Source organism: Arachis ipaensis, chromosome B9 (genome assembly GCF_059453495.1).
Source record: "Arachis ipaensis isolate K30076 ecotype BB chromosome B9, ASM5945349v1, whole genome shotgun sequence".
Taxonomy (NCBI): domain Eukaryota; kingdom Viridiplantae; phylum Streptophyta; class Magnoliopsida; order Fabales; family Fabaceae; genus Arachis; species Arachis ipaensis.
In genome coordinates, this window is record NC_142444.1 from 137,919,596 (window position 1) to 137,977,239 (window position 57,644).

At 34.3% G+C, this 57,644-nt stretch overlaps 6 protein-coding genes across 9 annotated transcripts; 4 read left to right on the forward strand and 2 right to left on the reverse strand.

Moving 5' to 3' along the window:
- Positions 1 to 4,537: 4,537 nt before the first annotated feature.
- On the reverse strand, positions 4,538 to 5,165 carry LOC148546511 (uncharacterized). The gene is made up of 3 exons (XM_088499234.1): positions 5,120 to 5,165; positions 4,998 to 5,035; positions 4,538 to 4,843 (listed from the first exon to the last, which is right to left on the reverse strand). Exons 1-3 carry the CDS (start codon positions 5,163 to 5,165, stop codon positions 4,538 to 4,540), a joined length of 390 nt encoding a protein of 129 aa, XP_088355360.1.
- A 1,979-nt stretch (positions 5,166 to 7,144) lies between these two features.
- On the reverse strand, positions 7,145 to 8,134 carry LOC107616041 (uncharacterized). Its single transcript, XM_016318045.1, has one exon. The coding sequence runs from the start codon at positions 8,132 to 8,134 to the stop codon at positions 7,145 to 7,147; it is 990 nt and encodes a 329-aa protein (XP_016173531.1).
- A 961-nt stretch (positions 8,135 to 9,095) lies between these two features.
- On the forward strand, positions 9,096 to 16,725 carry LOC107617867 (exocyst complex component EXO70A1). Of its 4 annotated transcripts, none has more exons than XR_015899781.1 (11): positions 9,096 to 9,942; positions 10,391 to 10,593; positions 12,427 to 12,693; positions 13,507 to 13,645; positions 13,720 to 13,929; positions 14,219 to 14,421; positions 14,749 to 14,950; positions 15,051 to 15,150; positions 15,862 to 15,938; positions 16,034 to 16,180; positions 16,310 to 16,725. XR_015899781.1 is itself a non-coding variant. In XM_088499510.1 (11 exons), exons 1-11 carry the CDS (start codon positions 9,310 to 9,312, stop codon positions 16,410 to 16,412), a joined length of 2,280 nt encoding a protein of 759 aa, XP_088355636.1. In that variant the 5' UTR covers positions 9,096 to 9,309; the 3' UTR covers positions 16,413 to 16,725. The 4 variants fall into 4 exon arrangements, 3 of the variants coding, with proteins under 3 accessions (XP_088355636.1, XP_088355634.1, XP_088355635.1); XM_088499510.1 differs by having other exon boundaries at positions 14,749 to 14,944; positions 15,049 to 15,150; XM_088499508.1 differs by having other exon boundaries at positions 14,749 to 14,874.
- Positions 16,726 to 17,432: 707 nt separating this feature from the next.
- On the forward strand, positions 17,433 to 19,158 carry LOC107606709 (exocyst complex component EXO70A1-like). Its single transcript, XM_088499235.1, has 2 exons — positions 17,433 to 18,395; positions 18,427 to 19,158. Exons 1-2 carry the CDS (start codon positions 17,433 to 17,435, stop codon positions 19,156 to 19,158), a joined length of 1,695 nt encoding a protein of 564 aa, XP_088355361.1.
- Positions 19,159 to 27,222: 8,064 nt separating this feature from the next.
- Positions 27,223 to 31,097, forward strand: LOC107619739 (Nuclear transport factor 2 (NTF2) family protein). The gene is made up of 6 exons (XM_016322030.3): positions 27,223 to 27,550; positions 28,237 to 28,320; positions 29,041 to 29,080; positions 29,582 to 29,650; positions 29,749 to 29,858; positions 30,707 to 31,097. The coding sequence occupies exons 1-6, from the start codon at positions 27,318 to 27,320 to the stop codon at positions 30,840 to 30,842; spliced, it is 672 nt and encodes a 223-aa protein (XP_016177516.1). The 5' UTR covers positions 27,223 to 27,317; the 3' UTR covers positions 30,843 to 31,097.
- A 14,637-nt stretch (positions 31,098 to 45,734) lies between these two features.
- LOC148546512 (uncharacterized) lies at positions 45,735 to 47,447 on the forward strand. Its single transcript, XM_088500479.1, has one exon. It carries the CDS (start codon positions 45,735 to 45,737, stop codon positions 47,445 to 47,447), a length of 1,713 nt encoding a protein of 570 aa, XP_088356605.1.
- Positions 47,448 to 57,644: the final 10,197 nt, after the last annotated feature.

Consider the following 57,644-nt stretch of genomic DNA (forward strand, 5'->3'; position numbering starts at 1 on the left):
TAATTACTCACTTCGAACTCATTATTCAAATTATAAATTTTTAACAGCATGGACGCTTAAAGAAATTTTAATTATTACCGTATGAACGCAATCCCAAGACAACTGCAATTGAATCCCAAGTAACATCTACTTTTTCTATTGGAGTGAGAAGATGAAAATTGGAGGGATTAAAAGGCGTTTGCAATTAGGGGTGAGCACGGGTCGGTTTGGTTCGGATTTGTGTTTTTTTGTACATGTACCCGAACTAAACCAAACCGATTAAGAACGGATTGGTTCGGTTCGGGTAATTAGGTACCCGATGACTTTGAAATTCATAAAAAAAATCAAATTTTTATCTTAAAAATTCAACAAGTACAATAAACATGTAACATCAATAGAAATAATCCAAACATGTTAAACACCAAATACATTAAAAACTAAACTCATTAAAATCCAAACATATTAATAGTGAATAATCTTTTTCTAATGAAAAAGTCATATATATATTTTTTATTTTTTTATTTAATTAATATATAATCGGGTTCGCGGGTTGGTTCGGGTTCAGCACTCCCAGAACCGATACCTGAACTAATCACTAACAAAGACCATTGGTTTGGTTCAGATTGAACTCGATTACCCGTTGGTTCTAGAACCAATTTAATTGGTTCGGTTCGGATTCGGATGGGTAATCGGGTACCTGCTATCCATGCTCACCCCTATTTGCAATGGCCAAAATCAAATCATGGTTTAAATTCCCCTTGTAAATACCCAAGAGGGATCCAAAACCCATTGCTCGAACCTTGTTGCATTGCGCATCATTTAAATAGTCAAAAGAAAGTGTCGCTAACAAGTTTAGTGCGCATCTCGTGTCAACATAGTACTACATTCATGAAAATGAACATTGTCAACATTGAAAACAAGATAATCATTGCCCAATCCATGTTGATATCTTATCGAATATAACATATTGTCATCCAAACAATAAAATTAAACATTGTCCATCTCAGTGATCTTGTTATAATTCAAGTTTCAGGTATAATTAATAAGCTGACAATGTGTAATAGACTCCTACTTAGGAGTTTTCTTACTACTAATTCAAAAGCAAAAACACTTATCATAACAAAGTTTAGATTATAATCAAAATTCCTTACAATAATTCCTTATTAGATGGAAAAAAATCTGTGATTTTAAACACTTATCAAAAGCCAAAATACTTATCATAAAATGTTAGTTGTGATTTTGAACTGTCTGCACTCTATATAATAAAATCAAAGTATACAAAGACCTTATCAGATGAAAAAAAAATCTAGCATAAAAGATAAAAAATTAAAGACAAAATACCTTTTTTCACTCTATCTCTTTCGAAATTTTTTTGGATACATATTTTTTTTATTTGGTGTTCCTATTTTTTGGTTCTCTTTCTACTCGTATTAGTGCAATCTTCTTTCGCTTTTTTTAAAATTAACAAATTAAACAACCAAAATTTTATCAAATTCAAAAAGTACAAGTTAAAACTCAATAATCAAATATCAAGTATGCTATAATCAAATATGCTGTAATATTATATTTTAAATGCTGAGCATAATCAAACAGACTCTAAATCATATCACAAAAATTCAGTTATAATCAAACATGTTGTAGATACCAACTATGCTATAATATAATTTTTAAAAATTGAGCATAATCAAACTCATTTAGTATAATAATTAAACATACTCTAACTCATATCACAAAAATTTAATTATAATAAATTAATAGTCTACTAATAATCAAGAGCTCGAGGAAAAAAACAAAGAGAAGTGGCCTCCTATATTATCAGATTCTTAATAAATCAAGCTACCCAATAAAGTTAAACAAAACAACTATACTATCAATCAATAGTTAAAATTAGCATAACTAGAATGAGACCTGCGTGATGCGCGGGACGGTAAATTAATGATAGTATATAATAAATATTAGAAATTACTATATTTTGTAGAGTTAAATTAAATATGTGTAAACTAAAGTTAAATTTTAAAGGTGTTTTATTTAAAATAATTTGTAGTACAAAAGATTTGGATGTTAGAATTGTATAAAGTAACATTTTTATTTGGTGGTTTGATTTTTCCATTTGCTTTTGTTGATGGACTTAGTCTTCTTATGTAGTGCTCGTCCTCCTTTTTCTTTATTAGTTGTTTTTAGAGTTGTTTGCTTTCTTATTTCTGTCGTAGATTCTTGTGAAGGCATGTTCTTTATGAATTATTGAGTTGTATGCACTTTCTATTGTGTTGTTTGTTCCATCTTTGCATGTATGTTCTTCTTCCGAATATGTATCTTGAATTTGTATAATTTTCTTTCTCTTTAATCTCTTGATGGATATGTGATCTTCGTCTGATAATATTAGTGTTGGCAAAGTTGGTTCCTATAATCAATGAATATATAATTTAAAATAGAATAAAAATGATGTCTTGAATAATTGAATTTTTTCTGGAGTATTACCTGTTTTATTTGTTGTAATGGGTGTTGAGGTTCAGTATTTTTGGTTGGAACAAATGTCTTGGTAACAATGTATTGTTGACAATCTTTTTTGACATTAAAATCATTTACTTTGACTTCAAATATAAGTGTAAGGTTACACAAATTTTTCAATTAGGGTGGTGTTTCAATTTCATTACTTTTCTTGAGTGTCATTAGATTTGAAGCAGTTGTGCCCAACACTTTTTTTTCTTCGCCATCAAATAGTAAAAAAATTGTTGTAGCACTTTGATTTGAAATAAGTATTGGGTTAGTAACTAATAATTTGATAGATGAGATTATGAAAAGTATATAGGGTTACCTTATTGTTGGATATTGTAGTGTTTGATTACATGTGCCACAAATGTAATTGTCTCATTTTCATCTAATATAATAATTTCTAAGCAAAGAGATTCCTCTTCGTTTGTTGTAATGGGTGTTGAGGTTCAGTATTTTTGGTTGGAACAAATGTCTTGGTAATAGTGTATTGTTGACAATCTTTTTTGAGATTAAAATAATTTACTTTGACTTCAAATATAAGTGTAAGGTTACACAAATTTTTCAATTGGGGCGGTGTTTTAATGTCATTACTTTTCTAGAGTGTCATTATATTTGAAACAATTGTGCCCAACATTTTTTTTCTTCGCCATCAAATAGTACAAAAATTGTTGTAGCACTTTGATTTGAAATAAGTATTGGGTTAGTAACTAATAATTTGATAGATGGAATTATGAAAAGTATATAGGGTTACCTTATTGTTGGATATTGTGGTGTTTGATTACATGTGCCACAAATGTAGTTGTCTCATTTTTATCTAATATAATCATTTCTAAGCAAAGAGACTCCTCTTCGTTTGTGGTTGTTAATGTTTTTCATAGACGAACCACGCAAATTTTGATAAACCAATTGTCTGTTTGTTTGGTAATATTGTCCAAAGAATGATATTTCATTGAATAAGTTTGAGATGAGTTTAAGATGTTGTGTAGTTCGGAAATAAATTTTTTGTGCTAAATTTGATGTTATTTGAAGGAATAGTGATAAGAAACTTATATAAGTAGGTCAAATAGTATGAAATTTGAATATTTGTAACGTAAAATTTATTATGATTAATAATATTATTATGAAATTTGTAATACGGATGTTTATTATATTTAATGAGTTATTTATAGAAATTAATTATAGGGGGTTATAAACTTATTGTATTATTTATAATAGTAAGATATAATAAATATATGAATATGTATTCAATGTTTTTGTAGCTTAATTTCTAATTATTGGTGTTTTTTATTTTTTATTTTTTTTGCTGATTTGGAAATAATAGGTGATTTGACAAAAATTAAATAGTTGATTCTAAAATTTTGACAAGCAAGCGATGTTGCTGACATGGCATTAATAGGAGGAGAAACATGTCTTAAAATTAAAGTGGGTAAACTTAAGTATCTACTTTTATATATTAAGAATAGATGAGACTTCAATTCATTCAAAACCATAACTTAAATATTTTTAGTATAAATTTTTGTTTAAGAGTACAAATTATGCATAACACAAATTGATTTATAGAAGCTCAAAATAAAGAAAGAAAATACAGTCAAAGAAGCTGATTGAAACTCAAAGTAAACAAGAAAAATGCCGTCTAAAAAGCTATAAAAGTACATGGAATAAAAATTTATCTTGCAGAATCAAATAAGGAAAATGCAGTCCAAGAAATTCATGCATGAGACAGAGAGCACAGCATCCGAGACTGAGGAAGGAGAATCGCAACCGCGCCTGAAAGAGAGTGAAAGAGAATCGTGTCGCTGGAGAGAGGGGAAAGGAGAATCAACCTTGAGAATGAGAATGAGGAAGGAGTCACGTCGGAGAGTGAGAGCCAGAGAAAGAGAAATAAAAACATTAGTTTCAGCCCGTGTAAAGAGTGAGTGTGAGGTTGAGAATGAGATTTTAATTTTTTTTTTTTTTTTGAAAGAAAGAGGAAGCTCAACACTCAAGGTGGAGCATACATGGAAAAAGTAAAAACAAAACTAACTAGCTCTTATGTAATCTCCAGCATAGCCATCAACAACATAAGTTAGTTTCCACACCATTCTGTAGCACTAAGAAACGATTGTGCCACACACTCTATAACTCCTGCTGTCTTGTTCTGAAAGATTGCATCATTCCTCCATAACCAAATGTTCCATATCACAGAAAAGAACCCAACTAGCCAGAACTTGCGCACCTCCTGTCTCATAGGCATGTACCTCCAACTCTCAAAGTGATCTTTCAAGGTGCCGGGAGCTGTCCACTTCTGACCAAATTCTGAACTCCATCCACACCACACTTGCCAAGAAAACTCACAAGCTACTAACAGGTGATGAACACTTTCAACTGCTTTCTTACACAACAAACACAGATTATCATGTGGTCCTAGGATACCCAACCTACTAAGTCGGTCCTTTGTGTTGATCCAACCAATCAGAGCAAACCAAGAGAATAACTCAACTCTAGGCGGAACTAAACCTCTCCAAATCTCTTTTGTGAATCTGTACCTCAGAATCTCCGCATCCAGAGTCGCTTCCTGCAAAACCTGCACAAATGAGTTAGTCGTATAAACACCTTCCTTATCGAATTTTCACACCACTCTATCTTGCACTTCTGCTATTAGCCTAACAGATTGCAAGGCATTCAACAGCTGATCTAGAGCCTCTGATTCCCATTGGCGGAGCTTTCGCCTCCACTGAAAATGCTAAACCCATTCTATCCCATCCCAAAACCCACAATCCCCAATTGGTGATCCTTTTTGGTTCAAAATGCAGAAGAATCTCGGATAACACTCTTTCAGTTTTCCTATTTGCAACCACGTATCCTCCCAAAATCTGGTAGTCCTGCCATCCCCTACCTCAATCGCAAGGCCATCAATCATCTTCTGCCTTACTTTTTGCTCCTTTATTTGTAGATGACATATATCTCTCCATGGACCCCCTCTCACTGGTAAGGTCTGAGTAGACAACAACTGATTTGGGTTCAGTCTATTGCAGGAACACACAATCTTCTTCCACAGCGGACAATCCTCCTTTGAGAAGCGCCACCACCATTTAAACAGTAAAGCAGTGTTGCGAACCACTACATCACCCACTCCCAGCCCTCCTAACTTCTTAGGTGCCTGGATCACATCCCACTTCACAAGAGCCATGCCAGATCGTCCGTCATCCTTCCCCCAGAAGAACCTCCTCTGTAAAGAAATTATTTTTCGAGCAACTGCATCCGACATCTTATACAGGTTCAGGTAGTACACAGGTAGGCTGTTTATGACAGACTTGATGAGTACCAGCTTTCCAGCCTTGCTTAGCACCTTCGCTTTCCATAAGCTGAGCTTCTCTTCCACCTTCTCTATTACCGGTTTCCAAGTTTTAACTAACCGCGGATTTGCTCCTAGGCTAATACCAAGATACCTCACTGGCAGGGTTGCTTCCTGGCATCCAAGCATCTGACACATCTGACTAGTCCACTCCTGACTGCAATTCACTGGTATCAAGCTAGACTTCTCAAAGTTAATGCTCAGTCCTGACATAACCTCGAAACACCTCAGAAGTCTCTTATAACTCCTCACTGTCCCCTCTTCTGGCGGGCAGAATAATATTGTGTCATCTGCAAATTGTAAGTGCGATAACTCAATATCATCCCTACTGACCAACAGTGGGAAAATGCGGCCATTCTTCATTGCCTCTCCTATCATTCTGTTGAGCACATCAACTACTAAGACAAACAGGAATGGCGATAAAGGGTCACCTTGACGAAGTCCCCTCTCCATTTTAAATGCTTTTGAAGGGGATCCATTAATCAGAATAGAGATGGATGCCGACCTTATACACTCCTTAACCCATGCCCTCCATGTATTGCCGAAACCCATCTTCTCTAACACTGTATCAACAAAGCACCATTTAACTCTATCATAGGCTTTGTGGAAGTCCAGTTTGATAATCGCTGCTGCCTTTCTTTGTCGTCTTACCCAATGTACTGTTTCGCATGCAATTAAAGCTCCATCATGTATCTTCCTTCCTTTCACAAAGGCACTCTGGGACTCTCCCACTAATCCTGGCATTACACTCCTCATTCTTCGTGTCAACAATTTGGAGATGGCTTTATACACACAACCAACCATGCTAATAGGTCTAAGGTCTTTTATCTCCTTTGCCCCAACGAACTTTGGTGCCAACGCTACCCATGTTATATTGGAGTCTGCTGGTAGTCTTGCATGCTCAAAGAAGCTCAATACAACTGTTGTGAATTCTGGTCCAATCTCCCCCCAACACTTTTTTATAAAATTCATGTTGTATCCGTCATTCCCTGGTGCTTTCGAAGATTCACAGTCCCATACTGCCTCCTTCACTTCCTCTGCTGAAGGCATCACCTCTAAGGCTTCAGCTTCCTCCCTCTACAGTCGGTTCACTAGACCATCTCTAAAGCTCACCGTTGGAGAAGCTTCCTGGTGGTATAAGCGCTTATAAAAGTCTCGAATAGCCACCTTTATCCTTGCTTGATTCCTTATTACTCTCCCATTAATTACCAATGACCCGATTCTGTTATTCCTTCTTCTTGCCGAGGTGATATTGTGGAAATATTTAGTATTCCTATCCATCTCCTTCGCGTACCGGGCCCTAGACATTTGCTTCCAGTGGATATCCTATCTAACATATCACTTCTCACAGCATCTCACTAGCGCCCTTCTCCTTAACTCCAACGTTCCATCATGCATACCACTACTCACCATATCGTCCACCTTCTTGATCTCTTCTTCAAACTTCCTTATCTTCTCAGCTATATTCCCAAAATGCTGCTTATGCCATCTCTGAACCGGAATAGACAGCACTTTCATCTTGTCTAGGAACTGTCTATCACCTAACTCCCTCCACTCTTCCTTCACCATTCGTAGAAACCCTTCATGCGTAAACCACGAGTCCAAACTCCGAAAAGGTCGTGGGCCATCAAACTTTCTGCTCTCTTCCATAATTAATGGGCAGTGATCTGATAAACCTCTTGGACCACCCCTTAATCTTGTCCCCGGGTACATCTCTAACCATCCCAAGGTGACTAGGCTCCTATCGATTCGACTGCATGAGCTCCCCCTAAACCATGTATACCTTCGATCATTTAACGACAAGTCAACCAGCTCCATATCATTTATCCAATCTCTAAAATCCTCCGCGGACGCTGATAATGTAGTAGCTTCTTTCCTTTCTTCCAAGTGCATGGCTTCATTAAAGTCACCCAGAAAACAAACCGGTACCTGGCACAACCCTGCAATATAACTCAATTCTTCCCATACTACTCGCTTCTCAGCTCTCACATGTGCTCCATACACCAGACAAACTGCACACTGAAATTGATCTTTTATCACAACCCCTTCTACACACATCCATCTATCTCCTTTATAGCAATTAATCAATTTGAACACTGTTTCGTCCCATATGAGCAATAATCCTCTGGAGGCCCCAACTGAACTTACATACTCCCACCCAGCTCCATCTCTGCCCCAGATGCGCATAACGTCAAATTTGGTTACCAACTCTTTTTTTGTCTCTATCAGTCCCAACATATCCAAGCGAGACTTATTTTTAAAATTCTTTACCATACTTAATTTTCCAGCACCATCTAAACCTCTAATGTTCCAAGAACTAATAATCATTTAACATTAACAGAACACACATGGTTACGATTCTTTGGCCTGCTTCTTCGTATTTTCTCTTTTTTCTTCGCCTGTCGCCGTTTCAGTGCCATTGCCTCATTTTGCTCCTGCAGGATTGCCATGATATCCTCCTCATCGCTACACTGAGCACCAGACTCTACAGCTAATTTTCAGGCTGCTTTAATTTTTGAATTACGTATTATATACGTATACAGATATGATCGCTAAAAATAGTGGCTCGAAGTAGTCTGCATGTAACACAATTCACAAATAAAATACTTGTGTGTTTTTACTTTTTAGTGGTTGAATTAGTGATTTAGCCGGGCAAGCATAAGAAAAGATTTGTATGGAAGAGATTTGGTTTCACCGTGTGACCGATGATTCTTCTTCGTCGAGTTCAGACTCGCCAAAACTTGTTCAAATCCCAGGAGAGTTTTCAAGTGGTCTAGCAAAACGTTTTGTTGAGTGAGTTAGTAGTTGTGGCTTTGTGTTGTGGGGTGAGGGGTTGAGATTTTGAAAGTGATAGGAAGAGAATCGAAGAAGAAGAAAAAGAAGAAATCAGAGTAGATAGGAATGACGTCATTATGTTTTCTGCAAAACGGCATTGCCGGTTTCAGCCTAATGGCGTTGACGATTTGCAGCTTACTTTTGCCGCCTCCCACAACGGCATATTACCGTTATATATATTATTAGTTGGGGAATGCTAGGGGGATAATAATTTTGTTGAACAATATGAACAACCACCAATCAAATAAAAACACACTACACCTCCAAATTAACCCTCTAAATTTTAATATTAAAATAATCATCCGTACACTAATAAAATGAACATCCGATATATCTATTATTTACATTATTTAATATTTTCATTATTTACCTATACTTTTCCTTATTAGTTTTACTTTTCACATTTTTATGCTCTTATGTATTTTTCAAATCTCACCCTTCACGACTTAATTTTGTTCCTACTACTCGTATATATAATGTATCCACTCAAAAGATGCGAGTGAAAATGGGAGCTAAGTTCGTAGAAACCTCCTCTGTTGACTACCCTCTCATAAGCGTTGACCTGTTGGTAGCACAAAAGAGAAACCAATCATTATGGTTAGTCTTTACATGCTTTTTTGTTGTTGTGCTTGTTTGTGAGTGGTTCTTGCGTTCTGTGCCGGTAAATTATGGCGGCAGCACTGCTGGGAGGAGCTGCCATTGGAGCTGCCTTCGGAGAATTGCTGAAGGCGGTTCTTGAAGTTAAGGACAAGGCCAGCAATTTCAAGAATACCTTGGCGTACCTCAGAACGATTCTGGTGAAGATAGATCCTTTGATCAAGGAAATGGAGCAACAGAACGATGAATTAGGCCGGCCGAAGGAAGAGCTGGATTCGCTGATTGAAGAGATGGAAGAGGGGACAAAGCTTGTTTACAGGTGTTCCAAGATCCACAGGTTGAATTTCCTTGCCAGGATACAGTACCAAGATGAACTTGCCAAATTGGTGGTGTCTCTAGAACGTTTCTTTAGGTTCGATGTGCCGGCTCAGACTTCAAGAGATACCAAAGAGACCTTGCTCAAAGTCACAAGGATACTTAGTGCTGTTAGGAAGCTGCCCTTAGCTAGAACTGAAAGCGCAACTGGTTCGGCTTCTGACTTGGATTCTATGCCTCTGGAATCAGATGTATGTGACACTCTACCACTGCAGCTTAATGATGAAAAGGAGAGGGAAGCTGATTCTACCGAGGAAGCCGCTGAATTAGAGCGCCTTGCTAAGCCGGTGTTGGAAGATATTGCCAGCCTTGTGCAGAAGGGTAGCCAAGTAAGTTTCTATATTCTTCTGCCATTTATTTTCAAGAGGAATAATCAATTTAATTAGAAGCCACAGCTGAATTTGATATCATTTATAACACTCCCCCTCAAATGGAAGCTCACAAAGCTTTAAGCTTGCGAGTTCCGACAAATTAACCCCCTTTAACAATGACAAAATATAAAGAAGACACCACAAAACGTGAGTGAATGAATGGCAGGGCAAAATGATTCTGTTTGGCTGAGCTTTTGAAGACGATTAGTGAAATAATGTTCATAGCCACTTAACTTAAAAACCGATTTAACAAGAAGAAAACTAAGGGACTTCTGTTTATAATTATAAAAGTTTCTTTCATGATCTTTAAATTTACAAGTGTAAAATACAGGCAGGGACCAATATATATATATATATACTTGACTTCTGAGAAAGTTTTCTTATAAAGGGACCAATTTATATGCAGGCAGAGGCAGAAATACATAAAGGGCGTCAAGACTTGCAAAACAAGCATGAAGCAAGTGGGAGACTGAGACGCAGCATTGAGTTTTTTGGCAGTAGAATGGGATTTACAGTTAGTGATTCTATTTTATTCCATGAAAATAATTCGATTGCTGAAGATATCTCTAAACTAGAAGATGCGTTTAAGCAGTTATTGTCATTTTTCAGGTTTGTATATTTTTAGCTTAATATTGTTCATGTTGAGCCAACGATTCATTGCTTGTGTTGTAAACTTGTAATCACTTGAGTATATGTTTTCTTTTGTTTTCTTTTTTCCTTTCTTTTATTTTTTTTTTCAGTTTCACCTCACTGCCACAGAAGGGACCTACTTAATTGACTTGTTACTCATTTTTCATTAGGTTACTCATCACTTGAGTTTATTTATTTGTATATGATGTTAAACAAAGTTGTGTAAGTCCAGAGATCTCTCTAGATATTTTAAGTGTTTTGATGGTGTCATTCTGTACCAGGGCACCCTTCTTTCGGTTCTTCATTTTGTTCTAATGAGTGTTGTACTTTATGATCACAACAGTTTCTTAGTTCCATGGTTCTTAATTGGTGGTTGCCTGATGGTTTCCATACAACAACAAAGCCTTGTCCCACTAAGTGGGGTCAGCTACATGAATCAAACGACGTCATTGTGCTCTGTCATGTATCATGTCTACAGAGAGACCGTTTACATGTAGATCTCGTTTGACCACCTCATGGATGGTCTTTTTAGGTCTTCCTCTGCCTTTCGCCCCTTATCCATCTTCCATCTCATCCACACTCCTAACTGGATGTTCTATCGGTCTTCTTCTCATATGTCCAAACCACCTGAGACGCGATTCAACCATCTTTTCTACAATGGGTGCTACTCCAACTCTCTCCCTTATATCTTCGTTCCTTATTTTATCCAATCGCGTATGACCACTCATTCATCTCAACATCTTCATCTCTGCCACACTCAGCTTATGTTCGTGCTCCTCTTTAGCCGCCCAACACTCCGTACCATAAAGCATAGCCGGTCTTATAGCGGTGCGATAGAATTTAAAGGTACTTTTTTGTCGCATATAAAACCAGATGCACTCTGCCATTTTGACCAACCTGCTTGGATCCTATGATTTACGTCATGTTCAATCTTTCCATTATCATATATGATGCACCCAAGATACTTAAAACTTTTAATTTTTCGTAGGATGTTTTCTCCAATCTTCACTTCTATATTAGGGTTTTCCCTTTTTAGACTGAACTTACATTCCATATATTCCGTCTTGCTACGGCTTATGCGCAGACCATACACTTTTAGAGCTTCTCTCCATAACTCCAACTTCTTATTTAGGTCTTCCCTTGACTCTCCCATAAGAACGATATCATCGGCAAAAAACATGCACCATGGCACAAGCTCTTGGATGTGCTCTGTGAGTACTTCCAAGACTAATGTAAAAAGGTATGGACTTAAGGATGATCTCTGGTGTAATCATATACCAATAGAAAAATCCTCTATCACACCACCTTGAGTCTTCACACTAGTTGTGGCCCCATCATACATGTCTTTAATTACACGAATATATGCGATCCTTACTCTCCTCTTTTCTAAAACCTTCCATAAGACCTCCCTTAGTACTCTATCATACGCTTTTTCCAAATCAATAAACACCATATGTAGATCCCTTTTATTACTACGATACCTCTCTATCATCCTTCTTAATAGGTATATCGTTTCAGTGGTAGATCTGCCTGGCATAAATCCAAATTGGTTCCATGATAATATATATTTTATGTAAAAAGTGAAAAATATCTTCTAAGCTCATAATATAATGAAATTATCATGGCAAAACAATGACAGTTCTTTGAGGCATATTTGGGCTTTATACCTTTGCTGCTTTCAGTGTTGTTAGTTCATGAACATGTGAATCTTTTTTTAATTTTTTTCTTGCTTTGTAATAAGAGTGTTTTTCTTATGGGTGAAAAATTCATTCATGTTGCCATGAAATTATATTTTATCCTGTCTGCTTACAGCAAGCCTGTGGAACCTAAGCACCTCTTTGATTGCCTTACAAGCTCTATGCGACCCTCGTCAGGATCTCCCGACCATGAGGGTGATCCTAGTGGAAAGAAACCTTCCTCTTCTCATCATTCTGAGTCCCACGAAAATAACAACAGTGCTGATCCTGTTTTATGTACTCTTCTCAATCTTATACCATCAAGAATTGTGTCACCTCTACATTACTTAGCTCAGCAACTGGTTGAAGCTGGTCAACAACAACAGCTACTCAGAATCTACAGGTAATGCTCTTTGTTTTGATGCTGTTACACTGCAGAAGTAAAGTTGAAATTGCCTTGGATTAGATCTCTACTTTTGGAAAATTTTAAGTCTAAGTGAGAATGAAAATTATGGTTATCCATTAATTTGAAGTCAATTTATCTACTAAAGTGAAGGGGAGCCTTGGTACAACTTTTGAGTTCTCTCCATGTAACCTAAAGGTTGGAATCAACCCGAGGGTGTGACCCTTCCCTGAGCCATGCATAATGCAGATGCTTCGCAACATACTGCCCTTTTTTATCTACAAAAATAAAATTTGCCTCGAAGTTATGAGAAAAGTAACCATGCTCACAGCTTTTGTTCTCAGCCTGAATCCTCATCATGCTAAGGGCCAAAATTGGTCGTTATGAAATGGATCTTTTGAGTCTTGATTATGGGGGTTAAGTTAATGGTTTGAACCTTGAGGAGTAACTTGGAGTTCATTTACTCTTCAAACATTCCTTTCCCTCCAAAATCAAAACTCAAAAACACATTACACACCATTAAGGAATAATTTGACACATCCAAAGTATACTATTAACGACAATCAGGGTCAAGATTTCTGTGACCCAGGGACTGCAACATGAAATCCATAATCACTCCTTCTCCTTGGCTATATCAGTTGTCATAAAATTCCAGGAAAATTCTAATCTTACGTTACAAAATATTTTCATCCTCTAAACTGTTGTAGGAACTGTTATTAAGAAATTGCAGACTAAGCAAATGTAATATAAGTCCAATAATAATTAATATTATTGCTGCAAGTACTTATTATTATAATCATTGCCATTGTTTAGAGATGCCCGTTCTAATTGGTTGGAAGAAAGCATCCAAATATTTGGGGTTGAGAAACTCAACAATGATGATGCTCAAAAGTTGCAGGTGGAGATATTAGAAGCCAAAATTGGAAGCTGGATTCATATAATGCCTATAGCCGTAAGAAGATTGTAGAATTGATCTGTCTTCCTTCTGTTTTCCGTTCAAATATATAACTAACTATACATGGACAGTTCAAGCTGTTTGCTGGAGAGCGGAATGTTTGTAATCTGATATTTGAAGGCTTTGATTCACTCGCTGAACAGTGTTTCTCCGAGGTGACTACAAACAATATCTCCATGCTACTTAGTATTGGTGAAGCAAATGCCAAAATCATTAAATCCCCGCAAAACTTCCATTTACTTTTAGACATGTGTGAAACAATGTTACAGCTTCATTTAGAGGTATGGCTCCTGACATCCAGAATCTTAAATTTAGCTACTATCACTTTCATGCATTGCTTTATAAATCCCAAGGGTTATACTAAAATATTTCTATACTATTTTCAATGATATTGATAAGTTCCTTTTTAATCATTCTATATTGAGATTGAAGTGAACCACTTCTGCTTGATAAGTTCCTTTTTATCATTCCTTTTTCTTTCTACACTCTTTTCTAAACCTATTAAAAAAACACAAGGCATATTTCAATGTGTTGAAATCTTTACCAACTATTTCACATGACAATTTGCAGATTGAAACACTTTTTAGAGGCAAAGCTTGCACTGAAATAAGAGAAGCAGTATTTCGTTTTACAAAACAACTTGCACAAATGGCCAACGAGGTCTTTGAAGATCTCGAAGAAGTAGTTGAAAAGGATGCTATAGAGACCGCAGTAACAGATGGAGTGCATCCTTTAACAAGCTATATGATTAATTTTGTGAGGGTTTTATATGAGTAAGTTCATATTTTTGGCATTCTGATAACTGATCCCAATAAGTTTATCCTATCATCAAATTGTTGGTATTTGATAGCAATCTTGATTTGACAGTTGATAAATGCTGCTTGTTGCTACATATTTTTCCTTTCATAGTTACACTTTCTAAAATTTTCATTACTGTTCAATATATATATGACTATATCTATAAGGGGGTTGTGCAAACCAATACTTTATTTTGCATTTAAGAGATGTCACTTACTAAACATTCAGTTTCTATAAATTTTGCCAAGATCTTGTTGATGTTCACATATTTGACCTAATTAGAATTCTATAAATGTATGCAGCTACCAGTCCACCTTGAAGCAATTGTTCCAAGAATTTGAAGGTGGAGACTATTCTTTGCAGCAGGCATCTGTAACTAGGCGAATAATGAAGGCTTTGGAATCCAAATTAGATTTGAAATCAAAGCAGTATAGAGACCCTGCATTTAAGCATATTTTTCTCATGAACAATATTTATTATATTGTTAAATTTGTTCAGAGATGGGTGATGACATCCACTATTGATAATTGATTTATTTAACTCAGTTTAAATGCATTCTCTGCTGGTTCCATGTTATTTTTTTTCTAATCCTCTTATATTTTAGCTCTGAAGCCAAGGATATATTAGGGGATGATTGGGTACGACTACATAGTGGAATTGTGCAGCACCATGCAAATCAATACATAAGAAATGCTTGGGCAAAGGTATTGTTCTATTGACCCAATTGAGTGCAACATGTCTTGCAGCTCAGTTTCTGAACAAATCATCACATTCTTGCCATTTAATAAAGCCAGTCTGTCCTCTTTTGGGCATCTCACCCTACATATGCAGCTTAAAGAATCAAGAAATTTGTTTGATTTTTCTATGAGCTTTAGTGCAATGGTTAAGTTGCTCCATATCACATCAAGGTCACAGGTTCAAGGTGTAGAATCAGCCACTTACACTTGTGTCAGTTTAGGCGACGTAGATTACATCCTTTAAATTTGACTCACTATTAAACTCTTGTATCACAGGATGCTTATGTTTTAGTATTATTATAAATTACAAATAAGGGTGGATATTTATCACTCATAGTCTCATATCATGCCACATTATGTCATATTAAATATTTCATTAAATCCTAATTCTTAACTTTCCCTGTTTCCTACCTAAAAACCATAGTCTGAACAATATGGTAAGACCGTAAGAGCTGCAATATTTCCCTTTTCTTATCAATTATCAATTTTCTCTGTCAAGAAGTAATGTATTCTTTGGTGGTATTGTGTGGTATATATTAATGTTCATTTTGGTTTTGGGTTTTGATCTTTGTGCAATCATCTGGATAAGAGCTTAGAATGTCATTGTCACCTTCAATGATTTCAGTCAATTCAGAAAGTACTGTTCTATTGTTGAACTTTTATTATTTACCTTCGCAGACTCTGCAATGCGTATCTGATAAGGGCATATATGTTGGCATGAACAATGGTGTTAGCAGAGCAGTTCTTAAAGACAGGTGATCTTTAAGTTGCTTCTTTATGTTAATTTATTTGGCAAAGCATTCTCTCCCTCTCTATCCCCGCCAACATGTGAATTTGCATGTGTTCTTAGGTTGAAGACATTCAATGATATGTTTGAGGAACTCCATCGGAAGCAATCTCAATGGAAAGTTCCTGACGCGGAATTGCAAGAGTCTCTACAGCTTGCAGTTGCTATGATCGTGTTGCCTGGCTATAGAACCTTTTTGGGACGTTTTCGGTATGTCTGTAATTTCAATTACTTGCAAAACATGAATGCATTGTTGCTCTTATATGTTTGCACATGATGCTTTGTTTTTGTGTGAGTGAGATTTTATTTAACTTTGATGCATAACCTTTTGTGTTACAGGTCTTTTTTGAAGGTTAAGCACATCAAATACACACCAGAAGATCTAGAACAAATGTTGGGTGACTTTTTCGAAGGAAAATTCATGAGCCAAGCGAAACGATAAATAAGTAGCTGATGATTAATTTGGGATGGTAGGCAGAGGCAAATGAGTGGCTTTGGTATCTGATTGCATCTTCTAGTTTCATGGAGGAGGATTGGTGCAAATGTGTTAAGAGATTTTGGTGTTACAACATATCCAAAGTCCCACGTCGGATAGTATATGATACTTGAAGTTGAATCTAAAGAGAGGAGTTGTTTCCCACTAATAGGACTTTATTAAGCCTAGCTTGTTGTGATGCCAATGCATGGAAATTGAGATTTGTTCCCTCACATCCCATCAGGTTTGAAATGGTAGTTGGTTGCTTTAGTTCTGCTCCTGTTGTTGTTTCCATTTTCAAAGGTGGCATGATGCAGCAATAAAAATTTAAGGTGTTTGCTACGGTACAATGATAAATTCATACGTACCGATACGTTTAAAATATAAACAAATAGTAACAAGCCATGTGGAATTTATTTTCCACATCAACATTTAATTTTTTCTTTTTTAAATATATATTATATCATCACTTTTACTAAAACACCCCTTTAGTAATCAAAACAATAAACGCATCAACGTTATCATCGTCCTCCTCCTTCTCTCTCGTTCATCTTCTTCCTTTCCATCTGCACTCTGTGATCTCATTCAAACCTCAAATCCAATGCTTCTTCATAGCTCCGTTCCCTTCACACCAAATTCGAAGACCAACAGAACCCACTTCCATTTCAGCAACTTCTCTTCCTTTAAGCCTCCAAATGCTCCCTTTCCGCGGTTTCAGAAGCACTCCATTTCGAATTGAGCACTCACAGCAACAAGAAGCCCTTCCCCGCAGAGGTTTCTAGAACCATCATGGAGCTTGCCACTGTGGGAACCCTCTCTGCTTTGACCAATGAGGGTCATGAGGGTTCTAGAAGAAACCAACAAAGATCATCTTTTTCCACAGACCATATTTCATTTGCAAAATGTTAAATCATTAATGCAATCTAAATAGCCAAAGTTAGTAATCATTTTGAAATTAAAACACTTGATTGCCAATATCTTTTTGGGATGGAAGGAAAGCAGAACCTTGATGCTGCAAGAAAGTGCTTGCTAGCTAGCTTGGAAACATCAAGTGCCATTGGTTCTGCATTAGATGAATCTGAATCAAGATTGGAGCTTCTTCGCCAGCGATGTCAATCCCTGCAAACTTCATTCAGACCAATCTCCATGCAGAAATGCTCGTTCATGGACGTTGGCAATGGTATAGATAGTGTTATATGTTCTGCTGCTGCTGTCCTCAAGGTGTTTGAATTTGTGCAGCATTTGGAGAATTCTCTATTGACTGACCCTGTTTCCGATCTATGCTCTTACCTCTCAGATGCCAAGAAGCTTGAAGAAGCCTTGAAGCTTCTCACTGATAATTGCACGTTAGCAATTGGCTGGTTGCAGGGTGTTCTTGACTTCTTACAAGACAAAGTGATCACCAATGAGTTTTACCTCTTTCAGGTGAAGAAATCCTTGAGGATACTGCGAGAATTGCAAGCCGTGGAAGAGGGAGTTTGCATCAATGGAGGTTTTCTCAGTGCAGCCTTAGACAATCTAGAGACTGAGTTCCAAAGACTTCTGATGGCAAACTCAATGCCCATTCCTTTGGTTTCGTTAGGATCACACGTCGCAACACAAGCTTTGCCAGGTTCTGTTATGGGGAAGTTGCAGGCCATCATTGAGCGGTTAAATGCAAACAGCAGGCTAGCCAAGTGTAAGTCTATATATGATGAAGTTCGAGGGACGAATGCTCAAAGAACTTTGAACACTTTAGACTTGAGCTACCTTGAGATTCCAACAGCTAAATTTGAGGATGTCAGGGAAATAGCGAGTTACATAGACCAATGGGGCATTGATTTGGAGTTGGTTGTCAAGAACGTTCTTCATACTGAGTACATGCTATCTTGCCGTGTCTTTGAGAAGATTGGTCGAGAAGCATCGACCGAATGTTTTGCCAGGATCGCCATCAGATCAGGAATTCTTTCATTCATTCTATGTTTCATTCCATCGACCGGCGCAAGTGAAGCTTGAAAGGCCAGGTTCTCCTCCCCGAGATAGCGGTGTCCCTAGGCTGGTAAGCTTTGTAACTGATTACTGCAATCAGCTGCTTAATGATACATATCTACCACATTTGAAAAAGGTCCTAGAAATTCATCTTAGTTGGAGAAATGAAACATATGAAGAGGGTATTGTTTTCACACAAATATATGACACAATCAAGGAAGTTGCAGTTAATCTTGATTCTTGGTCAAAGGCCTATGAGGATATCACATTGTCCTACATTTTCATCATAAATAATCATTGCCATTTCTACAATTTGAGGGGTACCATGCTTGGGGATATGATAGGAGATACTTGGTTAGGAGCACTTGAACAATACAAGGACTATTATGCAGCACTTTATTTGAGGAATAGCTGCGGAAAGCTTCTATCAATTATTGTTCAAAAAGATTTACTTTCATCCTCATTGAGTAGCCAAGATTTGGGAAAGAGATTGCATGCTTTCAATGTAGCTTTTGATGAGAGGTACAAGATGGAATCTAGTTGGACAATTTGTGATGAGGCCTTGAGGAAAAACATATGCAAGCATTTGGTGGAATGTATTGTACCAATCTATAAGGCCTATGGTGAGGGTGCCTTGAAGTGTACACTGAGGAGTGCACAACCCAGATTGGTTCAACTGATGAACACAAAGTTCAAATCAATCTCTTCAATACAAATTCCTCCAACTAACATGTCCTCTAACTAAGCTAACTAATACATATGAAATGAAAAAAAATGAGAAATTTATATTCATCAACTTAATTTTCAGTACATACTACATATACTTTGATCTCATCTAGAGTATAATATGTTATAACAGAATAGAACTAGTAACTGAAAGTATAACTAACTTACAACTACCTTAACTAACTAACTGTCTATCTATCTATATGTCTTTTATTTTTTGGAATCATTCATAGTAATTACAACTTAATTGGTTATAAGAAGATGAGAAGGAGGCAGAGAAGCTTTAGCATTAGCAATGGCACCTGAACATGGAGGGAAGAAGGGGTTTGAGGAGAGAAAGGAAAAGAAGAAAGGGGTGCCTTCACGAGGGTCAACAGCGAACCTGACGCCAATGGCCAAAGGGGAAGAAGAACCCTCATGACCCTCATTGGTCAAAGCAGAGAGGGTTCCCACAGTGGCAAGCTCCATGATGGTTCTAGAAACCTCTGCGGGGAAGGACTTCTTGTTGCTGTGAGTGCTCAATTCGAAATGGGGTGATTCTGAAACCGCGGAAAGGGAGCATTTTGGAGGCTTAAAGGAAGAGAAGTTGCTGAAATGGAAGTGGGTTCCATTGGTCTTCGAATTTGGTGTGAAGGGAACGGAGCTATGAAGAAGCATTGGATTTGAGGTTTGAATGAGATCACAGAGTGCAGATGCAAAGGAAGAAGATGAACGAGAGAGAAGGAGGAGGACGATGATAACGTTGATGCGTTTATTGTTTTGATTACTAGAGGGGTGTTTTAGTAAAAGTGATGATATAATATATATTTAAAAAAAATTAAATATTGATATGGAAAATAAATTTTACATGGCTTGTTATTATTTGTCTATATTTTAAATGTATTGGTACGTATAAATTTATCATCGTACCGTAACAAACACCAAAATTTAAAGTTGAATAATATGTATGAACGTGTACATGATGCAAGGGGAGCCAGCCAAGGACCTAAGTAACCTTTGATAATGTGAAAGGTTTTAATTTCTTCCGCTATATTTGCTTTGTTAGGGATTGAATGAAAAATAGGGAAACAATAAAAAGTATTGTCATATAGTTGAGATTTGTTAAATAATTTGAGATATTTAATTAAATTATTATCTAATAATTTTTAATTATCAACTTTAGATGAAAATAATTGTATATGAGTAAATACCATGTTAAGTGGAAAGAATGGTTTTATTTTTGGAGCTGGTGGGTGTTGTATACAAGTATATTTAGGTACATAAAATTACACATAAGCAAGTAAACTATTTAGTATTTACAGAAACAACAAATCCGTACAAAAACTAAACTCATTAAGTTATATAAGTAATAAATTTAAGGGGAAAATATTTATTAATTATCTTATACTATATTAAAAAAGAAATAGCTAAATTTATCTTCAATCATTTTGTACATTAATCCCTAAATCTTGAAGTGTATAAAGTCTAAACCCATATACTATGCTATAATTTTCTTTTATCCAGAATAATTATGTTAGTTCTTTTCAGCAGTTAGTGTATATATATATATGTAAGTCATTTACAAAAGTAATATATGTTGTAAAATAAATAAATAAGAAAGAGATAATAAATATAAAATAAGAGGTATAATTATATAATCTTAATAGTAATATCTACTACAATTATTATCACAATATAATAGATGTATTTATTAATACTGTAGTAAAGAATATAAGAGAGAGAAAATAGTAAAATAGAGAGAGTGAAGAATGTTTTATTATTAATAGTTGTGTGTACGTACTATCACAAACCCATGCTCTATTTATACTTGTCCAAGATTTTCCTTTTCAAACTTCATTAATATAAAGTCTATCATAGGAAAACAAAGCACCGCTTATAGTTAATATTGCACAGCCCAACGTGGTCATCCACATCCTTATCTCAACACTTCTCCTTGGATGACCATTTATGATTATTGCCTCATTAAAACCTTACTAAAGGAAAATCCTGTGGAAAAAACCTTAGTGAAGGAAAAAGAGTACAATATCCTTTATGATGGGAACTGCTTCATTAAAAATCTTGTCAAGAAAAACTCAATGGAAAAAAAACCTGACCAAGGAAAAAAGAGTACAGTCTCCCCCTCTTATCAACATCATTTAATATCTCGAAATCGGCGCATCCCAATCTCATGTACCAATCTTTCAAAGGAGGATTTTGGGAGTGACTTTGTAAATAAATCTGCCAGATTGTCACTTGAGCGGATCTGTTGGACATCAATCGTCTCTTGATTTTGAAGATCATGAGTGAAGAAAAATTTGGGAGAAATATGCTTTGTTCTATCACCTTTGATGTATCCGCCTTTAAGTTGAGCAATACATGCTGTATTATCTTCAAACAGGACAGTTTGAGCTATCTTATGATCAATCAGTCCACATGATGACAGAATATATTGGATCAAACTCCTGAGCTAAAAACACTCGCGACTTGCTTCATGAATCACTAGTATTTCAGCATGATTAGAGGAGGTTGCTGCTATCATCTGTTTCATGGACCTCCATGATATAGCTGTACCACCATATGTGAACAGATATCCTGTTTGAGATCTCCCTTTGTGTGGATCAGACAAGTATCCAGCATCTACATAGCCAACTAGTTGTGACTTGGATCCATAGGGATAAAACAATCCCATATCAACCGTCCTATGAAGATATCGAAAGATTTGCTTGATTCCACTCCAATGTCTTCTGGTTAGAGAGAAATTATACCTTGCTAGTAAATTCACAGCAAATGATATATCGAGTCTTGTATTATTAGCAAGATACATTAGCGCTCCAATGGCACTAAGATATGGTACTTCAGAACCAAGGATATCTTCATTTTCTTCTTTAGGACAGAATTGATCCTTCTCCACATCCAAAGATCTTACGATCATTGGGGTACTCAAGGGATGTGACTTATCCATATAAAATCTTTTCAAGATCTTTTCTATGTATGTTGTTTGATGAATAAAGATCCCATTTTTTATATGCTCGATCTGCAGGCCGAGACAAAATTTAGTCTTTCCAAGATCTTTCATCTCAAACTCTTCTTTTAGAGTTTTTATAATTGTTGGAATCTCTTCAGGAGTTCCAATGATATTTAAATCATCAACGTACACAGCAATTATAATGAATCCAGATACAGTTTTCTTTATGAAAACACATGGACAGATATCATCATTCTTGAATCCATTTTTGGCCAGATACTCAGTAAGACGATTATACCACATTCGTCCATATTGCTTCAGACCATATAAAGATCTTTGCAATTTGACTGAGTATAACCCTTGTAAATATTCATTGGATGGTTTAGATATCTTTAGTCCTTCGGAGACTTTCATATAGATATCCCGATCTAATGAGCCGTATAAGTAGGCAGTTACCACATCCATTAAATGCATATGCAGTTTATGATATGCAGATAAACTGACCAAATAACGCAATGTTATCGCATCCACTACAGGGGAATACGTTTCTTCATAATCTATACCGGGTCTTTGCGAAAAACCTTGTGCCACAAGTCGGGCTTTGTAGCGCACAACTTCATTTTTCTCATTTCGTTTTCTCACAAATACCCATCGGTATCCAACAGGTTTTACATCTTCTGGTGTACGGACTACAGGTCCAAAGACTTCACGTTTTGCAAGTGAGCCTAACTCATCCTTCATGGCTTCTTTCTAATTTGGCCAATCCTTCCTTTGTCGACATTATTCGACTGATCTTGGCTCAAGATCCTTATTTTCATGCATGATATTTAATGCCACATTATATGCAAATATTTCATTGACAATTGTCTTATTTCGGTCCCATTTCTCTCCTGTAAAGACGTAATTTATCGAGATCTCGTCATTTTCACAATTTTCAGGTACCTGAACGTATTCTGGCGTTATATCAGAATTTTGGACAACTGCAGTTGTCTCTACTATGTCTTTTTCAACAGGAATCGTATTTACCTCTTTTCTTTTTCGAGAATTTTTGTCTTTGGAACCGACAGGCCTGCCACGCTTCTGGCGTGTATTTGCTTCGGTGGCAATTTGTCCAACTGGGACATCAATTCGAATTGAGACATTTTTCGCTGGTATATAAGATTTGGTTATCCTCTTTGTATCAGAAAATGCATCAGGCAATTCATTTGCTATTCTTTGCAAATGTATAATCTTTTGAACTTCTAGTTCACATTGCCCTGATCGAGGATCTAAATGCATTAAGGATGATGCATTCCAATTAAGTTCCTTTTCAGGAAGCTTATTATCTCCCCCTAATATTGGAAATTTTGATTCATCAAAATGACAATCCGCAAACTAGGCTTTAAATACATCTCCAGTTTGTATCTCAAGATACCTCACTATAGAGGGAGAATCATATCCAACATATATCCCCAATTTTTTTTTGGGTCCCATTTTGGTGCGATTAGGTGGTGCAATGGGAACATATATCGCACACCCAAATATTCTTAAATGGGAAACATTTGGCTGCTGGCCAAAGGCTAATTGCATAGGAGAGAACTGATGGTAACTCGTTGGTCTCAAACGAATAAGTGCTGCGACATGTAAAATAGCATGCCCCAAACCGAGGTTGGGAGATTTGTTCTCATAAGTAAGGGTCTAGCAATTAACTGGAGGCGTTTAATAAGTGATTCTGCTAACCCATTTTGTGTGTGAACATAAGCTACTGGATGTTCAACACTTATTCCATGAACCATACAATAAGTATCAAAAGCTTGGGAAGTAAATTCACCAGCATTATCAAGACGAATTGCTTTGATTGGATTTTCTGAAAATTGTGCTTTTAATCGAATAATTTGAGCCAGTAATCTCGCAAACGCCATGTTGCGAGAAGACAATAAGCACACGTGTGACCATCTCGAAGATGCGTCTATTAGAACCATAAAATATCTAAAAGATCCACATGGTGGATGAATAGGTCCACATATATCACCTTGAATCCTTTCTAGGAATTCAAGGGACTCAAATCCAATCTTTACTGGTGATGGCCTTAAAATTAACTTTCCCTGAGAACATGCAGCACAACAAAATTCACTAGTTTTAAGAATTTTCTGGTTCTTTAGTGAATGTCCATGGGAGTTTTCAATAATTCTCCTCATCATGGTTATTCCCGGATGACCCAATCTATCATGCTAAGTTATGAATTTATTTGGGCTAGTAAACTTCTGGTTTACAGTTGCATGTGATTCAATTGCACTAATCTTGGTATAATACAACCCAGATGAAACTGAGGGTAATTTTTCCAATATAACTTTCTTATTTGAATCATGAGTTGTTGATACATAAATACTCATGATTTCCCTCATTCATTGTCTCAACATGTATCCATTTCGGCGAATATCTTTGAAACTTAACAAGTTCCTCAGGGACTTGGTAGATAATAGTGCATTATTTATTATAAATTTTGTTCCTCCAAGAAACAAAATTATAGCTCTTCCGGAGCTTTCTATCACATTGCATGAGCCAATAATAGTATTAACATATTCCTCTTTGGGAACAAGATGGGTAAAATATATATCACTTTTGAGAATTGTGTGCGAACTTGCACTATCCGCAAGGCATACATCTTCATTATATATCCTTGTCATTTTCTTCAAAGACAAATAATAAAAATAAGTAATATGCACAGTTAAATTGAATACTTGATCGTAATTATTTTTCTAAGAAACACTGTTCAAAATAATGTCATATACTAAAATTTTATTTTAAAATTTGACACATTTAATAATTTCAAAATTCATAAACATTAATATTTCATTATTTATATACATCATATTTGAAACTTAAATACATGGAAACAGGGACGGACATAAGGGGGGCGAGTGGCGGCCTCGACCCCCCAACTTTTTTTAATAGTAATAAGTTATTATGTATAATTTAATTTTTTTTAAAAAATATTTAGTATTTAGTCTAATATAAATAAAAGTTTAGTCTAATTTAAATATTAATAATTTTTAATATCTAAAAAATAAGTAACAATATTAAAAAAATTTGAAAAAGATATTATTACTAATATTTTTTAATTAAATAAAAATTTTTAAATTTCATAAAGTGAATTCTTTTTCTTCTTGTGGCCGTTTTTTTTATTCGTTTGGTATTAATTCTCTCTGTTTCAACTGTTACAATTAAGAGATCTTTTTCAACTATGAATATTGTGAAAAATAACTTAGAAACAAAATAAAAGATGAATTTCTTGCTAATTGTCTTTTAATTATATTGAAAAGAAAATCATTAAAAATTTTGACACAAATTCTATTATCGGTGAATTTTATTATACGAAGAATCGACCACTTCGTTAGTAAAAAAGTATACACATATTTTTTTACTTTAAAATATGTTCTCTATCAGTATATTTTTATAATACATATTATATTATATAATTTTTTTATATAATTTTTAATATTATATGTGTTATTGGCCCCCTATAATATCATTTCTGGATCCGTCCCTGCATGGAAAATAAAACTTAACAATAAGTTCTTTACATTATTTATTTACATAGATACTTCACAATCCCACATGTTAAACTATCCCATCATTGATCAAATGACCAATATTTCCTTCAAGGTCCTCAAAGAAATCAGATACATCATAATGAGTGGTGGAATTTTCAGTATCATTTGAAACAAAATCTGTTTCCTTTCATTTGTCATCTTTTTTCAAAGATACCTGGTAAAGATCGACTAGGTGCCTTGGGGTACGACAGGTACGTGACCAATGGCCCTTTCCACCACAACGGAAACACTTATCCTCTGTTGATTTATTCTGCCCGATATTTCTTTCTTTATCCTACTTCTGGTGAGATCCTCTCTTTTGAACATAATTCCTTTTCCTTCCATAATTTTTCTTGTTATTGAAACCTTGCCATTTACCTCTTCTGGGGTAATTTGCCACATTTACTTCAGGAAATGGGGCGGCGCCAGTTGGGCGCGTTTCATGATTTTTCAAGAGCAACTCATTGTTGCGTTCAGCAACAAGAAGGCAAGAAATTAACTCAGAGTATTTTTTAAACCCTTTTTTTCGATACTGCTGCTGCAGGAGCACATTCGAGGCATGGAAGGTTGAGAAAGTTTTCTACATATCATGATCAGTTATCTTTTCCCCACATAATTTCATTCGTGAGGTGATTCGAAACATTGCAGAATTATATTCATTTATGGATTTAAAATCCTGCAGACGCAAGTGCGTCCACTCATATCGGGCTTGAGGAAGTATCACTGTTTTTTGATGATTATACCTTTCTTCAAGATCTTTCCAAAGATCTGCAGGATCTTTTAATATGAGATATTCATTTTTCAATCCTTCGTCAAGATGACGACGAAGAAAAATCATGGCTTTGGCTTTATCCTTTTGAGATGCATTATTTTCAGCCTTAATGGTATCTCCAAGATCCATTGAATCAAGATGAATTTCAACATCTAGTATCCATGATAAATAATTGTTTCCAGATATATCAAGAGCATTGAATTCAAGATGAGAGAGTTTCGACATAATAAAAATTTGTTACCTAAGTCTTCCTTAAAATTTGATCAGAGTCTCGTGCTGATAACGTGTTGTAAAATAAATAAATAAGGAAGAGATAACAAATATAAAATAAGAGGTATAATTATATAATCCTAATAGTAATATCTACTACAATTATTATCACAATATAATAGATGTATTTACTAATACTGTAGTAAAGAATATAAGAGAGAGAAAATAGTAAAATAGAGAGAGTGAAGAATGTTTTATTATCAGTAGTTGTGTGTACGTACTGTCACAAATCCATGCTCTATTTATACTTGTCCAAGATTCCCCCTTTTCAAACTTCATTAATATAAAGTCTATAATAGGAAACAAAGCACCGCTTATAGTTAATATTGCACAGCCCAACGTGGTCATCCACATCCTTATCTCAACAATATAGTGATATATTTTTAAAATATTAAAATTAAATTTATTTAAAATAACAAATTTTCTATTTAATACTTAAAAGGAGAAGATAAAAAAATGTACACTCTAAATAATAAAAATAAAATAAATATCATTAAACCAAAGAGTGATGAAAATAATAAAGGTAATAAGATGAACCTTTAATATGATAATTGATTAGAAGAGATTAATCAATTGCAAAAGAATTAAGGAGTGAAGGTAGTAAGGCCACGTTGAAGTTCATGGCGCCATTACTCACTCTTCGACTCTTCAACATTTCTTCTTCTTCTTCTTCTTCCCGCTCTAGTCTCGTATCATTTCAGTCATCGCTTTCTCAACTTGTGTTCTTTGCTTCCCTCAAAGAATCAATATCACCAATGGATCATCGTAGTGATGAACAAACCACCTCAGATTCCGGTGATCCAAACAACAACCACCGTTTTTCTGATCGCATTCTCCCTCACCTTCTCCGTCTGTAAGCACTTTCTTATTCCTGTGGATATTTCTTCTGCTCTGTTGTTTGCATTTCATACAAACTGTTTGAGATATAAATTAAGATCAACCACTCAAAATACTGGAATAAAAGGTATATGGAATTAGAACTTCTATGACCAAGTAGTCTAGTATTTGATCTTAATTGAAAACAATATTTCAAGAGAAATAAAAGGTATATGCAAAATTCATGCAATCCCTAAACGGTCTATAGTAAGCTGCATGGACTCAATTGACAATATACAATATTGGATCATAGCTTGATTTACTGTTCTTGAGGGGGTAAAAAGAAGAATTTAATTTAAGAGTATGTTTGGCTGAGGGGAAAAAATAGTGTGCAAATTTCTTTTATAGATGATTAGAGCTCTTACATGAAAATTTTCGTCCGAGTTCACTCATAAAGAATTTTTTCACACCATTTTTACCCCAATCAAAGATACCTTAGTGAGTGAAACGATGTCCTATTGTGGTTTTGTTTGTTGATGAAGACTCTTGACTATGTAAACCATCTTCTAGTTATTTAAAAAACTCCCTTTCTTTTAGGATAATAACATTGTTTTGCTCTTTCAACCACTGTTACAAGAACAAATTATTTGTTAACAAATTGTGAATCTACTGCATTCTCTCTGAATATTCTTAATGTTCTAACCTTAGGATGTTGTATTTCAGGTATGGATCTTGTGCAACATCTCAAGACTTTGAAATCTATGCTCCAAATGCTTCATTTGAGGACCCACTTATGCGAGCTCATGGGTATGCATGCATTCTGTTGTTATATTCGATTTTTGCTTTTCCATGGAATAGGCAGGAGAAATTTCAAAGTTACATGTTCAAATCAAGCTTGTATACAAGACTTTAAGTCTTACATAAGTTGAAAGATTAAGCTTTCTGTTTCAAGTTTTCTATTGCGAAAGCAAATTAATAGGAAAACTGCTTTCGTCATTGTGATTATGTATGTCATGTATGTTTGACATTCTTTCAATAGCATTTCAATCATGAACAAAAAAAGGAGGTTCATTTGTTGTCTATGCTCACTGATGCGGGTAATTGAGGTACCCAGATTTTAAAAATCAGAAATTCTTAAACTGAAACAATATGATTCAATTCAATCATGGTTTGACATTGTATATTATTATTGCAGGCTTAACTTTTCCCAGTAAATTCAAAGCCAACCTCTGATAAAATCTAAGTGGCTATATGTGTATATAATAAATCATATTGAATGAAAGATTAAGAAAGAATCTAAGTGGATTTTATCCCTATACATGTAGGTTTTGTAATAATCGTTAGTTCTTAGCCTACTGATATGGACATTTCTTTAGTTCTGGTTGTGTAATTCATATTCTGTTTTATTTATTCTCAGTATATAGCTTCTTATTTTCTACTTTCCTGTGTTCATCTATTCAAGAAGACATTTGAAATTGCTAATCGATGGAAATTCTTCTTATATGGTTTACCATGTTTATAATGCAGGGTGAAGCAGATCAAGTCAGCATTCTATACTCTTCCCAAGGTTTTCATTATTTCGTGCTGCTCTCCATCTTTCCATTTTTTTTCCCTACTTGTCTTTATAATGAATTGATTTTTCCGCTGAAAGTTCTGACATGTAAGATGTTATTACAAAAAATTACTGTTTTCTTTTACCGAAAACAAAGATTAAGTGTTTGAAATCATCAGAAAGTTTCAAGTTACTCATGAATATCTGCCAAAGGATAACCTGACAGTTTCGGTTTTTTCAACTCTGATGCACCTCTGTCATTTATCAGCAACTTAATAGTTAATATATTGCATTTGCTTCTGTTATCATTAGTAGTTGTTCCATTTTCAAATATCTCCTACTTGTATGCTTATGTTCGTATTAAATCTTGTTTCAGTTGATTTTGTTAATTAAAAATATAATTTCTTTCTCTCTTTTCCTTTGAATAGACGTTTTCTTTAGTTTGCATATTATTTATCTTGTGTCTTGTTTTAATGTTGAGAAATTTTGGACTTCTATTTTGTCTCTATTTCTTAGGTATTTAAGGAGTCAAAGATTGTGGAATACACTGTTGAAGAAAACATGGTTTCACCAGGAAAAGGAGAGGTTGGTAAATCTGCCATCACTTATTATGTAGTGCAGCATCTCTTGCTTGATTTCTTATGACGTTACTTAAAGATGAAATTCATGGATGTTGCATGCAGATATTAATTGACAATAAGCAATACTATAAATTCCTGGGGAAACACATAGATATGGTATCACTGATTAAGTTGTATGTGGATGACGGTAAAATTGTTCGCCATGAGGACTGGTATGTATTATCATGCACCCCTAATTCTATGGCCTTCATGTATTGTTCTGAGAATTTGAGGGGAAAAAGAAAAGGTCTTTAGGGCATATTTGATAATAGGTCTTGTATGTTTTGCATGATTTGGCTCATTTTCACACTAGGCTTCAATTAAGCATCACATGATTTCTGTTATGATAGTGAAATTAGAATTACCTACGAGACTGCGGCAGATCTCCTTACTCTGGGTTGGCATCTCCGTAGTCTAAGAGGTATAAGGATTAGGGTAAAATAACCTACTTTGGGCATGTGTTACACCTTTTATTTATAGTGTTTAGAGGGTGAATCTAGAAAGGATTCGGGTAGAATCCGTGCGTAATATACACAGGATCCTACGTGGATATGATCTAGATTACGTCTTTATAGGTTGACATGCTCCCAATAAAGAGTGTTCTTAGACCAGCCACAGCTTTAGGCCTAATCTAGGAACCGATCCTTAACAATTTTTGTGAACTACATAACTTGCATACTACTTTGAGGCCTAGAAAGTAAGAGAGATATATATTATTTAGTATTTTTGTTAGTAAATAGGTTTCCAGTGTATAAATACTTGAAGTTTCATAGTTCTTGCACTGCAAGGCATGGTCTAATGACATCTATGTATGTTTTACTTAAAAAGTGCATTGGGTTCAAATCTTGATTGTTACTAGAAAGTGGTTATATAGAATCTATGGAGAGAGAAGCGTGTGTGTGTGTTAGAATTTCTATGGACAGATTTATGAATTGTAATGGATAGATCAATTGTTCCTTATGGCTCAAGTAAGCAATAATAATAATTAATTCATTAGTTTTTATTTTATGGCATGAATTAGGTGGGACAAGAAGCCAATATCAAATAGAGAAACAGTGAAGGTGCCACTCCTTGGGCGAGCTGCAGAAGTGACTCGTAGGGGATCAATGCTGCTAACCCATTTATTTATGGGCTTTGGAAAGGACCCAAGAGTCTGAAAATAACCACAAAATTCAGTTTAGCCTATTTTGATGTAGATGGGCCAGTGTGTTAGACCAAGTCTTTTATATATACCCCTTTTTTCATCTTTGAAAATACCAAAAAAATAATGTTCATTGAAGCTTGTATAGTTTTGGTGGATGTAATATAGAATATAGTTTGTAAATTTACCATTATATAGATTTGTTCGGATGTTTCAAGTTTATTAATGAAACTTACCCGCTAGTAAAATGCGATATTAGTTAAGATTATAAGTATTTTGGTGTCTTAAACTCTTAATCGATAATAATTATCACAAGGTGAATATTCACATGAAGATGGTATTGCAAACTGTTAGATCGTTCATTCAAACATATTTAGTAAAATACGTTAAACGATCATGTGAAGGTATCTTTATGAGAGTATTCACCTTATCATAATACTGTGAACAAATACGACTAAATTATTGGTTATATTGCGAATAAATACCCTCTTTACTCTCTAATAATACAATGGAGCAACAAAATATTTACAGAACATGAAAGCTAGTATATTTTGCATGAGATAGATACATAGAAGATTCAAGTTATTTTGAATAAGTAGTTAGTATTTAGATTATTTTGTTCTAACCTAGAAACACAAAATATGGAAGAAGGGCCCAAAAATCTTTGTAAGCAGAATGTCATATGCATGATGGTAAACTTTTTTGCACTTATCCTCGTTAACTTTGATGCCAATATATAAGTTGCCTTTTTGACTGGTCATCTCCAATGTCTTGGCCTTTACAACAACATTCCCTCCTAATATCCCCCACTACTACTAATAACTAATAACTAAATTAATTATTCTTTTCTTTTATATATTTGGAATGTGGATCCATCTATGTTTGTCCCTTGCTAGTTGAGGGATCCAAGGTGCAGATGAGATGCTATGATTGTGTGTCACAATTATACACTGATTATTGGAGGGTTTTAGATCCGAGAAATCCCTTACTTTCATGCAAAAATTCTCTCTTGCAACATAAAGAAGCTACGTAGTGGCCATAGTTATTAATAAGAATCTATTTTGTATCTTACAAATATTAATATTTGGGTTTTCTTTTATTTATCAATATAAAAGTCATTTTAGTATTTTTTTTAATAAGTATTTAAAAAGTTTGCAAAAATACCATAATTCTAATAACAAAATAATAAAATGTTATCTGTTATATTTGTTTATTTACATATATCATGTTTCATACATTTTTCGATTCTAATATATACTTTATCCTGATTGTTAATTTAATGGCTAATTTTATTGTACACATAGTATTATTGTAGAATAATTGGTATGAATTTTCTTAAACTTTTTCCATTTAGAAAAAATAAAAGAAAAGAACTCAAAAGAGGGTGGTCTTCTTCACATATAATAAAGGCAACACAACACAAGCCGTTTGAGCTTTATTGTAATTTTTTTAATTTTTAATTTTATTTTTATATCTCTCTTCTCTTTGCTAAAGACTGCAAAAGCTCAATGTGTGGAAACTTTGTCTCCATGCCAATCCTCAAATGCCACTATCTCCCTTGCCTCAAAAGTTTGGGGTGTTAGGGTGACAAAAGAAACTGAAACATTATTCAAAGCATCAAAATAAAGCATATAGAAAAAAAATATATAAATAAAAATAAATAGATATAAATAAAGTTGCAGTGCCTTTGCAAAGTATGAACATACATTTTGAATGCTTTTAGAGCATTAAATGAGCCCTAAAAAGAATACAATTAAGTGGGGTCTTGCTTTTCAAATTCTCTTTTGCTTTTTACCCCCTCCTTCTTTTTTTCTTTCTCCGATTTGTAATGATTTCTAGATCATGTTTTCGTAAGATTTTTTAAAACGACTAGCAAGCAAGATCGATATATATTGGAGTCTTTAAAGAACCTTTTCGCCGTCGATCGATCCGGATGAGTACTACCATGAAAAGTTTCAAATTATAGACCCCAAAATTTAAATTAAAACATTATATTATATACATGATCATGACGATGCCATTATATTTACAAATTAAAGAGTTTAAATAATTGGAGATTATTGGATCAACAGAATTCATCACCCTCAACTTAATTAGGTCGATATGACGATATGGCTTCTAGAAAAAAAAAAAAAAAAAGAACTTAGAATGGTTTGCGGCTATATTAGAAATGAACCATTTTATAGGAATATTTTTATTATTTTTATAACTAATAGTTGTATAAAAGACACATGTCCAAATGTAGTGGTTATTAATTGTCATAGACTGTTAATAATTACCAAAAGAAAGTATTTAAATATCTTTTTAATGGTTACTTAATTATAAAAAAAATATTAACAATATTTATTGACGTTTAGTTATTATTGATCATAAAACATAAGTGTCAATAAAGTAGGTAGACAAAAAAATAGCCAGAACTTGTCTTATTTAATACTAATTAATTATCGCAACAATTAATGAATGCTAAATAAGCCAAGTTATGACTGGACTGATTTTCTTTGGTTACCAAATATTTCTGTAAAAATATTATTAATAAAAATATTTTTAACAATGAAGTGGCTATCAAAAATAGTTAAAATACTCTTATTAATCTGTTTTCTGACAAAATTAAATAGATAAAATATATTTTTTTATTGTTAATGTTAATGTTTGTTATTATTTTTAAGGGTTTTGTTATTCTATATTCTGAGGATATAGGTTAAGAATATCATAAAAAAATATTTTAATATTATTTATTATTTTTATGTATTGAAAATATAAAAAAATTATTTTTACAATAAGTAATATTAAAATATTTTTTTATAATATGCTTAATTAACCTATATCTTTAGGACACGGAATAGTAAAAATCTATTTTTAAATATTTCTAGTTTCATTAAATTTTATCATTAGTATTTTTTATTCTTTTATTTTTATACCTAGTATTTTTTACTCGTGTCAAAATTACTTTTAAATGTTTTTATTTTGTCTCTAATATTTTAGATAGAATTAATGTTTATAAGATAATTCTGACACAAATTGAAACATTAGAAATAAAATGGAATGGAATTAAAGGTTAAAAGTATTGTAAAAAAATTATATATATTAGAAACAAAAAAATATATTTTAACTTACTAATTTTTTTATTAATAAACTTTTTTTGTTTTTTTATAATATCTCTCGTTTCGATAAACTAAAGATTAATTTATCACAGATTTAATTTTCATTCAAAAATTTGCTGTTAGTGAATAAATTGTTACCATAACTATTTTAATTGGCCATCAAAATTATTGCTTATTTTTCATTGTACAGTTTGCAATAAAGCATGAATTTTTTTCAGCTAACGTTGAGAATAATTTGATAGAGAAATTAAGGATTCTGATTCAGGATGGAAATCATGTATTAGATTCAATTAATTTTATAATTAAATACTTATGATGGATGGTTCAAATTATTAAAAAAAAAGAAAAAAGGATCCAACGTTTACCCTTTTAGTTTCCAGAATATATATATTCGGAGAACATAGCCACACAGAAGAGACAATATATAAGAACTCATTTTTATTAAAATAAAATATATAGATATAGCACTAGGTAAGTAGGTATGCATGATTGGAACATTGCGAATTTTAACATGATAACACTACATCATTTTGTATTTTTGTGTATGTATATATATAAACCCTAAAAACTTATCTAGCTACTCTATCTCGTTTATGGACATGGTGGCCAATATAATTAAATAGTTAATTAATTAATTATTGCACATACTATTAATTATAATTATTACTCTAAGCACGATCATATCATAGGCACTGTATATATAGCAGTGTTTTGGATCAGAGTTCCTTGGATCTAACACGTTCTTGATTATATATAATATTTTATTATTTTATGAGTTCGTAGCAGCAGTCTGAATTGGACTACTGATTCATTTTTAATGTTTTATTCTTTTCAATTTTCACCTTATAATTAATTATTGGTTGATCCTATAAAGATTTAGTCTACAAAAGCCTCTTTCTCTTGTCGGCTTATATTATCATCATCATGGGGATTAATTCACTCATATGTTCCTCTTCCCCAAAACAACCTTGTCATTGCAATATTATCTATAAAATATACAAATTAATTAGAATGAGAAAATTAAAAGGAAAAAAGAAAAAAAAAAGAGATTATATGTCCAAAGGAAGAAATCAAATATTAACTTATGATATTAATATAGGTAGGGACAAATAAATTTCATAAGGATGAAAAGAAGATCCAAATTTGATGTAAAATAAAAAAAAGTAAATTAAATATTTAAAATATAAAATTGTGATAAAATTTAATTGTAAAATTTTTAAATTTAATATAAATTTTATAAAATTAATTAATTTATTTAAAATTATAATATCAAAAAATTTTAAAGATTAAATTGAGATTTTAGCTATGATTTATACATGCTGAAGATTGTTGCTGTTGTTGTTTGATGGAATTAATGCATGTTTGAGAATTCAAAAATATTATTTGTACATCAAAATTAGTTATTAAAATTAGTCATCAATATATTTATATATAAATATATATGTAGTTTAATTTATTTTTAATGTATATTTATATTTTAATATATATTTTATACTAATAATTGATTTTAATAACTGATTTTAGTGTACACCTAATATAATTTTCAAGACTTATGACTATTTTTAATTTTTTTATTTAAAGCTAAGATTACAAAGTGGTTATTAGTGTTAATCTTGGCGTAATTGGGTACAGTGCTCGAGGGTCGGAATTGTCTTATGGTGACAATTGCCGGTAAAATGCAAATTAAAGCCCCACTTTGTTATTAAATAATAATAATTCATAATTAATGGTTTATTGGTACTGATACAGTGGGTTGCTTGAGAACCGCTATAGATAAGTAGAAAACACATGGTTGCTTTTTTGTTATTGACAGTGGCGGAACTTGAAACAAAATTTTGGAGGACCAGATAAAGGATAATTGTCAACATATTTTTAATATGGATTCTATTTAAGATAAATTCGTCTAATCTCATCTCTCTTGTTTGGATAATATTGCCAAATTTAAAGCCGTTTTTCAAGGTCTCGTTCCAAAAAATTAAGGTTAAACTCATCAGATGTAACTTTTTGAACTTTTAAAGGTTGTATTTCATTTTTTTCGTAATTCATTAAAGTAGAAGAACTATCTACAGGTGTTGATATTGTAAAAGTTATATGTTCTCCTTCTTAAATATTAGCCTTCCTCTTAAAAAATGCATCAATTTTTTAATTTTTTATTATTATTTTATATAAAATTTGAATATATATCCTATAAAATATGTAAGGAAGAATTTAGAAGGACAAATATTAAAATTTATAATATTTATTGAATTATTTTTTATTATATAAAAAATTAAATTAAATAAAAAGTAAAATATAAAATAATATTAAATTAAATAAATAAAAAATATCTAATTTTTTATATTTGAACTTAAAGATAGAGGAAGTGTTGCTTATTGAACTTATTGGATACTTTAAGTCATAGTAAAATATTTAAGTCAATTGAACTATTTTTTATCTTTTGAAAAAGTACTACTAATTTTTTTATAAAAAGTTTGAGGGGACCATGACCTCCCCTTGTCTCAACTAAGCTCCACCCCTGCTTATAGAGTAGGAATATAAATAAAACATGAGGACATTAATATACATAATTATTCAAATTTACTAATTGTACTGAAAAATCTAGCTCTCTCTAGAACCAACTACTCTAGATGAGCCGATTAAGGATTATATATATAGTTATTATTTAAATTTAAATTTTGAGTTGATTTGTTTAGTTAGATTAATTAGATTTAGATTTTATGTTTATTATTTTGTTATTCTATCAGTTATGAATGGATAATTCTCCGCATCCAAGCAATTTTAACATCTAAGTTCATTCAAGTGATTTGAGTTACGCATTTTTTTTTTCCGTTTTTTTCTTCCTTTGTACTTCTTCTTCTTCTTCTTCTTCTTCTTCTTCTTCTTCTTCTTCTTCTTCTTCACTCTGAATGCTACATCTTCTTCTTCTTCTCCTCCCTTTTTATTATTTTTCAATTTTGTTACTGTCGTTACCAACAACACCTCCTCCTCTTGCTCCTATTGGAATTTCGTCTCCTCCTTCTTTTTCATCCTTCTCCTCCATCATCATTATCATCATCATCATAATCATCATCGTTATCGTCATCGTCTTCTTCTAATACGCATAGTCGTTATCGTTATCATCGAATTTTTGTCATATTAATGATATTGTCTGATCCAAAATTAATTTGAATATATTTTTGTTCAAAATTGACTTGTTTCTAAATTCGAATTTATATAATGGATAATTTTTTGTTCATTTGGTATTTATACAATGATTTCATTTTGATAATATTTTCGGTTTTGAAATTATTTAATGACATCACAACAGAGAATCAGAATTAATAAAGATGTTAGCAAAATGTTGGTGTTGTTGGTGATGATGATAATGATGATGGAGGAGGAAGAAGAAAAAGAAGGAGAAGATAAAAGAAATTCAAATAAAAAAAGAAACAGAAAAAGCAGGAGAAGGAGGAGGAGAAGAAGATGGATGTGGTGGTACGGTGGTGGTGATGATGACGATAATATAAAAAAGATGAAGAAAAAGGAGGAGGAAGAGGAGGATGAGGAGGAGAAAGAAGAAAAAGACTGTTAAGAATGTGGGAAGTTGTTAGAGGAAGAGAGAAAAAGAAGTTTCTAGAGAACATAGTAAGAAAGAAAGATGAAATATTAATGAAATGAAATTGGCAATCGGTTACTGATTCTGTTAGTTGTCTAGCTATTTATATTGGCTGTGACAAAGCGAGGTGTATCTGGACATTGAGCCCAATCAGAATCTGCAAACCCAGAGAGTCTGAGTTCTGAGAATGCTGCAAAGAATAAGCCAGAGGCTGGTGCAGACTTGATGTACTTGAGGATACGAATTGCAGCTTGCAAATGAGAATCTGTTGGTTTGTCGAGGGATTCACTGAGCTTGCCTACGGCGAAACTGATGCCTGGCCGTGTATTTGTTAGGTACACCAAATGCCCAATAAGTCTTCTATACTGCTTAACATCTGTGAGAGGGGAACCAAATTCTTTTGAAAGCTTCAGGGTATATTCGATAGGGGTGGAGGCTGGTTTGGCACCCAATAAGCCACATTCTTCCAAAAGATCTAAGGCATACTTCCTTTGATAAAGACTAATGCCAGCTTTAGTTCTTGCAACCTCGAAGCCAAGGAAATATTTGAGATTACCAAGGTCCTTGATCTTGAATTGAACATCAATGATGGTTTGATTGATTGAATTTCGGTTAGATCATTGCCGACCAATACTAAATCATTGATATAAGCAAGTATGACAGTAAAGGAAGAATTAGCAGCCGACTTGGTGAAAAGGGAATAGTCATTCTTTGATTGTTTGTAACCATGAGTGAGAAGAACTGAACATAACTTGAGATTCCATTGTCGTCTTGCTTGCTTGAGTCCATAGAGGGACTTGTTAAGCTTGCACACTGGGTCAGGAGATGAGATGGGTAACCCTGGTGGAGGTTGCATGTACACTATTTCCTTTTCAAATCGCCATATAAGAAGGCAGTGTTTATGTCAAGTTGGTGGCAGTGCCAACCATACATGGCAGTGAGGGCCAAGACTAGTCTTACAGTGGTGATTTTAACCACAGGACTAAATGTATCCAAATAATCCAAATCATAGCATTGAGTGTAGCCTTTCGCCACTAATCTTGCCTTATATTGCTCCACTGAACCATCAGGATTGAATTTCACTTTGAAAACCCAACGGCTTCCGATTACCTTCTTGCCATGTGGTAAAGGGGTAAGAGACTTAGTCTGTTCAAGGGCCAAGAGTTCTGCACTAATAGCCTTCCTCCAACAATCTTCTCTAACAGTATCCTCATATGTTTTTGGTTCATCAACAGTAGTAATAGCAAGAGAAAAAGAGAGTTGAGTAGAGGATAATGAAGAGTAAGACACAGAATTAGAAATAGGATATTTACAATTAGATGATTGTACAGATTGTTGAGTAGTGATGCTATTTGTACATTGAAAATCTTTTAGATACATTGGAGGCCTCTTGACTCTAGTAGACCTTCTAAGATGAGATGATTTATCTATATGTTCTACAAGATTATGCTCTAAGGAATGCACTGGCAGTGATGGAAAGTTATTTTCTATGGAATGCAGTGATATTAATGGAGGAAGAGGGGAAACATTGTTAAGAGAAATGATAGGATGTACACTTGTGTGATTTCAGATTGTGTAAAAGGTAAATGTGTGTATGGATCATGTGTGAAGAGATCATCCCAATGAACAGAGGGGTTCGGCATAGCATGCATAGTAGGCGAAGGTGCTTCTGAATTGTCTTTTGAAATAAAAGGAAATACATACTCATAGAAGAAAACATTTCTCGAAAGAAAAAAATTGTCTTGTTTTTAAATCATATAGGAAAAAACCTTTGACACCTTCTTTATAACCCAAAAAACAGCATTTAGTTGCTTTTGCATCTAATTTCTTTCGATTATGAGTTAAAGTGGAAGCAAAAGCTAGGCATCCAAAAATTTTGAGATGAGCTAAATCAGGTAATCGTCCATGTAATTTTTCAAATGGAGACACATTTTGAATAATTGGACTTGGAATTCGATTGATCAAATGCACAGCATGGGAGATAGCAAGATGCCAAAAACATTTAGGAACATGAGACTGAAATAAGAATGATTTAGTTACTGCAAGAATGTGCTGGTGTTTTCTCTCAACAACTCCATTTTGTTGAAGAGTTTCCACACATGAATTTTGGTGTAAAATTCCTTTTGAAGCATAAAAATCAAAAAGGTTAAATTCCGGACCGTTGTCAGATCTTATACATTTTATTGACTTTAAAAACTGATTTTCAATCATTTTTGTGAAATTTTGCAGTAAACTAGAGACTTCAGATTTTGTCTTCATGAATGTTATCCAAGTAAAACGGCTATGATCATCTACTATGGTTAAGAAATACTTATAATCAGAAATGGATGTAATAGAAATTGGTCCCCAAATATTTACATGTATAAGGTCAAATACAGACTGTGTAACAGAATTTCTTATTGGAAAAGAAATTTTCTTTTGCTTAGCTAAATGGCAGGATTTACAAGGTGAATTGCCATTATCACAATCAATAAAAAGGAAAACTTTCTTCATAGTTTCTAAAATAGAATTGCTTAGATGCCCCAATCTTCTATGCCAAATTTGACTGCTTTTGGCTCGTGATGATGATGCATGTGTGTTTATATGATTCTGTGTGTTTGGTGATGAACGAGAGACCTCAGTGTGTGTTTTTGTATGACCGAGCGCATATAATCCGTCATTACTCTCAGCTGTGCCAATCATCTTCAATAGATGATGGTTCCAACTCTGACAGAATTTGTGAGAGATGAGAAATAGACAATTTAGTGATGAAGTGACTTTAGAATCTGACATCAAATTAAACTTGAATGATGGTATATAAAAGACATTTGTAATGTATAAATATTGAGAAAAATAGACTGTTCCGGCAATTTTTGTAACAACTGTGGACCCATCAGGTAAGTGTACTGAGACTGAAGTGATGTTAGTGAATGAATGAAAGAAATCAAGTGAAAAACATACATGATCTGTGGCACCTGTGTCTATAATCCAGGCACCAGATTTGAGAAATTTTTTATTAACAAATAACGAGACAACAAGAATAGTACCTTGAGTGATATTGAGATTCTTGGGTTGTTGTGCAGAAATTTTATTGATTGTGGATGATGGTGGTGTGAACTGTTGAAGAAGTGACATTAATGCATTCCTTTAGTCATTGGTCAGGCTATAAGCTGAGCTCTCACCCTCTTTAACATTGGCATTTTGTGAATCACTGGTTTTATCAACTTCATCAATGAATGTGTTGTTGGCAGCACCATTTGTGTCTATTATATGTCCAGTTTTTCCACCAAAGGAGCAATGTTTGGTGTTGTAACCTCTTCCTTGACCTCTCCCTCTGTCTGTAGTGCCCCCTCTACCCCTACCTCTGCCTCTATTGGAGTTTTGACTTTGTGTTGCAGCGTACAAAATCTTGGAATCTTGTAAATCAAGTGAGGGGTTGAATTGGCGTTCTTGCTGAGTTAACATGGAAAAAATGGTGTCAATATCGGGGAGGGGTTTTAGCAACATGATTTGAGTCTTGGTTGTGGAAAATTGTTCATTGAGACCTCGGAGGAATCTTGTTATGTAGTCTTCATTTCTGTAAAAACGCATTACTCCTAACCCACAATTACAATCACTGGTGCTTGTGGTACACAAAGGGATTGGTCTGAAATTGTCAATTTCTTCTCAAAGACCCTTCATTTTTGTGAAATAGGATGTGATGTTAAGATCAACTTGCTTAGCGTTGTACAATTTATCTTCATACAGTTCAAACATATGATAGAGATCACCTTGGTAATATCTTCTTTGCAGATCATTCTATAAATCAGATGCATCATTCCTCCATATCACACTTTGAAGTATATCTTGAGATAGGGACAGATTTAACCATGAGAGAATAAATGTATTACAGCGATCCCAAGCAGTGAATAAGGGATCAGAAATTTCAGGCCTGGGGAGAGAACCGTCAATAAAAGGGATCTTGTTCTTCAATTTCAAGACTAGCCATATAGATCGAGACCATGTAGTGTAGTTCTGAGAATTGAATCGAAAGGAAATGATATGGTTTCCTGGACTCTCACCTGGATGAAGAAAATATGGATTGTTAGGATCAGCCGAAGGATGTATTGAAGGTTGATTCAACCGATTATGAAGTTGAGTGATCTGAAGAAGCAATTGAGACAGAGTATTGAGATCGACATTTGGAGTAGCATTGCCGAGATCACCTTGTTGAGAATCCATGAGAGAAACCACGAAGAAAAGAAATTGGAAGCAGTGGTATAAAAGGCACAAAAAAAAAAAAGAACCAAGAACTGAAAAAGAATGAAGAGTAATCAATGAATCTTGAAATGTGAGATTCAGAACTTCTCCTCCTTAACTCGCTGATTGGAACGCTGTCGTGGAAAGAACCAAGCAGCTCTCATCAGTCTCTATGGTGTGAGTTTAGGAGAAGAGGAAGAAGAAGATGGTAAAGAATGCCATGGATCTGAAGGCGATGATACCATGTTACGAATGTGGGAAGTTGTTAGAGGAAGAGAGAAAAAGAAGTTTCCAGAAAACACAGTAAAAAAGAAAGATGAAAGATGAATGAAATGAAATTGACAATCAGTTACTGATTCTGTTAGTTGCCTAGCTATTTATATTAGCTATGACTAACAAGTTCATTACAAGAAAAGCTTAACTAATCAATTTGATAATCATCTAAATAATATATTATTAATTGCTAATCATACTCTAGTTAAATCACGTAAGGAGTCAGATAATAAAGACAAAGCCCCCCACAGTGTAAACTAAATAACTTAGTTGTTTGATTGCATAAATCGCTTAAATATATAACAAAACTCGTTATGAATATAACTACTTTCCATCAGAGTTATAACCTATTTATTTATATATAATAAATTAAAATTACCATATGCATGGTCAAATTTATTATCGTGTATTTTTCTATGAATATATTATTTAATTTATTTTTTTGTATTTTAATATATACCCTATACGAATTTGACGTGTAAACGTGTGATAATAAAATTATCATCTAATAATATAGCTCAATATTTAAGTTCAGCCAATTTTTTATTCAAAATATTTTTATTCTGTGAACTTTTTAGTTTTTAAATTATTGGTGTGTTACATGCTCACATGTATGTGTATAATTTGTTCTAGATGAACTTTTAATGCAACTCTAGCTAATTAACTAATTGATTAATTAAGTAGGGTTCAAGAGTTTTTCTTTTTAACTGAAAGCAATCATGTTTGATGAATTGGAACTTAAATCCCATGGCCGCACATATATATTTCTTTCATTATTGATTACTTTATATTTAGAATTCAAGCTTGATTGAGATTATTACGAAATTATAAGAGAAATGAGGATATGTGATCTTCCACAGATTAATCATGCATTAGTAGTAAAATTTAAGTTCTTAGCTTTGCCAAAAAGAAAATAAAAACAAAAAGCATCTTCTCATATTTTTTTTTAGTTGCTAGAGTATCCACGAAATAGAGTTAACAAATTTTGTTTTTTCAACTTGACTCAACACGAGAGTTAATTGGGTAAGTTGAGCTAAACTTGTAGATTCAATATACATATATAAAAGAAAAATAAAATAAAAAAATACAGAGAATAATAATGCTAACCTTACTTTGAATTACTACATATATACTTGAGAAGTTGAGAAGTTTTATTTAATTATTTGCATGTGCATGAAAAACAAATCGAAAATTTTATCAAGAAGGTTGCATGAAACGGCATGCTTATTATTAGGGATAGCAACTGGAGAGGGCGGGGGCAGGGGCGGAGGATATTTTTTCGTTCTTTATTTTTGTTCCTAAATTTGTTCTCTGTCTCCGTCTTAAATTCTGTTGTAAAAGAATATTGTCTCTTTATCCTCATTTTTTGTGGATTTTTATTTTTTGTGGGGTCTCATTTTTCATCTTTTTATATTGATCATTTATATAAAAATTGTTATAATGAAAAATAAAAAAATATTATTACAATATATAAGAACACAGTCATACAACAGTAAAAAAAAAAAAGAATGCTGCAATAAGAGTCAATGAGGCGATGATCGGGTGATGACATGATGAGCACCGAGCAAAAATGGTAAGGGGTATGGTTGTGACACTATGGGAGATTGGAATTTGCGAATTCTGGCCTTCTGGAGTAACTGGAGAGAATATTAGCATTATAGAGAGGAGAGAAGACACTTGAAATTAGGGTTAGGTTTTCTAATATATATATATATAATATGTGAAATGATTAAAAAAATTATATTCAAAATAAATTATTAATAGTATTTAAGTAAGTTTAATAATTTAGAGATTAGAGGGGACGGGGCGAGAATTCTCGCTCGGATTCTAACGTTTGATGAGTTTGGAAAACTCTAAACTAAATTGATGATGATCAAACATTATTAACAGCAAAATTATTCAGCTAATCTTGGTTAATGTGTTAATTAAAATAATTTTGTTGTGCAGGATTAATATTGGGCCGAAAACAAATTTATTGTGCTAGCCCAATTTACACTCAGCCTTGGTTTTAATAACAAAAAATGAATGTGGCTGATTTAATGTTACTTGGGCCAAATAATTTTGATTGCTCCAAACCCAAGTGTGTTACATGCTTTCCATTTGTTTTATGCATGCTCCAAGTTTTATCAGGAAAGCAAATGTTATTAATGGGCCAAGATCAAATATTGTTGCAATCAAGCCCATATGTTATAAGAGTTCCTCATGCATGATCCGAAACCAAAGAAGGAAGAAAGCAAAATTGCTTTCAACGGATCCAAAGATTCATACATTAGATGGATTCCAAAATTCATTTAATTGCAATGTATTGCATGGGAACTATGAGAGAGAACATGAGTGACTTTGATTTGATGGACATTATTGAAGCTACACGTTACTCAGTAAAGGGAAGTAAACATTTACTTTGCTTTATCAAACCACTTTAGTTAATGTCCATATTCTCTTTCTTCTCTCACACAACTCTTTCTCTCTTCGGTCATTACTCAGGAAATATTGGCAGCCATGGAAGCAAAAGTAAGCTACCGAGATGAAGAGAAAGCAAGCCTAAAGACCATCACAATGATGGCAAGAAAACATACTAAAATAAAAATGAGCTGTGGCTAAGATATTCACCAAATGTGGTTAGATTTGGTGAGGATATCTTGAGTCTTTCATGCTCAAAATGGAAGAAGAAGATTCGGCCAGCTGGAGGAGATTCTTGAAGCATGGCTTGTCTTCGATTCTGCTCAACCACCACAGGAAGTAGCTAGAGTGGCGAAGTGATGGTTGAAGGCAGAGATTGAAGCAGATGAAGTCATCATCATCATGAAGCATCAAGGGCCAGAATTTCATCTTGGAGAGCAAGCCAAGGATGGAGAGCTCGGATTGATGAAGGGTGATGATCAAGAAAGGACTAGAGTTAATTGCATGTTGGTTAATGCATGGTTATCTCTTCTCTCTCTATGTGGCCGAACCGGTTTTGTTGAAGGAGGAAGAAGTTAGTTCGGTTTTGGCTTCAATAAGTGGAGGCTCCCCTCTTCTATATTAAGGGTGGACAGCCATTGTTTGAAGCAAGGAGAAATATTGAGAGTGCAAGGCACAGTGTTCTCAGAGCTACCTGAGCTAACAGTTTTCTCTTCTCCTTCAATGTATTCAGTTTTGTATTTTTCTGTTTAATTTTGTCATGTCTTGAGTCTCATGGTAAAAGGCAAACAGTGAGGTTTGTAATGAAAAAGCCATAGAGCGGAAAAAGGCAGAGAGTGCAAAATTAAAAGAAAAAGCCATAGATGTCTTAGAGTTCCTTTGTTCATCTATGTTGTGTTTCATGATTCTGTGGGAATCCCCTTGTAAGTTGGGTTAGCACTTTACAAGTTGTAATATGTTTGATTATAGTGAAATTCCATCATTGTTGTGATGGAGACTGGATGTAGGCTGCACTGCACTTAGCAGCCGAACCAGGATATATCTTGGTGTAATTTTCTTCCTCTCCTACTCCATTTCTGTTCTCTACTACACAGGAGCAAAAACAAAAAATGTCTCGTGCCAAGTGACGAGACAAAATGAAAATGTCTCGTGGCTAAGGACGAGCTAAAAACAGAAAAGTCTCCTCTGAATCCAGCAAGTGTTAGCAAGCAAAAAGGGGCTAAGATTCAACCCCCCCTTCTCTTAGCCACTGAAACCATCAATTGGTATCAGAGCTTGGTCTCAAAGAGATCAAGCTTTGCAGCTTGGAGTAAAGATCCTCATGGCAGAAAACAGTGGCGCAAATGTGGTGTCTTATAATCTAACTGAAGGACAATCAAGCAACAGACCCCCTCTTTTCAATGGGAAAAACTATACCTATTGGAAGGAGAGGATGAAGATATTCGTACAAGCAGTGGATTACAGACTTTGGAAGATTATCCTCGAAGGGCCTAAATTTCCAACTACCACAAGTGCAGAAGGAGTTGTTTCTATCAAACCAGAAGCAAGATGGACCGAGAAAGATAGGAAGAAGGTGGAGTTAAATGCCAAGGCAATAAATCTGCTCAATTGTGCTATCAGCTTTGAGGAGTACCGACGGGTATCAAGATGCACAACGGCAAAGGAAATCTGGGACAAATTGCAAATCACCCATGAAGGAACCACCATTGTCAAGAAGACTCGGGCAGATATGCTAAACAGAGAATATGAAACGTTTGCAATGAAGGAAGGAGAGTCCATTGATGAAATGTTTGAACGTTTCAATGCTATCATTGTTGGCTTAGATGCTCTGGGAATTACACATTCTGATTCTGTGCTAGTGAGAAGAGTGTTGAGATGTCTCACAAAAGAGTGGGAAACTAAAGCCTTAATTATTTCTGAGAGCAGTAGCTTAGACTCTATGACTCTTGATGATTTGAGAGGAAATCTTCTTGCTTTTGAAAATACCTATTTGAAAAAAGATACAAAAAAGAAAGGAATTGCATTTTCTTCTATGACTAACCCCCTGGATGATGAATCCAGTGATAACTCTTCTGAAAATGAGTTTGTTTTATTTGCAAAAAAATTCAGGAAAATGGCTAAGCTCAGAGGCAAAGGCAGCAGCACAAGGAAAGTGAAGAAAGACCTCAGCAAGGTAACTTGCTACAATTGCAAGGAAATGGGGCATTTCAAATCTGATTGTCCCAAGCTGAAGAAGGAGGAAAAGCCAAAAAGAGGAAAGAAGAAAGGACTGATGGCCACATGGGAAGACTTGGAGAATGATTCTGATGATGATGATGAAGAAACCGAGACCAAGTCACAAACATGTCTCATGGCAGACCACATAGATCAGGTAGTCTTTCATAACCCTAATACTGAAGATCTCCATCTTATGATAGACCACCTTTCTGAAAAAATAAGATGTTTTCTGCTGGAAAATCAAGAACTTGAACAGCAAATTACCATTCTTAAGGCCGAAAACAGTTTTCTAAAAGAAAAAGTGAGAGAGGCCGAAACTGCTTGTGATCTTGTTGAAGAAAATAAGCAGTTAAGAGCCCAAGTTAGGAGCTGTGAAAGTAACCATTGTGTTCTTGCATATGTGGACTGTTTTAAACAAAATGAAGAGTTGCTTAAAAAGGTTAAAAGACTTGAGGAAGACTTGGCCAAATTTACACAAAGTTCTGAAAGTTTAAATCACATCTTGGCTAGTCAAAAACCTCTTTATGATAAGGCTGGGTTGGGGTTTCATAAATCTGAAAATTCACATTTTGAAAATATTGCTTCATCTTCTAATGACACAAGATTTCAAGATCCCACCTACTTTAACAAAAAGGCAACTCCAAGGTTTTGTAGACTATGCAATCGGAATGGACACTTTCCCATTCAATGCTTTTTCGGTGAAAGAATGGTTGGTGACAAAGTTTATAAAATTGTTTTTGATTACAATGGCTTAGGACATAGAAGATGGTTTAACGTAAAAGGATCCAAAAAGATTTGGATACCTAAGGTTACTTAAGCATTGTTTTGTAGGTGTGCCTAGCATCTAAAAGGAAGGAAAATGTGTGGTATATGGACAGCGGATGCTCTAGGCATATGACCGGAAAGGCAACCTTCTTCATAAAGCTTGATGACTATGATGGAGGACTTGTCACTTTCGGTGATGATGCAAAAGGAAAAATTGTGGCTGTTGGAAAAGTTGGTAAAAACTTTTCTTCTTGTATAAATGATGTTCTCCTTGTACATGGCTTGAAACATAATTTGCTTAGTGTTAGTCAACTTTGTGATTTGGGTTTTGAAGTTATTTTTAAGAAATCTGTTTGTTTAGTTGTGTGTGAAAAAACTGGGAATGTTCTTCTTGAAGCTAAAAGATGCAACAATGTGTATGGATTAACTCTTGAGGATTTAAAGGAACAAAATGTAACATGCTTCACATCTTTTGAATCTGAAAAATGGCTTTGGCATAGAAAGTTGGGACATGCTAGCATGTATCAAATTTCTAAGCTAGTCAAAAGAAATTTGGTTAGAGGAATCCCAAACATCAAGTTTGATAAGGATCTTACTTGTGACGCTTGTCAATTAGGCAAACAAGTAAAATCCTCTTTTAAATCAAAAGATGGAATCTCAACCAAACGGCCATTGGAAATGTTACATATTGATCTTTTTGGTCCTACTAGAACTCAAAGTTTAGGAGGTAAACATTATGGTCTTGTGGTGGTAGATGATTACTCTAGATTTGGTTGGGTACTTTTCCTTGCTCATAAGAATGATGCCTTTCATGCTTTTTCCACCCTTTGTAAGAAAATTCAAAATGAAAAGGATTTGAAAATTGCCCATTTAAGAAGTGATCATGGAAGAGAATTTGAAAATCAAGATTTTGAAAAATTCTGTGATGACTTGGGGATCTCTCATAATTTTTCATGCCCTAGAACCCCCCAACAAAATGGGGTGGTTGAAAGAAGGAATAGAAGCCTTCAAGAAATGACTAGGGCTATGTTATGTGAGAGTGAAATTCCTAAATTCTTATGGGCTGAAGCTGTGAACACAGCATGTTATATTTTGAATAGAACAATCATTAGAAAAGGGTTAAAGAAAACACCTTATGAGCTATGGAAAGGAACCCCTCCAAATCTTAAGTATTTTCATGTTTTTGGATGCAAATGTTTTGTGCTTAATAATAAAGAAAACCTTGGAAAGTTTGATCCAAAATCCTATGAAGGAATGTTTGTTGGATATTCCACCACAAGCAAGGCCTATAGAGTTTATCTCAAGGAGCATAGGACAATAGAGGAATCCATACATGTTACTTTTTGTGATTCTAACTTAATTCCCAGTATTGTGAAGGATATTGATTCAGATTGTGAAGAGGCTGGAACAAGTAAAGAAAATCCCAAATCTGTTCAAATTGAAGAATCTGTCAGCCCGGTTTTGTCTCGTCAGATTGGAGGAGACATTTCCATTTTGTCTCCTGAACAGGCACGAGCAACTGAAACAGTGAGACCACCAGAAGTTCATCAAAGCTCTACACCTGTCCGAAAGCCTAGAGAATGGAAGTCTATGAGAGGTTACCCTCATGATTTCATCATTGGTGATCCTTCTCATGGCGTAACTACAAGATCCTCCACCAAAAGGCAAACCGAACCTAGCAATCTTGCTCTCTTGTCACAAATAGAGCCCAACAATGTCAAACAAGCTCTTGAGGATCCATCATGGGTTAAAGCAATGCAAGAAGAGCTTGCTCAATTTGACAAGAATGAGGTTTGGACTCTAGTACCTCATCCGGATGGTAAGAAAGTTACCGGTACTAAGTGGGTATTTAAAAATAAACTTGGTGAGGATGGACAAGTTGTTCGTAACAAGGCTAAATTAGTGGCCCAAGGTTACGATCAAGAAGAGGGTATAGATTTTGATGAGTCTTTTGCTCCGGTAGCTAGAATGGAAGCAATTAGATTGCTTCTTGCCTATGCCGCCCATAAAGGTTTCAAAATGTTTCAAATGGATGTTAAGTGTGCTTTCCTTAATGGCTTTATTGATAGAAAAGTGTATGTGGCACAACCCCCCGGTTTTGAACAAAAGGAGTTTCCAAATCATGTTTTCAAATTAACTAAGACTCTTTATGGTCTTAGACAAGCTCCAAGAGCTTGGTATGAAAGGCTTAGTGCCTTCTTGTTGGAAAATCAATTTCAAAGGGGTACCACCGACACTACTTTATTTATCAAAGCATCTAATGATGACATACTTCTTGTTCAAGTTTATGTTGATGACATTGTATTTGGATCGGCAAACATTTCCTTGTGTGAAGAGTTTGGAAAACTCATGACTAGTGAGTTTGAAATGAGTTTAATGGGAGAGCTTACCTTCTTTCTTGGCCTCCAAATTAAACAAACTCCTAGTGGTACTTTTATTTACCAAGGAAAGTATGCAAAAGAACTTATCAAAAAGTTTGGCCTAGAAAATTCCAAAGCAATGAGTACACCAATGCATCCCAACACAAAACTTGAAAAGGATGATGATGGTCAAGATGTGGATGAAACAAGGTATAGAGGAATGATAGGTTCACTCATGTACCTTACCTCCTCTAGACCGGATATTGTTCAAAGTGTGGGTGTATGTTCAAGATTTCAATCTCACCCAAAAGAATCCCATCTTACGGCTGTTAAACGCATCATTAGATACATTAAGGGAACTTGTGATTATGGCTTGTGGTATCCTAAATCTGATGAATTTTGTGCAGTAGGGTTTTGTGATGCAGATTATGCGGGAGATAGAGTGGATAGAAGAAGCACGTCCGGCATGTGTTGCTTCCTTGGAAGCTCACTCAATATGTGGTCAAGCAAGAAACAAGCCACAGTGGCTTTATCCACAGCTGAAGCAGAATACATTTCCGCATCTGCATGTTGCACTCAACTAATTTGGTTAAAAACACAATTAGAAGATTACAAATTAAAAATCAATAGTATACCCTTATTTTGTGACAATATGAGTGCTATAAACATCTCAAAAAATCCTGTTCTGCACTCAAGAACAAAGCACATTGAAATTAAATATCATTTCATTAGAGAACATGTGCAAAAGGGAACTATTGATATTCAATTTGTAAAATCTGAAGACCAAATTGCTGATATTTTTACAAAACCACTCTGTGAAGACAGATTCTGTACCTTGAGAAAAAGTTTGGGAATGTTTGATTTAAGTTTCATTGAAAATTTGTGAATTTTTTAACTCTGTTCAGTTTTGTCTCGTAGGTTTGGACGAGATAAAAACGCAAGCTTGATGGAGGAGCTCTGTTCAGGGGGAGGCAACACAGATTTAAATTCTCCTGGCCCCGTTTAATAAATTCTGACCCCACCATGGCAGTTTAGTTAGTTATTCCTTCCTTGAAAAATAAAATCACAAAATCTCTTAGATTGTCTTTTCAAATCTAGTTGGAAGATACATGTTGTCAAATCATATCTTTTCCTTCCAACTAAATCCCTTGATTCAAGGAAAAACTCCCTCTTTATCACTTTTTGAAACTCCCATTTGGATAATAACCGTGCCATTATGGTCATTAACCTCCCATCATCTCTCTCCAATCCTCATTTATTGCACCTCTAACCTCCTTTCATCCTTCTCTCATTCGGCCCTCACCCCTTCATATTCAACCCATCATTCATCCACCATGAAAAAGAAAACCGCTGTTAGGCGAAGTAGCCGAACCCCCATTCCAAAAAACCCACCTTTCTCATCACCTCCAACCCATACACATATCCATCTCCATTCTACCTCATCCTCTACTCAGTCACCTCCCTCCAAGAAAACCGAAACCATGCGCCGAAAGGTTATTGCTCAAAAAACCTCAGGGAGAGGCAAGACAGGGAAGAACAAGCAACCAAATGTTGAAGAAGATGAAGAAGAATCACAGACTACTCCACCTCCATCACCACCAAAAAGATCTACCCCTCATGCAAAAAGCTCTCACAAGAAACAGAAAACCTTTGCTCTGCATGACACAAGCGAATCCCCCAATCTGGAATCTCTAGAGTTCAAAAACAAATTCCACAAAACTCATTCACATTTTGATCCTTCTCGCTTCCACTCATGTGCATTCTATGAATTTCACAAAGACGTTCTTCTGCAGCGCCATCTCTGCCCCTCTTACTTGGTGAACCTTCCAAATCTTGCCACCAAAGGAATGAACTTTTCGTCTCTGTTTGATGCTCTGAAATGGACTCCTCTGACTCACATTCAGAAATTGGTATACCCGGGGCTGGTCCGGGAATTTTATGCAAACATGCGTTTGATTGGTGGGTCAATCCACTCTTACGTCAAGCGTGTTTACATAACCCTCACCCCTCAAACCATTGGTGCTGCTCTTGGGTATGAAGATGATGGACCAAAGGTTTATATGGTTGATAAATGGGATGATCAAGTGGGAGTTACTCAACAAACTGTCATGCAACACATCTGTGCCAACCTGTCCGGGCTTGATGGATTAATCCCAACTCACAAATCCCTCGGCCCAGAGAACTCTCTGTTACACCGTATCATCACTCATATCATCACTCCTCAAAGTGGTTCTCATCATAGAGTAACAGTTTCTGATTCTATCATCCTCTTTGCTCTTATTACTTCCACTCCAATTTCATTTGCTTATATTATGACACGTCATATGTGGGAAGCAGTAAGAAGCACAAAAAAGGCTAATCTTCCTTATGGCATGTTTCTTACATGTATATTTGAATATTTTAAGGTTGATTTGTCTAATGAATCTGTTGAGAACAAAGTGTCACAGATTAAAGGAGGAGGAGTCTCGAACAAGAAAAGCAAGCAGTCTGTTGCCTCCGAACCCTCTCTAAGCGATTTGGAAAGCCACCCTGAACCCTCAAAGGTCACGGCATCCATCAGGGAGGCTCTCAGTGAATTCCGCAACATGTCCAAATTGATGCTTAAGTCAAGCAAGGCTGCCCGGAAACTGGCATATGCAAATGAGAAAGCCTGGAAGAAATGCTATGAAAGGGTCGGTTTCATGATTCAAACTTTTGATGATGAAATGGGAACAGGAGATTCTGAAGATGATTCTGGTTCTGAGTTCAATGTTTCTGATGATTAGTGACTATTCCTCTACTTTTATTTGATATTGGCAATAATAGGCTCAATCCTTCTTTTGTTTTTTGTAAAGGCATGACTTGATACTCCCTGCCGTATGATACTCTGAACAATTACTGCTTTGTTATAAATATTATGTATTGCTCATGTCTCTTGTTGCAGGTCTTTATGCCCCTTGATGCCAAAAGGGGGAGGAAATTTAGATTCCAAAATTGAAATTGGAATAAAACAGGGGCTGGAAAAACAGGGGACAAGGGCTGAAATTTTCAAATTGAAAATTCATGATTATCCTTGTTCAAAGAATGCATTTGCTCTATTATAATCCCTGCTGAATGAACTGCATTTGGCACTTGGATTATAATGATGTTTGATATATTGTGATGCCTGGCTAATGGTTCATATTTGACAAACTTGTTGGTTTAAAAAATTTATTTTTGGCAGTTCCTCTAAACTGTGATATCTAAACATCTGCCATGTTTTGTTGTACTAATATGTGTTTCAAAAATATTTTCCTATTTTGAATGACATTGCTCTGATATCTGGACTGGAAAATGTTTGAAAACTTTCTGAACAACACTGGTTTGTGTTATGTTTATATGTGTATGTTTGAGCAGATAATCAATTTATTGATAACAAATGAATTTTGATTATCATCACATTCTGCTCATAAATCAAGCATTCAACATTTCAAAATAAAACATGTTGAATAACATTGTTACTTGAAGCTTGATCCAATTGTTACAGGTTAAGTGCTTCCCTTGATAAAAATAGCACATATTAAGGGGGAGCCATGTGACAATTTGAAAGGGGAAGAAATTCAATCTTCAAAGGGAGTATTCTTTACTCTATCTTTAAATTTCTTTCCATTTCAATTTTAATAATGTTTGTCATCAAGGGGGAGATTGATGAGTTTGGAAAACTCTAAACTAAATTGATGATGATCAAACATTATTAACAGCAAAATTATTAAGCTAATCTTGGTTAATGTGTTAATTAAAATAATTTTGTTGTGCAGGATTAATATTGGGCCGAAAACAAATTTATTGTGCTAGCCCAATTTACACTCAGCCTTGGTTTTAATAACAAAAAATGAATGTGGCTGATTTAATGTTACTTGGGCCAAATAATTTTGATTGCTCCAAGCCCAAGTGTGTTACATGCTTTCCATTTGTTTTATGCATGCTCCAAGTTTTATCAGGAAAGCAAATGTTATTAATGGGCCAAGATCAAATATTGTTGCAATCAAGCCCATATGTTATAAGAGTTCCTCATGCATGATCCGAAACCAAAGAAGGAAGAAAGCAAAATTGCTTTCAACGGATCCAAAGATTCATACATTAGATGGATTCCAAAATTCATTTAATTGCAATGTATTGCATGGGAACTATGAGAGAGAACATGAGTGACTTTGATTTGATGGACATTATTGAAGCTACACGTTACTCAGTAAAGGGAAGTAAACATTTACTTTGCTTTATCAAACCACTTTAGTTAATGTCCATATTCTCTTTCTTCTCTCTCACAACTCTTTCTCTCTTCGGTCATTACTCAGGAAATATTGGCAGCCATGGAAGCAAAAGTAAGCTTCCGAGATGAAGAGAAAGCAAGCCTAAAGACCATCACAATGATGGCAAGAAAACATACTAAAATAAAAATGAGCTGTGGCTAAGATATTCATCAAATGTGGTTAGATTTGGTGAGGATATCTTGAGTCTTTCATGCTCAAAATGGAAGAAGAAGATTCGGCCAGCTGGAGGAGATTCTTGAAGCATGGCTTGTCTTCGATTCTGCTCAACCACCACAGGAAGTAGCTAGAGTGGCGAAGTGATGGTTGAAGGCAGAGATTGAAGCAGATGAAGTCATCATCATCATGAAGCATCAAGGGCCAGAATTTCATCTTGGAGAGCAAGCCAAGGATGGAGAGCTCGGATTGATGAAGGGTGATGATCAAGAAAGGACTAGAGGTAATTGCATGTTGGTTAATGCATGGTTATCTCTTCTCTCTCTATGTGGCCGAACCGGTTTTGTTGAAGGAGGAAGAAGTTAGTTCGGTTTTGGCTTCAATAAGTGGAGGCTCCCCTCTTCTATATTAAGGGTGGACAGCCATTGTTTGAAGCAAGGAGAAATATTGAGAGTGCAAGGCACAGTGTTCTCAGAGCTACCTGAGCTAACAGTTTTCTCTTCTCCTTCAATGTATTCAGTTTTGTATTTTTCTGTTTAATTTTGTCATGTCTTGAGTCTCATGGTAAAAGGCAAACAGTGAGGTTTGTAATGAAAAAGCCATAGAGCGGAAAAAGGCAGAGAGTGCAAAATTAAAAGAAAAAGCCATAGATGTCTTAGAGTTCCTTTGTTCATCTATGTTGTGTTTCATGATTCTGTGGGAATCCCCTTGTAAGTTGGGTTAGCACTTTACAAGTTGTAATCTGTTTGATTATAGTGAAATTCCATCATTGTTGTGATGGAGACTGGATGTAGGCTGCACTGCACTTAGCAGCCGAACCAGGATATATCTTGGTGTAATTTTCTTCCTCTTCTACTCCATTTCTGTTCTCTACTACACAGGAGCAAAAACAAAAAATGTCTCGTGCCAAGTGACGAGACAAAATGAAAATGTCTCGTGGCTAAGGACGAGCTAAAAACAGAAAAGTCTCCTCTGAATCCAGCAAGTGTTAGCAAGCAAAAAGGGGCTAAGATTCAACCCCCCTTCTCTTAGCCACTGAAACCATCAACGTTTGTTTCGAAAGAATTTTGGCCATGATCTCCATTCTCACAAAAAATTTCTCCGTCTTCAAATTTTCATTTAGGGCGGTCTCCGTGAAATCTCTGCATTTCGAAAAATTTTACCATCTCTATTTATTATCATATTATATTGAATCATTTTTATTATCAATATAATTCAACTACCAGAATTATACGTAACTATAATTATATTGATAATTGAAAAAATATTTGGATGGATTACATTTTATATATATCATTGAGAGTTGGCGAAGATTGAAGATCTTAATTAAAACATTAAGAAGAAATTAAAAGTTAGTTGCAAAATCTTTTCAAAAAGGAAGCCGTAGGTTTCTTGTAAGCTAGGGAAGGCACATATATAGGTTTATTTTGGATTAATTCAGTGAAAATTTATTGGCAAAGAGAAAGGTCAATTTAATTTTTGTCTCCATCTTTGCTTCTTTTAGAGCATGAAGGATCAATTTATTCCTATCTTTTAAAGCCTTTGCCACTTTGCTAGCAAGAGACTTGGTCCACTTCATAGTTTCATTGTAACTTTGCTTTCACCTATTCACTCTTTTAAGAAAAAGAAAAAAATTGGTGAAAAAAATAAAAAGAAAAGAAAAGAAAAGATAAAGGACAAAAAATAAATAAAAAGAATATAAATCCATCATTGTTATGCTAGCTATTATTAGTAGTTAATGCCTAAAAGAATGCTTAACAAAAGGCATGTTTTATTTTGCTAGTCCATTAGAGAGAAGTACTTTCTCAAATTTGAAAATTTTGAGTACCTTTATTAATTCTAGGCAATATGCATAAATTTAATTTTCATACATCCTGAATTATTTAAAATAGTTTTATACAAATAATTGATCGCGTATTATTACATTAATAAAATAATCAATTTTTTAATTCATTACTTAAAAAGCTATCTAATTAATAGTATAAATTTTTTTAATGGTAATAAGTTCATCAAAATATATATATTTGAAAGACTACTGTTAACCTAAAATGATGTTTGCAAAAATATTTAACATAATAAGCATATCTTAAAATTAATTAATGCTCAGTATACTTAGCTAATCAAACAAGATTGTGATTATTATTGGAGAATAATGGCCAATATAATCAATCATATAATGCATGGAATTTGGAAACTCTCTCTTTAATTTGTATATATTTTTCAGCGGAAGTTATTTTTTCCTTTTTTCTTTTTTCCAACTTGCATTGGTGGTATATTTTGTTACATTATATTCTGTTCAATATTCTTTTATTATATATTATCATTATTGTTCCTTTTATATTTTGAAGTGACATTATTAGGAGTGTAAAAATGAAAAAGTAGTCAAAGCACACACCCATATATATATATATATAGGAAACAATGCAAACTCATATATGAATATAGTTAGTTCCAAAAAGAATATAATGCATGAGAATAGTTAGTTCCAACTAGCATATGCTACGATCGAGTTTATGTAATAATCTAAGTTCACTGATAAAACGATTTTGGAAAATGAATAATTATTAATAGCTTTTGGGCAAGTTGATTTTTCTTTGCAGTATGCTTACGCTATGAATAATTCCTTTATTCACCTTTCCAAGACCTTTAATTTCTTTTCTTTTTCTTCTTTTTTTTTTTAAAGTCATATTTCCAAAAGATGTGTATTTGAATACCAACAATGAGAATTGGGTGAAGTAATTAATAAGCAAGTATACTACTCTCTTCACACAATTTGAATCCTAACATACATAATGTTTCGGGTTTAAAATTTTAAAAATAGTATTTACACATTAAAAATAATCACTAAAATAGCCATGAATATTTATATAATATTTAATTTAATTTTAATATGTATTTTATATTTCAACAAATATTCTTAATTAATTAGATAAATAGATTATTTTTAATTTTCATATGACAATGTTAATAACATATAAGACAATCAAAACTTTTTTTTTTTTGAAAGAGATGTATCTTATATATAAACGTACTAGCTATGTATATATGACTAAAGCTGTAAGAATAGTACTATACGTTATGCTGACAAAGAAGTTTTATGAATGCCAAGCATGCATGTGTTTCTGCGAAAATCCTGTTTTATCATCCAACACAAGCTATCACCTAATAAGGCCTGCAAATTTTTACACTTACTTTTCTGAACCAAAATACAAACACAAAAATTGTCGCACATGCATCTAATTTGAAAAACTGTTATATACATTTCCTACTATATACTATTATCAACTAAAAAAAAAAAAAAATACTAGTTGCACGGTAAAGAACAGTCACTATATAAATATATATAGTAATATATTTTATATAAATAATTATTTTTTGATGTATATGTAATAAATTGTATTAATTATTATTATTATTATTATTATTATTATTATTATTATACTGAAA

Coding starts and splice junctions, on each gene's coding strand:
- LOC107616041 (XM_016318045.1), bottom strand. CDS start 8,134: ATGATTATTAGTTCTTGGAACATTAGAGGTTTAGATGGTGCTGGAAAA.
- LOC107619739 (XM_016322030.3), top strand. CDS start 27,318: ATGGCGCCATTACTCACTCTTCGACTCTTCAACATTTCTTCTTCTTCT. Junction 27,551..28,236: donor CTCCCTCACCTTCTCCGTCT/GTAAGCACTTTC, acceptor GTTGTATTTCAG/GTATGGATCTTGTGCAACAT. Junction 29,859..30,706: donor ATTGTTCGCCATGAGGACTG/GTATGTATTATC, acceptor GGCATGAATTAG/GTGGGACAAGAAGCCAATAT.
- LOC148546511 (XM_088499234.1), bottom strand. CDS start 5,165: ATGGGAATCAGAGGCTCTAGATCAGCTGTTGAATGCCTTGCAATCT. Junction 5,036..5,119: donor TGTTGAATGCCTTGCAATCT/GTTAGGCTAATA, acceptor TCATTTGTGCAG/GTTTTGCAGGAAGCGACTCT. Junction 4,844..4,997: donor CTGGATGCGGAGATTCTGAG/GTACAGATTCAC, acceptor TTGTTGTGTAAG/AAAGCAGTTGAAAGTGTTCA.
- LOC107617867 (XM_088499510.1), top strand. CDS start 9,310: ATGGCGGCAGCACTGCTGGGAGGAGCTGCCATTGGAGCTGCCTTCGGA. Junction 9,943..10,390: donor TTGTGCAGAAGGGTAGCCAA/GTAAGTTTCTAT, acceptor ATTTATATGCAG/GCAGAGGCAGAAATACATAA. Junction 15,939..16,033: donor AGAGCAGTTCTTAAAGACAG/GTGATCTTTAAG, acceptor ATGTGTTCTTAG/GTTGAAGACATTCAATGATA.
- LOC148546512 (XM_088500479.1), top strand. CDS start 45,735: ATGGCAGAAAACAGTGGCGCAAATGTGGTGTCTTATAATCTAACTGAA.
- LOC107606709 (XM_088499235.1), top strand. CDS start 17,433: ATGGAAGGAAAGCAGAACCTTGATGCTGCAAGAAAGTGCTTGCTAGCT. Junction 18,396..18,426: donor TCAGATCAGGAATTCTTTCA/TTCATTCTATGT, acceptor CATCGACCGGCG/CAAGTGAAGCTTGAAAGGCC.